General features: G+C 39.6%; 1 protein-coding gene across 3 annotated transcripts; it reads right to left on the reverse strand.

Annotated features, from left to right (window-relative positions):
- Positions 1 to 26,776: 26,776 nt before the first annotated feature.
- On the reverse strand, positions 26,777 to 33,104 carry LOC130432844 (SLIT and NTRK-like protein 5). Of its 3 annotated transcripts, none has more exons than XM_056762405.1 (2): positions 32,436 to 33,104; positions 26,777 to 30,979 (listed from the first exon to the last, which is right to left on the reverse strand). In XM_056762405.1, exon 2 carries the CDS (start codon positions 30,920 to 30,922, stop codon positions 28,319 to 28,321), a length of 2,604 nt encoding a protein of 867 aa, XP_056618383.1. In that variant the 5' UTR covers positions 30,923 to 30,979; positions 32,436 to 33,104; the 3' UTR covers positions 26,777 to 28,318. The 3 variants fall into 3 exon arrangements, with proteins under 3 accessions (XP_056618383.1, XP_056618374.1, XP_056618393.1); XM_056762396.1 differs by lacking the exon at positions 32,436 to 33,104 and adding an exon at positions 31,639 to 31,939; XM_056762415.1 differs by lacking the exon at positions 32,436 to 33,104 and adding an exon at positions 31,077 to 31,217.
- Positions 33,105 to 72,089: the final 38,985 nt, after the last annotated feature.

Raw genomic sequence — 72,089 nt, forward strand, 5'->3', positions numbered from 1 at the left:
CACCCAACACGATCAATAGTATGTATTATTGAAAATAAGGAAAATAAGGCAAGCAGAATATAACTTCTTTTCTTCTCTTTGTGGGTGAAGTGACATTTTTCATAAGATTCAAAAGTAGGGCTGTGTTGAAAAATATTGAAAACGGTGATATGCAATATACGTGATGATAATGCTTTAGTTTTTTTTAATCAATTTAAGTTATGTAAACAATACAAATAATTATACACACAAATTCTTTCTGGAAAAAGAAAGCATCAATTCATCTTCTGAAAGTCAACAGCGACTGTTACGATACATAAAACCAAATCTGACATCATTTGAACAAAGTAAAAAAAAAGATTTAAATAGCTCCAACACTTTGCTCAACTTGCTACAGTCATAAAAACCTGGGGTGCGTTTCCCAAACAACGACGTAACTCGCTGGTTAACCACTATAGTACGATGCAACGTTTGAGAAACTAACTTGCTACTCATGACTGTTTCCCGATAACATAGTAACTTTGTTGAACCTCTGTCATTTCAACTACGAGTTGTATAGAATGAACTGCATGTTGCCTGCTTACCCTGCTTAAAAGCATGATTTAAATAAGTCTACATGTCATAATAATACGGAACTATGCTTCTGACCACAGCTATAGACCTGTAGTTCCAACCACGCAACTTCTGCTTATTTGACATGCGAAAAAACTGGACGCAAATTTCGGACTCAATGTTTAATGAAGAGCTAAGAAGTGCATTTCAGTTCACCTTTATAATCACTTTCTGAAAGTCAACACAGTTTCTATAAAACACCATATTTTTTCTTCATCATTAATATATGCACATATGTCAGAATTGCATTTTCTCGTGTGACTGTACGCTGACCGGGAGATTACGGTCTCAACAGTCTCTATGCTGCTGAACCTCAAACGCGTCCAAATGAAATAGCTGATGAAAGGGCCAGAGGAAATTGTCTTAAAAGAGCAATCAATTTTTCCTTCAATCCACAGAGGGCAAATACAATGAAAGAACTCACTCATCGTCTTCGGCTTAATTAAGCAATCCATCATGTGACTGCCTAACGAAACACACAAAAACAAACAAAATCTTAAACAGTAATTACGTCAAAAGAATCTTCTGCTCAACGGTGCCGTAATGGCTAGATAATGAACAGCTTTTTTAAGAAATGTAATACCTTGACATGCAACTGGGGAAAATTAAATATTTTAATTTTAACAATGAATACTTTTGCAAAAATCTCAGTTTGTAAAATAAAACTGCAGGTTACTTTACAAACATATCTTTATATAATATGCTTTAACAACATCAAATTGACATTTCATACGTAACGCTCAACTTTATCACGTGCAGTATGCAGTTTGGACTAGCATCCAAATTTTGCACATGTACTCATCTGTCCACAGAACCATTTTCTTCATGGCAACTGGGTCACCATCGTGGTTTCTGGCACCTCCAGATGGGCGTTCATATGGTTCTTTTTGATTAATGGCTTCTTTTGTGGCACCCTCCAACACAGGCTGCTGTGAGGTGCTGGGCTCTTTATGTGCTCGACTGTTGCGTTTTACTCCATTTTTAGTCACTGAACTGTGTAGCTCCTTCAAAGTGATGGCTGGACTGTGCTTTCCGTCACAAGTCTCATCTTTGTTCACGCCGAGAGTTTTGAAACATGACCTTTTCTGGCCAGTGCCTGGCTGGTTTGATATAGCTCCTTTCTACCGATTTCAACCGATAACACAGCCAGCATTGTGCATTGGGACATCCCAACACTTGGATACCTGTTTCTTTCAGATAAATTATTAACGTTTTTTCTTCGTTTGGCGGGTTCTTTTTGCATTTTCAAAGCAAACATTTCAGTATGACGCTCTGAATTCACGTCACGACAGCAGAATGCAGCTGTCATTCAATTTTGTAGCTAACTATACAACTGAGAACCAAACAGGCCTTAAATTTTTATGCTCGCACCAGTGTGAAGTTTTGTCTCATCACATTGTGTGTTGAGCTTTGTTAACTCACAGAGATGTATTTATGAGTTGTGTGTCACCTGAGTGTTTTAGATCCAGTCGACCTCCTCTGCTCGGGTTTTCATTCACACTAGAATATTCCAGCCGCTCCTATAAGCTGATATATGAACAATTTAAGACTTGCAGCTGTTAGTAAATACAGTTGACAATCCAAAACACAGCCAAAGTATCTTTTTTTTCACTCGGCGGTTGTCTTGGGAACGCTCTCTGGCTTTGTGCAGTCATGCAAGCACAGTTCAGATTCACCTGAAATGAAAAATAAAATGTATAACGCTGCATACCTGGCTTGTGTTCCAATAACTTGTTTCATACTGTATACAAGCATTGTCAATACTCAAGATATCCACAACTGACTATTGATATTGTTTGGCTGTCACACACATAATAATTTTATTAACAATTGTATTTTGACACACGCAAAATGAAAGGGGTTGGACAACAGTTATTCATGCATTCGGACTTCTTTACAATGATCAAAGTGCCGTCTTCTCATTCTTGTCCAAAAACAAGTTTGATGTACGATGTAGTATTTCTGTGCTGGATACACTCCGCCAGCATTCATATAGGTTTCGGAGGGTTTTATTGAAACATGAAAATCCGTTTTTTAGTCCCTTATTCGACAATACTCCCGAAAAAGCACCCCCACGTGTGTTTCCCGCAAGAGAGAGAAGAAAGAGGACGCCCACGCGTCAACCAGGAAACCACGTATCAACCAGGAAGAATGGGACAAGCAAGCGCACATGTCAACCGGCTGGAGCAGAGAGAGAGCACTGCGTTCGTGAAGTTCAACTGTGTTTGTTCACTGCATTTGGGTGAAGATTGTCTAATAAACGGTGGATATTACGCTAGATTTGGAGATGGTTTGAAACTGATAGATAGCGAGGTCCCAGTGTTAAAAGATGCCGGACATGAACCGCACACGGTAAGTCAAACTAAGTCATATGTCCGTGTTTTGTTGGCAATGGGTGCACACATGCTTTAGTCCCGCCAACGACCACCACTACCTCAATGCCCCCCCCCACCCTGGAGGTCGTATGTTTTTGGAAATAATCGTACAGCTGTCTTTTATAAAAGTGATCAAATTAAACACTCTAGGGACATTTGAAGGGTGCGATACTATTCTGTAAATTCTCAAGATTAACATGAGATATGCAAGTTATCGAGAGCATTATTTTTTTTAAATACATATTTTATTGATATCAAAATAAAATCGTGATTTTGGACAATGATAATCATGTAGTGAAAGTCTGATATCATGACAGGCAGCCCTTAAAGAAACAATAAACTCTGTTTCCTCAAGTTTGTCATTTGAGTTGACTTTGCCTCCGGTCTCGCCCAGTAGATTTCACTTTGATAAACTGCACAGACACTGAGAGAGAGTGAGAGAGAGAGTTATCGAACAGGAACAAGCCGTGATCCTAATAACCGCCGACTGGCTTTTTTATTAAAAGGCGGGACTTTCTTTTCAATGCCATTTTGAGCGTTCCGACATTTCGTGTTAATTTTAATATATACGTGGCCTATATATCTGCTGTACTGTTTTAGACAGTGTTCCTAATATATAGCCTGTATATCTAATGTCTGAGGAAAGCTCTTTAGTATTCATATTCAGAGCTGTCCTTCAGTTTCACAGCATGAATAATGATCCCTCAACTGCCATGGATTTATCCAGAAAATGTGGGAGTTATTTTAATGGTTCACAAGTAGAGGACAAACCGTGTCCTCCGCAGTTGTTTATCATTGTGTGCAGCGGTATTGTGGGTTACTGCGATACAGGGCTTGTATTTACCACTATTCATAAACTGCGATGCATTACTGTTAGTAGACAATACATTACTAGACAGCTTTGTATGCAATAGTATCTGATGGTATTGATTATTGGTAATAACTTTATAAATAATGGTCGTTTTTTTGCTGATCGACATGCTTTTTAAGACGTTACTATATCATCATGAGTAACATTTATAACTTTTGTGTAGCCTGTATCTGGTTTTCAGACTTTCAAAGACACATGACACATTGAACTGTTTAGAAAGAATGGGGAAAAGCAGCGCATTGATACAGAAAAAGACTCGATATGAGACCTCGATTCTGGTTAAAGCGTGGCGCTACCGACGCCAGTGTTGGGGAGTAGCTAACTACAAGTAGCGACGCTACTAACTTAACTACATTTTTCTGTAGCTTGACGGTAGTTAAGTTACTTTTAAAACAGTGTAGCTTTTCCGGTAGTTAAATACTTTTACAAGCAGGTAGCGGTGTAGCGTGCCCAAACGCTACTCGCTACATTCCATTGCGACGAACTTTAAAGCAATAAGTAGTGCAGCGCACTGAGCACATGCGTCGTCACCTTACTTACTACTGAAAATGTTTGCATTACTGCCAGCTAGTGTCCTGTGACGCATCTCGCGGCTTACGCACAATATTCAGATCGCGTCTGATGATTACGTTAATTTGCCGAAGTTAACTTGACACACACACATCCATCCAGGATGGAGCAAGGCATGGCGACTGAATTTCAGATTCAGAATCGGAAGATGTATAATGTTTCTATAGCCTTTTAAAGTGGAAAACTGTATTTCTCCAAAACGCTACAGTAAAACAATCCATAAGGTGTGCATATATTGCGGGACGGCCCCAACTGAAACCCACCATCCGTTTTTTCTACTTATTAAAAATAGGTTATTGACAAGAGACACGGATCCTCTACATTTAAATAAAGCTTTAAAAGCAGCATTCCTGGAATTTACGGTAAACCACTCAATATCTGCGCATCCAAATCTAAACGGCGGCTGGCTTGACCCTCAGTGATTAATTGCCCATGGCCTTATTTGTCCAAGTTCATGTCTCTTAAAGATGCAAACAGTAATGGTTACACGTTTTTATGTATTCTTTTCAAAACTAAAAATTAAAAGTCTGCATCAAAGACTTTAAGCTCAAATTTAAGGAAACACATGCAGGTGAGTTATTTGGCCCAACATTTGTTCTTTCTGTTGTTTTAATAATTCACATTATCTACATTTTGCAAACTTGAGATAAATTTGAGTTTAACTTTAACTTGCGTACTGTGTAGTTTACAAAATAAAACAACACTGAAATCATAACTGTATTGTATTACATTGTTTTCTTAAAATATTTTTCATGTACAATGAATCAGTTATTCTTTATATACAATGACTCTCCAAAAACCAAAGTAGTTTCAATGTAGCTAGCTACTTTTTTATAGTAACTTGTAGTGTAGCTAACTGCTTTTTCAAATGTGTAGCTAAGCTGTAACTTAACTACTTTTATTGATGAGTAGCTTGTAGCTTATCTAACTACAGTTTCAAAGTAGCTTCCCCAACACTGACCGACGCCAAGGTCATGGGTTCGATCCCAGGGATTGCGCATACTCAGAAACAATGTATAGTATAATACAATGTAAATTGCTATGGAATAAAGCATCTGCCAAATGCACAAATGTAAAATATTATTTGTAGATCCTGTCTGGGTAACAGTTCAAGTCGGACTAGCTAACGTTAAATAAATAGATTACAATTAACGACTACATAGTTGCCTGGACTAGGATAATAACTTTACCACGTGATATCACTGATTGGAATATCAAAAATATATATTTATTTATAATAAATAAATAAAGAATATGTACGAGTCAAAATGTTTCCACTAGACACTCTTTATATTGATCAATTAAGCACAATACATTTAATTATGTTACAAGGTCAATCAAGAAATAATTATATAAAATCTGAATATATATTTATTAACCCTCCTGTACGTATAAATCTGAATGAAGTGTATTGTCATAGAATAAATTATTGTATACTTAAAAAGCTTGAATACATAGATAAAGTCTGAGTATATATACACGCTTTATTCGCTCTATAGCATCATTTGTAAGCAGATTGGTCCCTTGAATAGATAATCTGTTATCTACACATACACAAACATATCTCATTTAGTCTTCAGCATGATATTTTCTCTGTTGTAAGTTTGCGCTTGCGTGCTCATATACGGTGCCGTTCTAGAAAACTATTTCAGGCCGTTGCGTTTTGTTATCGTGTTGTTCGCCATCTGTTTTGACTTGCTATACAGAGAAACAATATGGCTGGATTTACAAGCAATGTGATTCAACGATTCGAACACGCTGGAGTCATGTTGACACGCTGATGAGCTCCCTGGAGACTCAAGTCACTCTTTGATCCTCTTTCAGAGTCCAAAAGAACGCTGAGAGTCAATGCTTGTGTCGCCGTTCTCCATCTCACCAACCCTTACATGCCCTGCTTTTATGCTTTTTAGATTTGTATACAGCACGTTGTGTTTAGTGTGCTAATTTTAACTCGAATGTTCCAACACAACACTGACTGCGTAACCCTTTTCCATTCTGCTGCCTGTAATAATGTCAGCGAACAATGCTGCCAATATGAATTTCAATGTGACATCATTAATATTCGTAAAAGTAGTTCTAGCAAACATACATTAACTACTAGATGCCAACATAATATTCATGTAGAAAAAGCTTGCACATACTGTACATACATACAAATCTGTTAAGATTCATGCAATAAATCAAATTGATCAATTTTTAAATTTTTGTCTGATGTGTGAACATGCTCTTACGTCCATGGTTTGTTGAGTTGGCTGGTTCATCAGTCATCGTTGATGGCTTGAGAGACTTCAAAAGACCGGATGATAGAAACCAATGAGTGAAACATGCGCTGAAATAGTTTAACATGCAAATTCCAATCTTAAAATGCATTTTTTCCTTGAAAGTGAATAAAAATACATTTATTTAGTGTGCGCACATACATGATGTAAAATCTGGGATTTTGCTCTTAAGGTGAAACAACTATTTAGGTGATAACTGCTCTAGACGAGATAGAATTGTCTTTTTAGTGCTTTTACCTTTTGACATAAATATTCATCAAAATCTATTTCTAAGGTTTTGTGCGTTGCATAACCACTCTTTTGCAGACAGGTCTATAATTCATGCCAATGCCACCTGTCGCTGTCTTTGCCGTTTTGCGTGACTATCATGAGAGAAGGTAAAACTGAAGAATGAATTATTTCCCTATTCCTTATTCAATCCCAGCAGATTCAGTTTAAAAGATTAAATACCAAGTGTTTCTTTAAACAATCATCCCTCGGGGACAAAATCAATTAGTTGCAACAATAAGCGTTCTTTATCTTCTCACAAAGACTTGTATGAGGGCATATCTGAATTCCCCACCTGTCCTCTTGGCTTCATTGTAGTGCGCATAGCACATTGGTATCTCCCCACCCTCGACTACATAAAAGCACTGAAGCATTCACGTCCACTGAAGAGCCATCCTCCTCCATATAAGAATCCACCTCAGCAGAAATAAAGATTTGCAGAACCTCTGTGATGCGGTAATAACCGTATAACCGCTCGGCTGTGCCTAATACAGACAAAAGAGGGCCAGATAAACAAAAGGTCAAGAGCATCACTCTTTCCAATTTACTCCAAACTCCGAGCCTATAGTACTAGAGTTGGGTCTGTACATATGCAACATCCGTCATGCAATTGGAAAAAAAACAAAGATAATTTTAACGTCTTTAACTTCAACAGGACAAACACAATTATACATTTTGTTCCTCTATGGTAGTGCATGATGTCCCAGAAATCAATATGAAAAATTGACCTTCTTAAGCCGCGGTCACACTGACTTCCATTCATACGCATGCGAATGGGACAGACTGGAAACACATGCCGGTGTGGAAATATTTCGCTACGTAGCAAAGTTCAAGTTTGGTGAAATCTGACCTGTGAATACGCGTCACGTGAGACCAATAGAAGATCATAACGTCATAGCGTGACCTCTCTGTACAAAAAAATCCTAAATGGAGGAATCGCTCATTGTAGCAGTGTCGCATCATCCCGTTTTGTACAACACACCTTCAAAAGAATACAAAAACCAAATAAAGAGAAGCGGATTGGTTTGCAGTGGCAATAGAAACAGGAGCGTATGGTAGTGTTTAAACATTGAATTGTGTAATTTTATGTGATTGTGCGTGTAATACTCTGTTCGTCATATCCTGTTCCCGCCCATTTTCGCAGCTCCATGCGAATGAATTTTGCATGCGTAAATTCAAGTGTGACCGCCGCTTTATGCATTACACACATTTTCTTCCATAAACTCGTGAAAAACGTGAAAAATAGAACTGACCATAAACACAGATTGTTTAAATAAATAACTTAATTTCACCTTCAACATGCAGAATAAATAAACAACCAGTGGGAGCAGTTTAAAAGTAGCCCAGTTGCACAGGAAAACTGCAGACTTGGCAACCTTGAATGAATAGCCTTTTCCCAAGGTGTCATGTGAAACTCCTTAAGACAAGAAAACATCATGTTTTTGAAATGAGAACTAATTTAAATGTTTGCCTCCTGCATCTTGGATATTTCTCCCTTGAAAAAGAAACAAATCTCTAGGCTTAGAATAGATCTCAATGATGGCAAAAACTGAGCTCAGGTTTGCCAAGTCTGCATTAAATTAACATCAAAAATCTCATTTGCCATTTTTATGATTGGACTCAATGCCTTGTCATGTTCGTAATAAATGTAGCCACACACAATAAGAAGTATTTTAGCTTTCATTTAAACTTTGTTGAATATACTACCAATACAATGTGTTTTTTAACTTTCTCCTCTCAGCCAAGAAGGTCTCATCTCTACGAGCAGCTAAGCTAGTGTGGCACCACATCTACGGCTGGTCAAAGACATAAAATGATTCTGGCCAGATTCTGAAAGGATAAAGGAGAAATCTATTTGGCTGTGGTAGATGGAGTCATAGGCGGTTCGGTGTATACCCTGTGGTTTTCATCTTTCTTTACTGCCTGAGCAAACTACCGTCCAACAAACTGAACAGAGCGATAACTTCTGACTCGGGTTTAATATGTTCCATCTTTCACTTCATGATACAGAATGATTGATAAAACAAGCCACAAGTTCTTTTCTCGGATGGGACGGCCCACTCCCACGTCAGCACGTCCCTTTATCTTTATTTCAAGTGCGTTCTCAAACTTTTTGGTCCATGTCCTGCGATGACCTCTGACTAAGAGACTCCTCACGATTGCATCGGGGACTAAATTGAAGACCTCGTTCTACAATGCTTGTTGAAAAGAGGTTGGGAAATTGAAGGACGTGGTCTAAGTGCCCTCGACTGCTCACCTCAAGGTCAAGCATCCAAAGTCCATCACAACACGAAAGTGCCGCATGAAATTATCATATCGCGCGCTATGTGTTTCAGTGGAGGCGTTAAAAGTTAAACAAGAGCAATAAGAGGCTCTCAGAGAGCGTTTCCTTGCAAGCATTTGCCAAAAAGCATGCTTCAGTGAGCCTTGAGTGGTTGACTGTAAATTGTTGGATTACCTCACGAAAAAAAGGATTCGGGAGAAAATATTGAGCCTTACTTTGTCATGTCATGTGGAATATGAAGGCATGGTCCAACTTTGCAGAAACACATGGTAACTATGTTACGATGTGACCAGCGTACGTATTAATTTTATATAATGTGACTCAAATAATAACTTTTGTTTTAAAATAGAAGTAACTCTGTACGCCTTCAAGTAGAAGATTGAGAGTACCATAATCTAGGCTAAATGGGCTACAGAAATCTTTTGTGTATCAGTTGATAAAATGAATAAATCAGAATTGGTGATCAAAGTAGATCTTGGGATTCTAAACGAATGGCAAATATATGGGGATCTATGGGTATTGTCAATGTTATTGTGATGTGGATGTGTATTAACGTATGGACATTAATTATTGTAGGACAGTAAAGTGCTGTGGAACATGAGACAAATTTTGGAAGAAATTCCAACAATAAAGTGAAATTGAATAATGAAGCTCCGCCCCTAAACCTACATTACTAGAAGAATTAAAGCTGGAGTGACCTTAACTCACTGCACCAGGTCTACATCCCCACCCGTCATCTTTGATCTGAAAGGTCAATCACAGTGAGGCACCAAATCGCTTGCAAAAACCTTTACTCATTGTGTTCCCCTGTGGTGGAATGAACTGCCAGCCTCCACCCGAACTGCAGCATCCTTCACAAAACAGCTCAAAACATACCTATTTGCATTTGTTTGACTAACCAATTACTGTCTGTCTGTCTAAAAAAAAAAATGTTGACAATTCTCTCCCTTGCTTACTCCATCTTAAATCCTCCTTGTAGCATGGCTTTGGTTAAACGTGTCTGCCAAATAAATAAATTTAAATGAGTAAGCAAGGGAGACACAAGACATGGAGTGTTATTGGTTAGTCCGATAAATGCAGACCAGGTATGTTATGAGTTCCCCCACATGGGGAACCCAATGAGTAAAGGACTCTAGTCTCAAAGTGCAAAAGCAGATTGTTAAAAAAACATACGGATGAGATCGTACATCTAAACAAATTGTTTCGAACTGTGATCAGGTTCAAAAACACAAGACGGTTAATACAGCATTATGTATGATCTTCCAATGAACATTAACCATTCGGACCGGAGTTTACTGGCATCATTTGCATAACTCATCACCCTCTCGTTGAGACTAATCGGAGAAAGTGTTAAGCACGTGGAAACGGGTTCAAGTCAATTATCTTTACTAACAGCTGCAATTACCTGCCCTGGGCGCATTTTTCTATGCATGCACAAAAGATGACATACAGTATTTATGGTACTCCTATGGAAAGCAGTTTTATCATGGGTCCTTGAGGCCAAAGCACTTCTCACCAGCTCTGTTTTCTCATGCAAGACCCATTGCGGCAAATACACAGCAACACAGCTGGAAATACATTTGTAAAGGCGTGAGCACAACCTCAGACTTATAACAGACTTCAACAACACAGGACACACAACAACTGTGCATTCTTGATCACAGACAGCCTCCGCTGGGAATAAACATACCACAGTATTATTATATTAGCAAGGTGGGTTTCATTTTAGTAAGAGAGCGCTTTAGTAAATACACATTCTTCTTTTTCCATAAATTCTTATACAAGAAAAATCCCAGAGGAAGCATTTCCATTGTTTCTATTGGTAACAAATGGAGTCTCCTGCTTTTCTGACTATACAGAGATGCTGAGGTTATCACGTGTTTACTAAATGTAGTCTGATTAGGGTTGGGTATCGAGTACCGGTTCCAAATTTCAAAGAATCGTGGATTTGATAGGACGCGTGCATTTCGGTTGCGTTTCTGGATACCTGACTTTTTCCAATCACTCACGAACGGCAGAAAGCATTTTACCGTTGCCTCTGTCTGCCAGGACCTGCGACAAGGACACACGCAGTTCATTACCATCGGACATCGGCACTATGAACGCAGAAAACGTTCAAAGGTTTGGTTAAGCTTTGTGAAATAAGATGATAGCATTGCCACATGCAATATGTGTGGTAAATATATTTTGTGAAAGGGAGGAAGTACCTCTTATATGATGAAGCCCAACCCCTTAATCACATAATCTCACGGCAAAAACTTAACTATTCTATGAGGTGGCTTATTTTGGCTGAATCATAAAAAATCTTATTTTTACAATTTAATATGATTTGCTTTCGCACCAGTGATGTTCGCACTGAAGTTAATGGATGGGGCTTTATAATTGTTTTGCTTTTTTAGTTATAATACATTTTTGAACGATTCACAATTTACAAATTTATACAAATTAGCAACCAGGTAAAATAGTTAAAAATTCCTGTGATCATATTTTGAATAACCCCGCCCGTCATAAACAGTCATTTGCGCAAAAGCAATAAAAGACTCAAAAACACTTGACAGCAATATCAAATCTGATTTATCTGGACCTCAATCTAATAAAACTCACGAGGGCCTTACAGCCAGTTAGGCTGAAGATTCCTGAAAAATACTCTTTTATACGAAACACATTTTCTTTCTGAAAAGAGGTCTTTCTAGCACTAATCCTCCACAAATGTGTCTTCCCTTCCAACGCCTTACATTATATAAGATAAATGAATTACCACCATGACTGAAAGCTTTGTCGTCACCTGTCTGTTCAGTACATTATCTGTTATCGTTCATTCTATTGTAAAAATACCTTCAATGTGTTATTCAGAGAAAACAGGACTAATATCACTACTGCAAAAAAATCTCTTCAAATAACTCTTTACAACTTTTCTGCTAAAAATAACAGAATACAGAATAAGACTCTATTGTGTACGCAGTTAATTAAAAAATGTTTCTCCTATGTGGTGGATTTAATTATATAACATAAGGGATGCACGCTAAATTATCAGCGATTTCGGTATCTGCCGATAATGGACCATTTTAAGGTTAGCGGTATCGGCCGATAATAAAATAGGCCGATACATTACAGCAGATCAATTATCATCTCTATGCTGCTCACAGATTAAATCCATTAAAGTATGTCTTTCTGTCCAGATCATTCACATACTGCTATTAGCAAAACATTGTTGATATAGTATGTAGAGATTTATGATTGTGTAAATTCTAGGAACAAAAGCATATTGTTTGAAGCCGACTGCTGTCTGAATGCTTTGTGTCTTGAGACCTGGCAGACTTGCGGCTTTTAAAAACTTCTTTCTGGGTTGCTCTGGGAGAACAACTTTAACTAGTTTTAACTAGTCATTAAATAAAAGATATAACAGAAAAGTTTCTGAAAGTGAAAGAAATCTTGAATTGATGTTAAGTAGGCTTAGTACATGTTTTTCAGGGGGAAAAATAATTTTAGTCTCAGAATAAGTTCTAGGCAATTCCATAAAAAAGTTTGCTTTCTTAATTTTCTGTCACACCATTGAACACATTTATTCGCCATCTACGCAATTTTTTTTTATCTCAATATAACATGTTTATAACCGGTTGCATAATGTCATGAACAGGCGTTTTGGAATCATTTGTAAATATAATGTCATACATGTTATTAAAAGACATAAAAGTTGTCAAAATGATTTTCTGCATCTGGGTTACCGTGTGTTATTAGTTTTGAGAGGTTGTTATCTGGGAATAACAAACCTGCAAATGTCACGACTGGCCAATCAGAATCAAGCATTCCAAAGAGCCGTGAAATAATCTGTATTTTCATTTACAGAGTTGGTGCTGAATAACAGGAATGACACAATATGTTCATGGTTGTAAATGCCATAATATTGCTGGATTACTTGGCAGGCGCTGCAGAAATGGGCTGAAGCTTTTTTTAAGGGAGCTCTTTTGTCCCCAGTGACATTAAGCCCAGAACATGAGCGGTACGTGCTCTACCCACTTATCTCGTCCTTTAAACCTTCATGTCTGCTGTGTTCCGGTTGTCACCGTTCCTGACAGTAAAAACAAGAGCGATTCATTTTCATCAAAGAACATCGTTTTGTTTTCCACACAGTACGATATGTAATCAGATCAGGACGTCTTCTTTAAAAAAATAATGTGCAAAACTTTCTGTTTAAAACAAATATGAAACTGTGACTCACCGTTCTGAATTCCGAGCGACACAAAAAGAGAAAAGCAATGAAAAATGTCTTTGTTCGTTATTCATTTCGACCCCTATACTGTAATTTGTGGTTTTCAAAAAAATGGCTGCGCTGACTACTGTATCTGTCCCACTCTAAGCAAATTTCACAGGAGTAAAAATGACATTTTAAATTATATATCACTGACATTTTAAATTATATATCACAGAATTCCCGCAAGACAAATTTCCATTTTTGAATGGTTTTGGACAACAGATAATTAACACTTTGTAGCAGACACTCCGCCACCCATCACACTTCTCTTAGTAAAGATTCTCGACTCATTTCTGTGATTCTCCTGCTGTCGTCATTAGTCAACGGAAAGTATCGAATCAATCATTCCGTTGAGAATGAATGATGTCCATCTGACAGGGAGGCAACATTAGTCAGTCGTTTTTTTGTTTATGTCACACAACGCTGCCTGCCAAGCCTTTGCCCCGGAGAGCAGCGCTTGGTTTAGTTGGAATAGCTCGATGTGGAATTTCAATCCATTAGTGAGCTGGCCGGCCCTCTCGCCCGCTTTATTGAGAGTAGCAACCATGAGATAAATGTGCATTTATTATCACCAGTGGACATTTTCAAAAGCTTGCTGCTTAATGTTCGGTCTTATGTGTTTGGGAAAAAAACAACTTTATATCAAAGATATTAAACATAACACTAAAGAAAATTTCCTAACACAAACGTGGCCTTTTCATAGCTTAAGAGCTTCATTTATGGTGCTCTCATTCAAGTATTAGCAATAATGTTTCATTTAAGTACCAAATGCATTATAGATGTTTCTTTTTTAAATTCCTTGGGGTAAATAAAATAAGACAAATGAATCAATCGTTGACATATGTCAGTAGAATAGAGATATAACATTTGGTCGTCAAAGAATTTGAAGAGAAATGTTTAAGTTTGTATCGAAATTAATTAATTATACCAGAGAAATGAATATTAACAAGATGTGTCACTGCCACGTGAAATAAATGAGGAGCGCAACGCTCAATATGGCCGACCTAGCGAAACTTTGCGCATGCGTAGTATCTAAAGCAACATGAAAAATAATCTTTTTTAAGCACAGTTTGATCACTGGAAACAAACCTTAGGCTATGGAACAGTTTACGTCATTTTTAAATGTTGTTTCTAAATATGTCATTTAATTGGGATATTATAGAAATATCAGTATTGACCATTCATGCCTTGTTTGAATTACGTGATAATAACGTGATAATAACTGCCCGGAGGCACGTTGCAAACTAGCCTCCGATGTTGCACGACTTCCCTAAACAGACTTTGACAATATTAAGTGTACATTTACATTTATATATTTGGCAGACATAATGGAAAGCGTAATGTGATAGATAGTGCTGAGATCTTCTGACATGAGATTAACGGAGATCTCTTCAGGAGATCTGGTGATATGTTTTTTCTTTTCTATAAGAAGACTGCTGAAGAGAAGCCACGTAAACATCAGAATTTTGCATAATAAATGTCAATGCTGTATACTAATTCATTTATAATAAGTACTTTATACTATAATTTAATATAATAATTTAAACAAATTAATTAATAAAGATATGGTAACACTCTGTATTAACAACATTCAGCACCCCTTAAAGAGTAAGCCTAAATGTACATTTTAATCACACTTACAAATCTGATGAATGTCATTTCATTAAGTATGAAATATATACCATGTGACTTGTATTTTAAAGAAAGATTTCACATTTGACCGAGAGGATGGTTGGATGTAAACAGAAATACACCTGTGGTAACCAGAGCCTTTGAGAGAGAGTAACGTCTTCTTCCTTGACTCTACTGGAACAGTTTTTTCACAGTTTCAATAGAGGGTATTAGGGTCGCGCGGTAAACCGGTTCTGGAAATTTACCGATACATGTTAGATTTAAATCTGTTCAATACCAGAATTTTGCTTATATCGGTACTTGAAACACTGCTGTTCCAAAGTTCAAGGCTATCCAGCAGTATGCCACAGAACTGACGCAGATCCGGCAACATAGAAGAACAAGATTAATCACTCTACAAGCACTTTTGATCATTTCAACTGAGAAACTGAGTGATGTATAACAAATCTGTCTCTTTCTTTATTGGGGAGAGATCTTTAGATTGTTTTACAGTGTAACGTATATATTCTACATGCTGCGATGCGTCTATGCATCCCCATTCACCGGCATACATTTCATATGACTTTATCTCTGTTCCAGACATCTCAGTTATCCTCATCATGAAGTTCTCTTTCGCGTCTTGCATATGTTCTTACACTCAAACACACGCTGTTATGTCAAAAGCACAAACAATTTATATAAGCACAGTCCGTTGTGTTTTAAATGTACGTTTTAAATGAGTGCTTACAATATCAGGAAACGCAATTCTGTGCAACATTTCAGTTTGCAAATAACACCTGCTTGCAAATAATTATGTGTTTTAGTCCCAGTTTCTTTGTTTCTCCTATTCTCCTCAGCCATTTTGCTGCGTTTCTTAGCACTCAGAGGAACGTGTCCTGGCGCTCAAGGTGGGCGTGACCCGGCGTGTTCACCTGGGAAAATGACGTCAATGGATAGTTATCCCTAATAGTTCCTGGAACTTATGCATGGAGCTGCGACTGAATAGACCAACTGAGGTGAACTTCTAACCCATTTAAAGACGAAAGCCATTTAATGAATAAAAATGAAAGAAATAAAGCATTTAAAAAGAAAACGTAACTTCCTGGTACTATCTGAAGGCTCCGTGAATCACGTGACGCTCTAGCGCTTCGGACCTCTGGTGGCAGAACTCTCTGGGCCTGTCCCAAATGGAGCACTCTGGTCTTGTGGACCTCCTCTGAGTCCACACTTGGTGATGTCAGGAAGTGCAGATCTATAGGGCACAAGTCACGAGTCCACAAGGGTACATGGGAGTGCATTTTTGGAAAGACTTGAGGTCATCACACTGGAAAGAGCAAGCAATGTGTTCTGATCACTTTCGTGGTACTTTGATGTCATTCACTGATCAGTGTGGGCAGCACTACGTGAAGTCGATCACACGTGTTGTCCCATTGTTGTTATTTGGGACTGGAGCTGTCAGTTTTACTGTTCTGTATTTCACATGTTGAAATGCCACCCGAGCATTACGCAATAAATACTTATGTTTGTAATGCATTCATTTGTCATAACGTAAATGCAACTGTTTATGTATATTTATTCATTTTTATACACTCCTCTTCTGTATACAATTCTTAATATGCATCCATGTTGTTATTTAATATTTCTATACAATACAGAAGGTGTGTTGTACAGCTTTAATGCACTGCATTAAAAAAATATATTCTTGATTAGCTGGCTAAATAAAAAATAAATAAGCATTAATGTGAATAAGTAAGTAATTAATAAATGAACATTGAATTATGAACTGTTACGAACTGACGTAGATTCGCCGGGGTGTGGTTACACGAGGCGTTTCAGGCAAGTCTGGGTGAGCATTCGCTTATAATACATCTTTTGTTCCGACACTACACATTTTGCAATTTTACGTGTCTAAATCAATACATGGATAACTTATATCACACCAAAGACAAAGAAAAACACGTATTTCCGGCGAATCAGCCTTTTAAGTGCACGAGACCGCAAATCCACATGTAGTGCGTCATTTTGGAAAAGCCCTCTCTCTCAATGGCTCTGGTGTAAACTTGCGAACTGATGTCATACGGTACATTCACTAAAAGTAACATTTGACAGCAGTCATTTAGCAATTACTGATCAACATAGCGAAGATTAACACTTAATTGACACTGTGAAGAAAGGCCAAAGAATTGACGAAACAACAGAAGACAATAAAACAACCCAAGACAGGTGTAAATCTCGATAAGCAAGGCGTGTTCAGGGATTGAGCTCGCGCTGTCGGTTAAGTGCTGTACACATGGAAAAATTACCAAATTTCTACAAACACTTTCTCTTCACAATAAACTACGTATAAAATCCAATCCTCCTTGATTTCTTTACCTGTTCTCTTTTCTTTCACAGTCTTGTCGGCATCAAGACTCGACGTCCGCTGAACTGACAAACGTGTTGACGTCGCTAGCCCTCCAGCGCACACGTACATATCCGGTTAGATACACAGGCAGGAAATCTTTAATCATTTTTTTTATATATTTACTTTATCGCACACCTAAACTTTTTGATTTAGAACACAGCGATGTACAAACAGAACAGTTTAATATTCCTCAGACGCGTAGCCGGAAGTGAAACGATGTGACGTCCGTTCGACAGTTTGACAAAGAACCAAAAGCTTGTCTGAGAATCCCGTTTATGTTTTGACAAGAATAGTTTTAACACATCCTTTGATGGTCGGAAGTGAATGTGTGACCGATTAAACATTGAACTGTGGAAATGTCTTAGGTGCTTAAATGTGAAGACGTAAATAAATCTATAGATGGCGGCATTTATGGTAGATATAATGAAAACCATATGTAGGGAAAAAAACTTGGATTAGGTGAAATGAATATTCTTTGAAACCTTGCTAACTCATAGCTAATTAAATTAAATTTATTTAAATATATATATAAGAATTCAAAGTAGGCCTAAACAAATATTTTAAGTCAATATTTATGTTATATTATTTAAAGCTTTAAATCTACTAAACTTCCGTATTCTTGTTTTTTAATTATTGTAGAGTTGACCATTAGAAGTCTTTATTTGGATCGTATGGAAATATATGGCTTACCACGTTCTCGCTGTTTTAGCATATCAAGATCATATAACAGTTTGAGGTCCACTGCTTTTGGGGAATTTTTTACAGCGAACGGATCCCATGCCACAATGAATAAATAATCAACTGCATGTCCTAACACATGTACAATAGCAAGGTCGTTTTGCTGGCACTGCACTTTTGAAATAAATGAGAGTCCTACTGACTACTCATGCTTGAAGTATTTTAAGACCTTTCAGCCATATTTCCAAACATGTAAGATTCTGCAGATCCATGCCAGTCTTACTAAAAGAGTTTACAAGTTAATGTAAACAGTACATATACAAAAGCAACAGAATAATCCAATGAGAAAAAAAATGTGCTCAACAAAAAGACACTTTATATTCCAATGTGCTGTGCTTTCATCAGCGGTTCGTTTTTCCATTTAACAGTTCGTGTGATTGAATATTTCCAAATTAAAACTTTTAATGTAAAACAAGAGCTGTTGTTGTTTCCTATCAAAATCTCAAAGCATCTATAATTACTCATGCAGCAAGGAGTGACTGTTAGATAATGTTCTCACAGTCGGGAACACACAGATATGAGGGGGACCGGCACAGATTGACTAAGAATTATGCAAGCGATAGAATGAAAAAGAGGCCATTGAGCTTCGCCCGCCTGCAAACCTGTGGCCCGGCAACCAATTATTTCACACTCATGCATTTGGCACTTTTACACAAAGCGAATTACAGGGACTATAGGCTTAGGACAATACTTCCAAAGCATTTGTTCATATAAGTTATTTCAACATTTAATAAGACATCGTTAGTTCGTATTTTCACAGCTAATTTCTACCGAATGTCCATAACAGCATCCACAGCATTAAACCCGCATAAGGGTGACTGATTTCTATTATTCCTTTCAAAATTTGGATCCAAGCGGTGAAAAGCGGTCATGGTGTAAAGGCAAATTATTTGAGGATGGCTGATGCTTGACGTCCTTTAAACTCCATCCGAAGGCTTGCTTCAATCCGAGAGGCTGAGGAGACGATTGGAGAGGATGCCGCTAAACCGGTGGAGTTCACTGCTGTATTTGTGATTGGCAGGATTAGGTTGAGGCGTCGGCGAAGCATCCGTGTTGACAGACAAGCAGAGGGAGGACTTTAGCGCTTAGCGTGCCGAGGTTCAATGAGGGAAAACATGATTGTCGGACTTCAGAGAAGGCCTTAAGATCACAGGAGCTTTAGATGACAGTAATTATGCGTTTCTGTTGTCCCACATTCCCAGAAAACCAGTGTGGAGAGTGAATGAACCCGAGATGAAAACGTTAAAGGCATTAAGGTGTGATGAAGGTGACTATCTGCCAAAGTCCCTGGATGATAACAAAACAAGTCTCATATGCATGTGGACAAAACCAGACAAACTGGTCTGTGCTTCACCTTGTGTGATAGTGTAAGTGAATACTTTTCAGCAATGTGTTTTTTACACAAATGTGTATACGGTAACACTTTTAAGTATCACATTGTGTACAGAGTTTCGACAACTAAAAAATAAAATGACATCACAATATTCACTTTATAATGGAAGCACTTTATTTTAGGGCTGAGCGATAAATCGTACGATTCTTATGCTCTCAGTTTCTCATTGACTTACGGTTAAATGCCGTCACATCCGAAAGCCAGAGGACGCTCTTGCGCAGAAACTCAGAATATGGGAAACAGAAGAAGAACAATTAGTTCCAGGAAATGCCTGTGGTCTTATTTTATCTATTATGTTTGAAATGGTTTCTTGAAAACAAACATCTCCGTATTATTTAACTCTGTTTTTAAAAATGTTCAAAATTCATGCTTTTTACTGTTTTATTGTGTTAGTTAGCTGCACACAAGTTGTTATTATGACTTAATGTTATTATGTTATTGTTATTATGACGTTATTAATTGGAATGTGCAATAAAGAAAAACATTATTATTGAACATTTTTAAAAACTCAGTTATCTGTTTTTACAAATGAACTCTAGAAGTCTTGACGAGACAAAATAATGAACTAAATTATGTCCTTGGTAAAGATGTTATCTTCACCTGTTTTCAAACTCTTCGAGTAAATAGAAAAGTAACTAAGATTAAGTTATTTCTATGAAAAACATTTTGTTCACTTTATTTTTAATACTGCCCCCTAAAATATTCTTAAATCAAACAGAACGAGAAAAAAATTAATGTCAAAAATAAGTGTGATATGTTATCTGCAGATCTGAGACATGATTTATAAAATATTTCAAACTGATGTTTGTGCAAAAACCTGGAGCCAAAACATATTACCATAAACTCAACGATTTAACAGTTGCTTAAAAAAACAATAGCATAAAGATAAATGAAAATAACATTACAAAACAGCTTCATCACTGCAGTAGCTAAAAACAAAATGCTGTATATGGAAGGACAATGCTGGCCAGAAAGACCATGAATTGTTAATGCGTCGACGGAAGATGAATTCTGAAAGTAAAATACGATTAGAGAAGCTGTTTTAAAGAACTCTGCCAAAACACAAGAATTACATAAAGGCCCATGTAAATTGATGCCAATGTAATGTACAGTATAAGATCTGGTCTATGACACACTCTACAAGATTATATAAAGTAAGTGAACGCAAAGCAAAATAACTTTTTACATTTACTATCTTGACAGTCGATCACTTTACACAAGCACAGAGCAGGCCAAACATGGTTATTGACGAGATATCTTTCCTGCAGTATCTTCATTAAGACAACATCAGTCGCACACAAGCAGGAAATTACAAGTCTGTCTTCCCCGGCACTTCATTACACATGCTATCTCACGCATCCGCTTTCTTCCACAGAACCTCAATTTGGAACAACATTGCAGCGTCTCGCTGTGAATTCTGCTGGAGACAGCAAAACTAGGACGACACCAAAAAGAGAGAAAAGAAATTAAAGGATGAACTTCATAGCAAGCAGAGCTTCAATTAAAAGATATTCTACATAAATAAATCCTATAAGAAAAATGATCTCTTCATTATCTTTCATCAAGGAGACATGGAGAGCAAACAGCTTTCCTGAAGCTCAGTGGTAAGAGCATTGTGGGTTCGATCCCAGGGGATTGCAAATACCTATTTATAAATGTATAGGATAAAGCAATGTAAGTCGTTTTGGATAAAAGCGTCTGCCAAAACGTCTCCATGCGAGTTTAGAAGACATCTCAAGGAGTGCGTTAACATGCACAAGATAATCGGATATCTATCAAAAATCATCTTAAAAAGAAACCTGATTTCACGTTTTAAATGCATAGTAAAAACCGGCTACGCAGAAAACCGCGTTTACACGGAAGTTTGAGACGTGCCGGGTTTCTCGCGTGCACTGATTTCATCGTCGATAGTCTGTTTAGTAATTAAAAATGCAGCGGGAAAACACTCAGAAGATGTTTCTCTTTTCATGTCTGCAGTACCTGCATATGCAACAATAATTCTTCATTTTGACATTTCTACATCAACTTAATGATTCCAGAGCAGACCTTTATATATTATCATTACTTCCGTTTGGGACTTTTACTTTTGGGCAAATTTGTATAAAAAGTCAACCGTACCACGAAAAAAGTATGTTTTTACCAGTGGTTTTTACTCTGGTAACAGCAAAGATTTGAACATTTGGTGGTTGAAACACCCATGTGACATCTCTCTTCACATTTGTGAAGCATTTGTTTTATTTTTAGTGCATGAATTTTATAGTCAGGTATACCTATATAAGAGCCATTTTCAGAATTGTCACATCCATAACGCTACATATTCCTCATAAATGGACACATGAAAATGAATATAAAGTAACTATTTGATGTTCTATAAAGAGGCATCACTTCTTCATTCATTGTGTATTAATGCTACAGGATTGTGCATTTTATTTACGGAAATCCTACAAAGTTTATCGTCTCCCAAAAACCCATCCTTTTTTTGTCACATCCATAACACTGACATTTTTTGATGTTTTGACTCCATCAACAAGGGTTCAGTAAAATATAAACAGTTGGTTCAATATAATCGTAACAATTTCATTCTCTGAAATTTTTTATGTCACGTCAATAACGCAAAATGTCACATCCATAACACTGGAATTGCCCAATTGCACTTCCAGACATGCGCACATAAACAAAACTGAGAGAAAACTGTCAAAGGTCTTTTTACATGCAGCGTGAAATTGGAGTAATGGGCAAAAAACTACCTATGCCGATTGGGTTTTGCCTAAGCCATTTATGAGCAGTTTTGGCATTATATATCATCTTAATAAGCATAATCTTCTTAAGACTGTGCATGTAAACGCGCTCGATGTGTCAACCTGAGCTCAGATTTGTCTCGTCTGCAATCGAAAGTCTTCAACATTAAGATCTCAATATCAACTCAAACATTTCTCATCACATTAACTAAAATCCAGATTTTTTACACCTCCACATTCTTCATGCGTCACAACAATGACACTCTCATTTGTTTCTCTTTTTATTTCTCCTATACAACGAGAACTCCATCACATCTCCTGAGTTGTAAAAGAGCAACAACTGAGCGATAACAATTTCCTCTAGAAATACATTCGGAATAAAATAGCAAAAAAACGGCTGCGATTATTCCTACAACTGGGGACCTGTGAAAAATCCTGCTTTGTGTCTGTTAGGAAAACATACAACAGGCATGAATCACGCATGATATCCCATTGTTTTGTACACAGATTATGTTGCAATCTGGCATGAAACACACACATACATAGGTGCTGAAGCTGAAAACAAATCCAATAGCTATTTGAAGACAAAGTACAACCCATGAGCCTATACAGAGATAATGTATCAATCCATACAGGCCTGCTTGCACTGCAATAAATAAACTAGAATGCCTTCCATTTATTGCAATACAGCATGTTTCTGTGCAAGCGTTGAAAAAAACACATGCGCTCAAACGTGCACACACTGTATTCCTCGGCAGGTTCTCCTAATGTGACTTTGGTCATCTTTCTGTGACTATGATGTAAGACCGGTACTTAAAAGTCATCAACTCTCAAGCAGTGATCTATCAGGCTGTTGTATTTTTATTTTATTTATTCGATTTTTTTCGCTTTGGCCAGGCATCACTAGTATGTTACACTCGCCATTTATCAGGGGTTATACTGTGACTGCCCATTGGTTTCGTAAACAAACAATCAAACAAAAAGAATGAGGAAATAATAACTACAGCGTGGTTTCTACACCATTACAAAGCGCATCAGGACGTCACCGGTACTGATACGAGAAGCAAAATGAGAGTAGAATATTAAACCCCAAAATATATTCTAATGAAATGTCTACATGACATATCTTTCATTGCGAACGTGAAAAGGTTGTCATTTCACTATTGGGTTGTTCTTATTCCTAGTTACACACACGTGCATTTACGCTCGCCTGTAAATATCTTCTCTTTATAACATCAGTTTGCAAACATTTGTAGGTTTAGGATTGGTGTCAATACGCTCATATTCAAACACACAAAATAAACGTGTGATATAAATGATTTAAAATGCGGATGAGATCACACTGCCCGAGACATTTCTATTACATAACAGTACCAAAAAAGTAGTGAAAATCATATTTTTGTGCAAAGTGTAAAAATAGTACAGAATACAGAAAACACTCTTGCGAATAGTCAAAGCTTATCCTTTTGGGAGAAAAGTGCATACACCAGCTCCATTCCTTTTCTTTTTCTCTTAATGAAACACGTGGACAGTCTTGTTTTGGGACCAAAATTCAACTCTGGAAGGGATCCGTGGGACCACCAATTCATGCCGGCAGACAAGTTTTCCAAGTTATATTTTGATTCCTACATGATGTTTCAGGTAAAAAACAGACATGTCCAAAACCAGTATGGCATGCAAAAATTTTTATTTAGAGCTCGGAATGAGAACAACATTGACGTCAGCATTAGGCTTTCCTTTTGATTCTTTTTGCTTCAGTCGTCAGTTCAGCCCATGCAATCTAATGGGAGTCGAGACAAAAACAAATGAGTTTTCCACACAGAACCGCCTGCAGCTCTTTGAAACAGGCCTTTTTAGTGTCTCTTTGTTGTGCTGTTTTCTCTCCTAGTTTGCGAGTGCTAATTCACCCAAAATATTCTAATTACAACAATTTTCCGCCGCAACCCGGAGGTCGGAGGCACGTATGAATGCAGACGTTCGGAACGCAGTTTGCTATGTTTATGGTAATTTCCTTTGGATTAGCCAGTAACCAACAGGTGTCTGGTTGCTATGGTAACCCTTGGCAGTTTCCAGTCCATAAACATGGCTAACTGTGTTTCTCACAGCATCCAAGAACTTGGCCACGAGCGGAGCTCTTTATTATTTGTCTGAGTCAAGTATGCAATCCAAACGCTTTGATTTTACAAACCACTTTATGTGCTTCCAGGGGCTCAAATCGGGTCTGGCCCGCAGTCCAAATCTCCTGGACACTTGATTTTAAAGACAAACATGGGCAGAAACAAACCCCTAAACCATTCGCTGCATAATTTGAATACATTGCAAGGGAGCGTGGATACAGAGGATTAAAATGACTCCAGACCTCTGAAATGATGGCACTTTGGCGTTTCCCCACGGCTCGAAGAGTTTCATTAAATATCATGATTAAACTAATCAACAGACTCATTGGTGCCTGTCACGTATCATAGCTGCCTTCTCAATTAGGCGGAGCTCCTTGAACTTGTCTTCAATCGCGGGCCATCCCCCGGCCCGAATAATGAGGGGGAAAATGAGACGCCGTGTCCTCAAAAGCCCCTTGTGCTGATTAAAAAGCATCATTTGTGGACTTGGAGGATATTTGTTGATCTTTTCTGGAAAAAAAAACAAGGTAATGCATCCTTTCCTATAACACGATGAGCACAAATGCACTCAGAAAGCAAAAACAACAGGCATTGAGGATATAGACCATTGAGAAACGTTTAATCTCAGCTGCATCTCAGATGTTTCCGAAATCTGACAACAGTCATTACAACAGTTTGAGAAGAGATGTCAACAATGTGTCAAACTGAGATCACATTTGTCTCGTCTGCAATCAAAAGTCAATATTAGTGAAGATCTCAATATCAACTCAAACATTTCTCATCACATTTACTCAAATCCAGATTAATAGATCTCCACAACCTTCCTATATTCATTCACACATTTTAAAGTATAATAAATTGTAAAATTAAGTGGAGAAACATCTGAGACTTACTTGATTCTTTAATGAAACAGAACTCCGAAATCAAATCTTTTGAGCTATAAAAGAAACACCACTGAGCAAGAAATTGAAAGAAAAACATATTTTTGTGAAATCCGCTTTCCTTGATTAAAACATAAGACAAATAAACACAGTGACTCCTTCAAAAACGTCACTTCATAACATCGAGCCGACATGAATAAAATGTGCACATGTGGATGAAACGCACGTCACCTGACAATCAAGCCGCTTCGCATTAATTAGATTAACATCCCCGAGCGGTGAATCAGTATGCAACGCCAGGCCAAGGTCTGTCCTCTCATGAAAGCCCTTTGTAGCTTTACAACTTCATGACTCAGACTCTTCAAGCTACCAAGACAAGTTGTCAGGTCGCCCAAATCATTCAAGCCCCTCATCCACGGATGGAGCCTTCATATTCCATGGCTATAAAAAGATCCACATCAAGCTTAAAGTGGAATAGGACCCTTGAGTCCAGAGAAGCATTGGGTACAAAGCAGAGCTCTTTATCATTGAGAAGAGAGCCAGGTCGGCATCATCTCTCAATACTCCACACAGCCCTTTCAAATCCACCGGCGGAAACAGCCTTCACCAATATCGTAGTCCGGCGTTGTCCAAATGAGTGCAAGATGGGTTGTTTTCAAATTATTTGTAGGATAAAATGTCATCCTCAAAGCCTCAAAATGGAATAATGAGATAATAAGCATCAAAGTTTCGATATCAACCATTAACTTCACCATCATTTCCTTCTTTGATATGACCTTACTCAGTTAATAATAAAGATATCAATCTTATATTTTCACAGACTGGCTCAAAAATATGGACAAGAAAAATGGTTGGGTCATAAATTAAACGAGACCTAAACATGTTGGGTTATTTTAACAAAACCAACAGTTGGGTTAAATTAACCTAGATTTTGTTTTATTTGACCCAACAAAGGGTTAAAACAACCTAGCACTATTGCTTCGAAGAAAATGACCCATGACCCATGGCTGGGTTGAAATTAACCCAACATTATTCAAAGTATATGAAATTAACCATTTTGATTTTAAATAACCCAGAATAGGTTCATCTATAAAGCGATAGTTGGTTTAGTCCACATTTTATTCAATCATGCATTTGTTAGTGTGCACACACTCAAAAATGTTACGTTATTTCCACCCATCGTGGGGTCAAAAATGGACAAATCTAACCCAGAAAATGTTTATATTTCACCCAGCAATGCATTAAAACAACCCAGCAAAGGTTCATTTTTAATCCACTGATTGGGTTTGTCCATTTTTATTTTAAAAAGATAATTGATTTAATGTTAAATCAATGTTAGATGGGTTATGCACAACATTGATTCAACATTAAATGAACATTTACATTTTACTGTCTGACACAAATTGAAATGAATATGTCAAAAACATGGTTACACTTATGTTGGATTGTTTTCAACCTATGGTTGTGTAGAATATGGACAGAACAAACTGTTAGGTTGTAAATGAACCTGTGCTGGGTTGTTTCAACGCATATCTTAATTTTGACTCGATTTTGTCGTTCTTTGACTATTTTACACATTCATGAGTAGAAAACAGCTATGCAACAGTTTTTCTTAAATAAAACCATGCTTAATTTTCCAAAGGGATATCCTCCAAATGCATATAGAACACAAATAACTTTATCACATCTGTCCTGTTAGAGTAACATCTTATCACTATAATAAGCCCAAGTAAGATTAGCCATTATTGATTACATGTTTTGTTTTTTTAATAAGTAAGGGCTGACCTTATTTAGTGTAGCCTGATGTACGCTGTGTAACACACACACACACACAGAGACAAGGTCTGAGAATTGAGAGGTTCACTCACTGTTGGGTCTGTTAATCAATTACAACTATTGAATTAACTTCAACAATCCTGCAACCATCACCTGGTGGCAGCCGAGAAACAACCTGTTTGAATTCCCGACAAAGTTTTATAAGAACCGGACATCATATTTATTAATGACATAAACATATTTTGGTCAATATAGTGCAATAAGTGCAAAGCAATCAAAACGATGAAAACGATAAGGGGAAAGGATCCGCGAATGCTTGTATAAAAATAGGTGTTACATTAAAATATCAGTATTACACAACATAATTATTACTTCAATTATTATTTATGAATTTCGATATAACATATTAAAAATACATATTAAGAATGAATGCTCATATTCATTTTTAATATATAATATTTCTTCTAATGTTAGCTGGGAAGACCCGATGGCCTTCCATCTTCCGAAAAAGTGCAGAACAGCATACAAAGACACTTCTCCTTTGAAACAGTTGATGATGCAGAGTCTTTCTTCCACGTTGGGGTGTGCCACTGCTTAAAGAAAGCAACTTGTACAATGCAAGCTACAGTAAGTGATCGGAAACCACAAACAAAATGCTCGTACAGAGAATCGTGGGACATGGTGACACACATAATATCGATGAGCATCGAAAAAAATTCATGGCAAAGAGTATACCAATAAATACAGTACTTACTTACAGACTAAAGCAGAGAAATTGTCCCGCTCGGTTGGATGCACTGCTGTATAGTGTTTGTTTGTTTTTTTCTGTTACGTAAACCCCTTTCCCCATCACCAAACCCACAATATCTGTGTGATTATATTCCTGAAAATGTATTTGGGTGAGATTAACCTGTACACTTAGATTCACGTGTGTTCAATCTTTATCTTAAAAAAATAGATTTTGCGTTGACAGTTTGTAATCGCATCCGAGTTCAGCGAGCTCTATTTCATTTTCATGAATGCCATGTGACTCTGAAATTAAAGGAACATAGTTCGGCACACCCCACTGAAGGTTTGGATTTTTTTTGTTTGTTAAGTTAGTGTTTGTTGTGCCAAGGCACCCTCCAGATTGAGTGAGTACGGGGGGGATGCTTTAACTGCATCTATAGATTTAAAACTGACTCTGAGTCGTCTGTTTCTCAAGAACTTCGAGGTAGTCCGGCTCAATTTGAAGTTTTGCTTTTAGTTCCAAATAGTCGTTTCTATTGGGCTCCACAAAGACAGTACTTGGCGGCGTACTGTAAAGCATAGTGTCTCGTATTCCCTCGGGATGTAAGAACTGGCGTCTGACGTCAAAGTTTGGTTGGTACGTGTACGGGACGGGCCCGGTGTACTTATATTCAAACCTGCCGCCGGCAGAGGACGGAGATTTATCTGGCTCTAGAATCCCTCTGAAGAAATGTTCCGCGTCCTGAACAGGAGATGGCTGCTCACGGGGCTCGATGGTGCTGACGGTGTAAGCCGGGGTCCGCAAGGTCACCTCCTGGTCCTCATCCGCATTACTCCTGTAGGTGACCTTCAGTTCGTGCAGGTCAGGGTAATCCTCAACAGCATTGCCCTCTCTGGACCTGTAGATGGGGTTTTTACACATGTGACCTAACGGGTGAGGGATGTACTCGTAGACGTGGCCTGCCGGCGCTTTGACCTTGGGGACGGAGCGATTGCTATAGAGATTGTACTGCAAGTTGAAGGAGCTGACGTCCGAGTTATTGGTGCTGGTGCGGTCGCTCTGAGACTTCTTACGCCTCTTCATCACCACCACGAAGAGGCCAGCCGCCACGAAGACTGACATTATGAAAACGAGGAGGAGACTGAGAATCAGAACAGATAAAGGAACGTGACTGGAAGTGGTGTTGAACCTCATCGGTGTGTCTGTGGTGGTGATCCTGTCGCCGATAGGCTCCTCGGATGGAAGCACCGTGGACACGACGACGTCTGAGTAATCCGGGCACAGCTGCTCCGAGGGCACAGCCCGCATGTCCTGTCCGCCGAGCCGCTTGGGCGTCACGCAGTTGACGTCGTTGACCACCGTTCCGGTGTTCAGCTGCTCCAACCAGATCTTCATGCCAACGGCGTCGCACGTGCAATCCCACGGGTTCTCGAACAGGTCTACCTGGACCAGCGCCTTCAGCTGGTCCAAAACTCCACTCACAGGCAGATGCTGAAAGTGGTTGCTGCGAAGGTTGAGCCGGGAGAGAGACAGACTTGAAAAGATGCCTCCTGGCAATGTTTTTAAAAGATTGTTGTTCAAGAAAAGCAGCTGAAGGTTGGGCACGAAGCGAAAGGTGCCGCCTACAATCTCTCTAATCTTATTATATTCTAAATACAAGTACTGCAGGTTCTTCAGCCCAAAGAACATATCTGCCGTGAGTCTGTCGATCAAATTCCCATTCAAGTACAGCCTACGTAGGTTAATTAGATCCCCAAAGGCCCTGTCATGTATGAGCGCAATTCGATTGTTTCCCAGGTGCAGTAAATCCAATCCTTCGGCCTCCACGAAGTCGGATCTTCGTACCACAGGGATGTAGTTCCCCGTGAGGTACATCTTTTTGGGATTGTATGGCTTGGGCTTTAGGTCGGATATGTTTTCGATCTTCCTTTCCTGGCAGTTGACGTTTAGCCCCAGGTCGGAGATTTGCAGATTGCATGTGCAGGTGGTGGGGCAGTCCAAAGGCACAGGAGATTTGGTCTGAAAAGCGATGATGGGCCCGTAGTTGTAGGGGTTGGCTGGAATTCGAGATGTGGGCTTGGACTTAGTTTTGCTGGACTGCCGCGTGCCCTTGGTGGGCCTGGACGAGGAGCGGAGGACGGCCGATGACGTGGCCGATGCCGTCACGGCTGCCGGCGTGGTCTGAAAGTAGCCGCTGGTGCTGAGCGGTGGCGGTGGGCGCATCTCGTACTCCGATATGGCCCTTCGGGGACACAGTTCCTGTTTGGAGACCACATCGAGGTCTCTGCCGTGGAGCCTGAAAGGAGTCTCGCAGACCACCTCCCCCACCAGAGCCGTGTAGGCGATGCTCTCCAGCCAGGCCTTGAGCGCTATGAGCTCGCACGAACAGTTCCACGGGTTTTCCTCCAGCTGTAATTCCACCACTTTGTCCATGTGCTCCAGCAGACCGATGTAAGGGAACATCTTTAATCGGTTCCCCCTGAGATCCAGGTGCGTCAAGGGCACGTTCCGGAAAATGTTGGTGGGCAGAGAAGACAACAAATTGTCATTTAGAATAAGCACGGTCAGGCGATGAAGCCTGCTCAGAGCGCTGGGCTCGATGGCGCTAATGAAATTATAATCAATCTGAAGGTATTCTAGGCTCTCCAGTCCGGCGAAAGTGTCGTCCCGAAGCATGTCTATTTTGTTATTGTTCAAATGTAATCTCTTTAATCCCTGGAGTCCGTTAAACGCGCCGGTCTCCACCTCGGATATGTCATTGTTGCCTAAATGCAAAATAGTAACTCCAGTGTAGTTGATGAAGTCATCGACAGATAATCGTTTTAACAAATTGCCCGTCAGCAAAAGATGGTAGGTGGAGAAATGCACCGGGTTTATTTCCGACAGCCGCACAATGCCTCTGTTCTCACAGCTGACCGTCAGAATGCCTTCTTTCTCCTCGCAAGTGCACAGATTCCTGCAGATTTCCCCATAACTGTCATACATCTCCACCAGACTCAGAGATGTGGCAAGCAGCAATATTATTTTCAGTATCCAGATATGCATTTTCTTGTGCAGGAATGGCCCAGTTCACTGTAGTGCAGCTGCAGATCGGGGTGTCATCTAGAAAAAGGAAAAAGAAGCCATGAATGTCTGTTACGGGAAATAAAAGCATTCTATCTGCAAACTAAAACTCAAAGATAAACACCGCCATCCTTACCATTAACACGAGCAAAATGTTCCTACTTAATGCACAAGCAGATGCTGGTCTGAATAACTGATGAGTATGGCTCCAATGCCTAAACTTCTCAATTCAAGAGCTCATAAATAAATGACATCTATATTTTAAAGCATTTCTCAGTGACACATACGGAATGATTTATTCACTACATTATGTGTATAAAACGATCGAGATGTTTCAGATTCTACCATAATCTGTGTTTCACACTCGAGCATATTTATAAAGACACGCGAGAACGAAAAAAACGTAACGTTCTCGAGTCATTGCAAATGAAAGTAGCATCGACTGGCAGAAATACTATCCACTCTCCAATGCGCAATTTGGGAATGCATTTCCTACAAATGATCTAAACTCAGAGGTAACATGTAAACCCGGTTACTCATGCGCTGAACAAACCGACATCGCCATGGTTTCCATGGATTTATAACGTCTGACGAATAAGATCACAAAAAAATCCATGCAGTCGTCACTCCGGAAATATAACGAACTTATTTTCTCGCCAAAGCAGAGACCCCGATGCAAAAAAATCTCCTGTACTCACCCCACATATCCGACGATTTCAGATGATGTCAACTCTCAACGACTATCGAAGTTAAGCCATATGCAGTGAACGACACATCCGCGTTTCATGAGAGTGTCCATGATAAATTTCCCTTCCTGCACGCGAGAGCTATATATGAAAGTCATAGCTCATCCTTCAGGCGACAAAGACGCGGGTCGATTAGAAGCAAAACGCGTCGTCATAGATTATATTCCATATCAATCGTTGAGGAGCTAACCAGACTATTTTAAACCGTTTTCATGAGTATCCGGCATGTGTGGAAGCATTTGTATTCATGCTAATCAACCTCTTCTCTCTCTCTCTCTCTCTCTCTCTCGAAGATAGACGCGCACGCATAAACACACACTTGGACGCGCAAACACACACCCACACACACACATTCACAGAGAGCGAAGTCTAATGCGCTATACTACATGCATGATAAAAATACCACCGAAAAGTCTTCCTATGCAAATAAAAATCACAAATACACGTCACAATTTTAATCGTTTCGAACAAGAGCTCATTCATCCCCCACTATATTTATTCACCCCAGCCGGTCTTTCCAAAGGAACGCGTTCGTAATTCCTCACCATCGAGGGTCTAGAATACAATCTCTGACGTAAATACAGCACACATGAAGTTGTGTAACGCACACATAACTGAATATTTGACAAGAAATCAAGTGGGTTTCACCAATTCCCCACGCCAACTAAATAACTGCATTTCAGCACCGCGGACAGCTCCAGACAGCAGAAAACCGATATGAGACGCATTAGCGAAGCCGTGTTTCTTACCCGCTCAAATGTGGCAAATTCGAAAACATCATGACCAATCCATAACCTCGAAAACGCTGGATTCTCCTTAACACGGCTGTATAATAATCCGTGAAGTGGTTCGTGATCTGCCTGTGTTACACAAACTCTCCCTGGAAACGTGACGGTCAGCATGCAAAAGAGAGAAAAGGGGCAAGTTTAGGAATTTCTCTTGATGGGCATCTCCGTTTCCTGACCAAATCCAACCCGTCCCATGTCCATTTCAATCGGCAAGTAGATGTAAAATGCCTATGCCACCGATGTGTGTATCCAAATGCGAAGCAGTCTATTCCTTTCCTCAGTGCGCGGACCGGCGAAACGGACGCGCGAAGAACGCATCCCCGAAACGACTGCGAGTGGTACGGCTTGAGTCGCGTTGTAGTTTATTGCCGGATGCGATTTCTTCGCAGACGCCTGATGTTTCCGGCGCGACGCTGGCTGGTTTCATAGTTTTTAGCTTTGCTTCGCCAAACGGCTCCCGTAAATCCGCCTTCGGAGATGTGTTGCAATTGTAACTAGTGTTTCAACTAGTGGAACTTGGGTTTCCATTGGCTCACTGTTGCTCTACTGTCCTCAGATCACTTGTACTTTTGGGGCAGGGTGGAATATTTATGAGAGGATTTGAAATAAAAGCTTCGTGCACAATGTGTTGTTCGCGCACTGCCCCTCACTCTACTCTTATTTTACGCAGCAGAATAATTGAGGGGTGATGGCCATGGTTAGAGAGAGAGAGGGAGAGAGAGAGAGAGAGAAAGAGAGGCCCATAGAGGGCAGTATCATTCGGTTAAAGACGCGTTTGGCATCTGTAAGCAGTACATGCATCACATTTAACTTCCTATATCCTGCTTCCTCGCATTTACGTATTTCACCATTCCAATAAGATTTATATGAAGTCTTATTGACATTCAACGCAACACAACTACTGTATGATGTTATTTTAGAGAGAAAACGACAATCAACCACCCTCAAGGCAGAGAGATCAGCTTTGTTTCAGAAGTCACAAGAAGCAAGATTTTGCCACTAATCCATGATCTGATTGAATGCCAGATAAGCTAAAAGCAGGTAAGCTTTTAACCTTAATGCTTATTTGTCATCTGCAGGGTGAAACACAAAGTCAGGTAAACAGAAATGTGATACACACAGTGTTGCTAAAAATAATGTGGACATTCAAGCCGCACTTAAAGGGATAGTTCACCCAAAAATGAAAATAATGTCATCCTTTAGTCACCCTCTTATCACTAAACAATGGCGGTCCCCAATCACTCCAATTGTACAGACATGAAACCGATGGGAGTCAATGGGTACCACGTTACAAACATTCTTCAAAATATCTTCTTTGTTTTCTGCAGACGAAGGTCTTCAGATTTGTAATGACCTGAGAGTGAGAGTTTTTATTTTGAGTTAACTATCCCTATGATATGAATTGCATTACATATCAACCAATAATGCTAATGTTTACACATGTATTTACTTTATATCTTTAAAAAGGAATGAACATTTTTTTACCATGCATCGTAAGTGTCTGAATACATTTTTGGGTCACCGTTCACAGAAGCATACTAACATGCACATGCACTACAATTACATCTAAGAAAAAAAATGGCCACGGATGCATAAGTGCTTTCAATCACACCTCAAGATCCACTGAGAGCTTTGTGTGTAAACAGAATTAACTCCAGCATGCTAAAGTGCTGGTGTCCTAAGGAATCGCCTCCTTTGTCCTCTTTTGTATGCTAATTCCTGACGTCCTCCTCACTTCTCCTTTCAATGAAGACAGTAAGCGGCTGTGACATCAACGACATCTTTAGCGTAGCATTAAAATTAACCACTAAGATGCATTAAATTAAGTCACGGGCTGTGGCTAATCGTATTAAGTGGGTACAGTAACGGACATTTTCTGTTTGGTGGGACAAATCTCCACGACTGAAATACCATTAATGTTATCGTTCAGAAAGTCCCTCCGCTTACAGTGAGAATATGGTGCTTATACTGAACGCACAGCACTTTCAGAAGATTGTTGAAGGTATGCCAACATATCAACTAAATTGATATGCTACATAAAGCATGAAAAGTAAAGAGTTGTACATCCTTAAAAAAACTGACATTTTTCGTAGACTCAAAAAACAAGAAATATACCCTAAAAAATTTAAGGAAATAAGGATATATATATATTCATTTTACAAATGAGTTGCCAAAAATAATCTTTAAAATAAGGTTTCCTCTGTTTTTCTTGTAAAATTGTGTTTTTTCCTGTAATTTTAAAATAATAAATACAGTAAAATGTTTTTTTTATTACGTTTACAATTTTGTAAAAAAGACATACTGAAAAATTCTGTAAAAATAGTTTTTTAACAGTATATTTAGTTTTAATCAACCATGTTTTAAAGCTATAGTAAGCTTTTCAGGGTTGGAAAAATTGCTAACCCGATATAAAATAAATAAAACGATAAAACTAAAAAAATTATTATAAGCAACCCCAGAGGATCGACCATCAGCATTTTCTGAAGATGAAGCATCTTTTACACTTTGTGTAAAGTGGCAGGGAAACAAAGACAAACATCACAGGCCATGAAAAGAGAAATTAAAGGTAATTCGAGACTAATATAAGACATTTATGAGGGCGTAGGGAAAGATTCTTAAGGAAGAATATGCTGAAGATGAGCATTTTATATAACTGAGCACACTGTTGACTGTACTGTAATGCGTATAAATATATAAATATATATGCAGCACTACCTACGCACATGAATGAACTTTGTTATCCTGTGTGTGCATGTGATCGAACAACAAAGTTTTACTTGAGTTAAAGATGAATAAAAATACAAAAATAAATATTGCATTACATTTTAAGGTATCTTGAAACAAGTGTCTGTCACAAATGTACACAATATGCATGTGTGGATGTGCATTTTGAAATATGAGCGTTTTTCAACGGGACAGTTCACCCAAAAATATAAATGCAGTCATCATTTATTCCCCTCATGCGGTCGTAAACCTAAATGGGACTCTTTTTTAAGTGGTACACAAAGAAGATATTTTGAGAAATGGTTTTGTGTTGATACAAGGGAAATCAGTGGAGTTCAATGTTGTTTGATTATTAACATTTGAAGTCATACAGATTTGAATAAAATGAGAGAGTAAATGATGAAAGAAGTTTCATTTTTGAGGGAACTGTCACTTTAAAAATATATTTCTTCCTCGTGTGACCCCTATAAAATAAATTGACTTTGGGTGGTGTTGGGTGAGGTCGAATCAGTATAAAGCCATAATTTATGGTCAATAACACTGAATCTAGATATTTCGGGATCGAGCACGTAGGTTTCAGGTCACCTCACAATTTTTTTTCCAATAAATCATGTCAGCCCTGATGAAAGGTCAAAAGTCTAACCGAGTGCATATATGAAAGACTTATTGGCACATTTTTTTTCGATCAAAATAATAGTTGGGTACTAATGTCTATATCTACTATTACAAATTACATGTTTAATTATAAAGTTATTTATAATTATCATTAACATGAGAAGCAACTGTTCATTTCATTTTAAAGTGCCAGTGAGCACACTTTAACCTAACCACACCTCAATAAAACACGAGTTCACATATATGTTTCATTTACCATACGAGGATGTACCGGGACATAACAAACACATCACTCCTGGATATTACAGCCCGTGCGCCGATGCATATTTCTTCTTGGCTTCTGCTTATATTACTTGTCTTTTAGAGGCTTGTAATCAAAAGTTTCTAAGTTAAACCCCAGCATTTATCAGCCGAAGCTCTGATGTAAAACGTCCAGTAGGATGTCAACCGAGAGATTACCTGTCTGACAGGTAAGACAGACCCTTAAAACCTAGAGAGGCCATATACGAGCCTGCCTTCGTCAATGCACGGTTCAAGTTAAAACAGAAGTCAGGGCTAAAAAGGAAAGAAACTGAGTGCAGATCAAGAATAATACTGACAGGGAAAGTTACCCTTTTTAAAGACAAAGTGAGATGTGCCTGTTCGTGCAAAACCGAGAGCAATGCTCTACCAACTGAGCCACAGGAACAGACCTTTAAAACCATTTATTTCAGAAAATAATAGCACACCTCCACTTAACAAAGCTGTACAGTCTTAAGTATCATTCATCCTCATAGCACAAAGAGCTATGGTCGAGTTATGCTTTTATTCAAATCCTCAAACGTGAGCAATTGTAATACGCTGACCTGTCGTATCCTGCGACGCTAATAACACCCTTCAGAAAAACCTGAAATCAAAAGAATAAAATACATTATGCACAGCAGTACAACCGCCGTAGATGCAACAAGAATAATGTCATTCTGACCTCGTGTCTTTCACTCGCCCTTTTGTGGCCTTTTGCTGTCGTAATAACACCAACAAACTCACCGCCCTGTGCTCGTTTGCTAAACTACCCAAAATGAAAATTCTGCCATCATTTGTTCACCCTCATGTCATGTCAAACCTGAGATATTTTGAAGACGTTGATGACCAAACAACATTGACTTAAATTGTGTAAATACATTTCTCAAAATATCTTCTTTTGTGTTCCGCTGAGAGAAAGTATCATATATAAATGTCTAAACACAAACTGTGATAAATGATGACAGGATTTGTATTTTTGACTATCACATCAGCTGTCGAAACCTCACGTACCTCAGCCAACATAATCATTCTCGGCGTTCTCAGATAGGAAAGCAACCTTTGAAAGTTGAATTATTTTTGGATTGATCCATCACAGCTCGCTTTCTTTATTTAGATGAAACGTGCCTCCAAATGTTTATTCCTAGAGTAACCGATCCAAGTTGACGTCAGTAAGGGGAAGGTATTTGAAACCGTAGCCTGTCAAAATAAAGGACAATGTATGTGCACGGAGACGGTTGGCGACTGCTGAAAGCAGAGATGGAGCGGGAGGGCAGCAGCGAGTCACCTCAATGTCGCACTGAAAAGACAGAAATAAACTTCACACTTCCTATACTCCCTAACTGCAAAAAGTAATGATGACTTCCTACATTTTGCAATTGACAGGAATTTTAAATGCATTTAAATATCGTATGTAATTGAACCCAATTGAACCCAAGGCCTTAGCGTTGCCAGCGTCGCTCGGGAAGTTGAAGAGACAATAAAAACAGAAATGAAATGCAGTATGGATATCATTTGTTTACTATACATGGAGTCCAAGTTTCAACAAACAATTCTTAATAAAAACCATACCCTTGCAAATAAAAGATTTATTCAAGTGTGTTGGTAGTATACTTTTTAAATATAAAAATAAGTAAATAAAAAAGAAGGTAACTTCTCAGAAATATACTTAAAATGACACTTAGATGTATTTTTGGATTTAAACTGACAAAAAAATACAATAAATCTGAGAAGATTTAAAAGTTTACAAGTACCATGATGATGCATGCTTGACTAGTTTGAATTGACAACACTGTAAAAATGATATGTACTTAATAAAACATTAAGTTACACAGCTGCCTCAATTTTTTTTGTTTATTCAACAATGTTGCATCAAATTCATGTAATTACTAATATTTTTAAAAAATTGAAGGCTGCCTGGTAACTTCACTTTTAAAGTCGAAACAACAAATAAATGTTTACAGTGTATTACTGTAAATACTTTTCCACAAAACGTGATGTCTTATAAATGTACATGTTTTAATACTATCAAGACAGCACTGGGATGGAGCTTGTGGTCAATAGTAAATAAAATGTGTGAAACTGAAGCTATATTTTAAGTGTACTTTAGATTACAGATGTAAATTTGTAAAGTACAAAAATTAAAATCTAAATAGGAACATAGTAGTATACTTGGTGTACAAATAATCATGGATATAAATAGTAAACTATGTGTGGAATACATTTAAAGAAAAATACTCACAGAATAAAAAAAATAGTATACTTACTGAGAGGATCCTTCTAAGATCTACTTCTAAGTGTACTAAAAAAAAGATATCCATCTTATAGTACAAACAAAAAAAGTGCTTACATTTAGTCGAAAATAGTACATTCCAAAATAACCCTAGTACATATATATATATATACTTATATATACTTATATGTACATACTTTAAAATCCACTTGAGCTTTTCTTAATAAAATAAACTTGAAGTAAACTGTACTTATTTTATTAAAGGTATAGTTGACATAGTTTCACTATGTTTAGTTGAATGTAAGCAGATGTTTTATGGAGTACTGTCCTTTATTCTAGTAGGAAACATATTTTGTCAACACATTGGTGAGGCTAAATGCAAGGTACTTGTAAACAGCATGTTTTAAAGAACACAAATACTTGTTTAGTGACAGACTTTTTTCAGGTTTTGAAGTGTGTCTCCGAGCACACATCAGTGCAGCTTCTGTACCTTCTACATTACATTACACTGCTGCGAGAGACATTTCTAAAGTGAAAACCACTGAAACTTTATCTGTCTGATGGAACCCATAAATCATACTATACACACAAATACAAACAAACAGTAAGCTGTTACCCTCAGATTCAAAACTTTAGAAAGTATATTTTTTTATGTGCTGTATATTTGACACTACAGCTCAGTTGAAGTGGCATTGACATTTTCAACATACTTTACAAAAACACTTCTAACAATGTTTATATTCTTGTTTTCAAACACATTATATTTCATTTATTTTTAAGTTTATATTCAAATTAAGGCTGTCAAATGATTAATCGTGATTAATCGCATACAGAATAAAAGTTTGTGTTTACATTATATACTGTGCATATGCATTTTGTATAATAAACACAAAAACACACACGTATATATTTTTAGATGTTAAAATGTTAAAATGTATTTATTTACATTGACCAATCAATGAAATTAAATGTAAACATTTATACATTTTCTTAAATATGTACATGTATGTGTTCATGAAAACAAATTTAATATGCACATTGCACAGACATATATATTATGTAAACACAAACGTTTATTCTGGATGCGATTAATCGCGATCAATCGTTTGACAGCCCTAATTCAAATCTATAATAATACTTGTTAAAAAAATTAAAAGTACAGAAATTAAATCAATGAAATACCACCCCAGCGCACCCTCAAACCTTTGGATCCTTCAAGCAATGAATGAACAAAATAATCTATTTAGCATATTTAAAACTGAAGACTAATAGCGCCTAATAACTCCATCATTAATCTGCGTCTCTTGGTGAGAGCATCTCATTTATTTGCCATTAGATTTCCATTCCGAGAAGAATAAACCATCTCACTGCTGCCTATTAAACAGCAAGAAAATGAGCAGATTCCTTAACTCACAAGAGGAACTATTTGTCCTCTAATTTAAACAGGGCGCTTAATTAAAACCACTCCTCTAAACGAATAAGAATATCATCAGCCGCAAATCAATTTTCCGGAGCGATTACCGCCTTTCCCCGTTTTTCCATTATCAGTTGATAAGAACGTTTGAATTCATCAAAGCATCATTTGTAGCTCTATCACACTGGATTTTTTAATCTATTTGTTTGTGATATTTTTTATTTAAATCAAGCAAGTTATTTTGTTTGCCGTCTGTAGCTAATCCAAAAATATGGTCGGCACTTCACGCTGCAAATATTTGTGGAAAGAGTCTATTGAGCTCCTGCTGGGACAGCTTTCCATAACGCGACTTTATTACGTGATGTGTGGATCATTGATTTCTTCGCCTGTTATTTGAATCCTGCTGGTCGGGACTATATGAAAGAACTTAGAGAACTGGTTTTGTCTTTCTCAACGGGAGAAATCCCATTCTGAGCCTGCGATGGCATTCAATGGCGTTGTTTTTTCGAGATGACGGTGGCTGTCAGAATCGTTTACAAACTCTTGTTACATGCATTGACAAAGCCCGCTGTTTAAAAAGCTATAAACTCATCAAAATAAATGATAAATGGCCTAAAATATCAAACAAACAGTATCTTTCAGTCTTTGGGTTCTTATGGGGGATTTGTATTCTCTTGTTATGTAACGACACACACATTGCAGTCAGATTAAAGCGATGGCCGGTGTTCGACTCTGACTCCCCGTGAGATTTTCCTCCCCTACTTCTGATTGGTTCATTCACTTAGGATGCTGCTTTGTGATTGGTCCCTATCTCTAAAGCCCGCCCCGCCCCCACACCTAATCCTAACCCTAACCTTCGTAGGGAGTCATAATCTTACGGGGAGTCAGATTTTGATACAATCGCAGGTCAATTACAGCGTCATTTGAGAAATCTTATTGCAGACAAAATATGAAGCATTGTCGCATTTGTACTGCACCGAAAAACCCACAATGCACTGCCACAAACAAACCCCATGCAAGATGGAGTCGAAGAAAATCAAGCGTGTGGAAAATGATGACTTAAGTTTTGCACTGATCATTTACAGTCATGTGCTGTTTTTTAATATGATGATTAAATGTTCACCTGATAGAAGATAGAAGGGGTAGAACGTTGCCTTGATTCACGATGAACGGTATCGCATTCAAGTGGAAAAATCTCTTTGTGGATTTGACTCGTTTTGGTTTAAAGTATCAGTCAAATCCATACAGTAAATGTCAAACTCAGACGTAAGTAGGGCCACTACGTTCAAAAGTTATTGGGATCACTTTTTTAATAATATTGTTTGTAGATTGTTTGTAATTTCATCAAAATATCAAGCTGATGTCAACAAAAATATTTAAAGGGAAATTTTTCAGATCACAAAATACATTTCAGCCAAGTGATCCTAAAAGTTTGAACGGCAGTGAATGTGTTGAACAACTGAGCAAACTCTGAACAACATGTTTTCAAACACCTCTTAGCATTTTTAGATGTCGTGGTTTGAATTGAAATTGATAAAGAGCAGCTTGGTGCACAACAACCTCTCCCATCCCCGGAGTCTCACGCTCACCCGTATCTCAGTCACCAGTCCTCCTTTTCTTCTGTTTGCGGCCAGCGCTTCACACTGGACAGGTCATGGATTTCGAGAAGTATCTGATGAAGTTGGCCCTTTTCACAGCTTCTGGGCATGAGATCACACGGCAGACTGGCGGATGAGTTTTTCCCATGATGCTTTCTGCCCACTGAAACTTGCCTTCTCTCATCTCTGTGGAGAGCCATCACTGCCAGGCTGAACCAACTGTCCAGAGAGAGAAAGAGAGAGAGAGAGAGAGAGAGAGAGAGAGCAAGACAAAGACAGAGTGAGAGAGAGAGAGTGAGTGAGTGAGAGAGAGAGAGAGAGAGAGAGAGGGAGAGAGAAGGAGAGAGAGAGGGAGAGAGAAGGAGAGAGAGAGAGAGAAAGAGAGAGGGAGAGAGAAGGAGAGAGAGAGAGAGAGAGAGGGAGAGAGAAGGAGAGAGAGAGGGAGAGAGAAGGAGAGAGAGAGAGAGAGAGAGAGAGAGAGGGGGGGCCCACTGTGAAGAGAAAGAGATCTAATGCCTCAGAAAAGTAAACTCTGGTAAGCTCATAAGTAAGTATGTTCAAAAGAAGGGAGGGATCAAATATTTGGACACTTAAACCAATGCTTAGAAATGTCTGAAAATAAAAATATAACATAATTTCTCATGTGGTTCAAGTCCTGTATGTGAGTCTTTCTTCTGTAGAACACAAAAGAAGATATTTTGAGAAATGCTTCAGTGGTTTTGTGTTCATACAGTGGAAGTCAATGAAGTTCTATGTTGTTTGGTCATCGACATTATTCAAAATATCTTCTTGTGTGTCCTACTCATACAGGTTTGGGGTAATTACATAGATTATGAAATAATTTTCATTTTAAGGTAAACTATCCCTTTAAGCTTCTTCTTAATGTAGTTTAAAGTTACAAACTGTCATTGCATAAACAAACGATTTACTGCTCACAAGCCGTAGAGTAAAAAATGCCAAAGCTGTTTATCTCATTATGTGGCGTCGCTGAGGGTAAAGCACCTTGATTTGTCTCTCTAATCTTTGCCATTAGTTATGTCTCTTTTTATTATCTCTTCAACCTAACGATGATGACTTACATTAGACGAGAGCTTATAAATTAAATCAATTAACCGCATACTGAGATGGAAACGGCTCCACGTACTGTACAGTCACACAAGCCAATTAGATAACAATATAGCATGAAACGCAAGGCCAGCCTTTGGAAAACGTTGAATCGTAAAAATGTCACGAACTCCATCAAATCCCCCAATCAGAAGATAATTGTTTCGCTGTCTCTGAAAGACTCTTTTGTGTGGACTAACAGCAGCTGAGACGTGGAGCTCAAACACGCTGTCATCCAGACGGCATCCCCAGCCTTCGAGCTCGGCCTGATTGCAATTATGCTCGCCTTCACATCTGACGAATTCACTTCTCCGTATCGTGCTCGAACCCTCCAAACCCCAGCGAAACACTTTCTGCGCTCTCGGCTCATTTTAAGCCCCTGTCTTTAGAATGAAAAAAGAGCATGAAGGACGCCCTTTTCTGAAAACGCAAATAAATCAAGCAGGCAATAAATCGCCCATTGGGGAATTCACCTCCAGCATTTTTGCAATTACCACACAGGATCATTCAACCACATGTTTACAGTGTCCAAATATCAACATTCTCATATTTATGTATAATGTCTTTATATTCATACACTGATGTTCAGAGGATTTACCACAGTTATGATTTATCAACTTTGACTCAAATGTTTCTTTTAAATTCCCACAGAAAGACAACTGTCGATACGGTAAGATTGCATTGATATTCATAATTTCCTGTGATGTCATATAAACCCAGAAGAAAGAAAAACTACAAGTTAAAACTCTTTTATATCTCAATAATTTCTCCTTGACATCAATAAGAATAAATTAAGAACATATGGGAACGATTGCTTACAGTAAGTCTCATGTGCGTCTCAGTTGTTCCTCCTGAGAAAAAGAGTCAGAAAGGTCACAGATGTCTCTGTCATCGGAGTTTCAAAAGAGACGTAAACAAACAGTACGCTATGACTCTTAGATTTAAAAATTTAGAAAGTATATTTATTTATGTGCTGTTTATTTGTCTATACGGCTAGAGAGAGGAGTTTGGTGACATTGACATTTACAAGAACATTTAACAACAACACATCTAAGCCCGTGTTCAGACTTGACTTCTATTTTCAAGCCTAGCATCTGTTTTACATTATAATCCTATGGAGTAAAACGTCCCGAGATGTCTTTTGAGGTAGAAAACAGTTTAACTTTTCTGGGGGAAAAAACGCCCTAATCAAGCACCTTTTACACAGCTAACCAATGACAGAAGCTTGTCGTTTCCATATCAATTTGCAGGAACGTGACTAGTCGAGAAGGCTCAAGCTCGAAAAAATAAAATGGCGCCGAAACAGCCGTTGGAGGATAGTTTTGCATACATGTAAGCTTAACTTTAAATAACTTATGATTTCATTTCTATCGAGATATTAGTATTATAGTTTTTAAATATGTGATTGGTTATTGCAAAGACGCTTTCGGTTTATAATTCAAATAGTCTGTGGTTACGCTATTTTTGTTTCCTGCCTTCGTGCACAGATGCTGACGACGAAGTCATGGCGTGCGGTTGCTATTTGTAACCAAACACTGCCATCGTTCTTATTATTATATAAAAGCAACTTTATCAACTTTTTCTTGTCGAAAAAGAAGTCAAGTCTGAAAACAGCCTAACAACTTTTTTATTGTTGGTTGCAAACACATTAGAGCTTACCTTAAATTATTTTCTAAATTCTAAAGTTTACATTTAAATCTATCAATTTTACTTGTTTAAAAAATTAAAAGAGCAGAATTTATATTAATAAAATATAAAACGCAGGTACTAAAGTAAAAAAACTAAGAGCTCTTTGATATCTCGATAAATGAATGTCAAATAAATGAAGAACAAATGGGAACTTTTACTTACAGTTAGTTTTGTGTGCGTCTCAGATGTTTCTCCTGAGAAATGTTTCTGTTATTAGAATTTGAGAAGAGATGTTATCAAGTCAATACTATTGAAGATCCCAAAACCATCTCAAACATTTCTCATCACATTTACACAAATCCAGATTATTTGACCCCTTCAAAATACATACTCATACTCTTCCAACATTTAATTTAATTTGTTTCTATATTTCCAGAGCAATGAAATACCTCCAACAAATCGACAAAAGAGCAATATCTGAGCAAAAACATTTTCCTTTGCCCTCCCTCACTTTAACACAACAAATAATGCTCTCTCTGACTTTAATAAATCCCTCATACAAGTCATGTAAGTGAGCGATTCCTCCTCATTTCCAGAGATGAATTCCAGGCCCTGTATATTGGTGAGCCTAGGCCAAATGAATGTGAATATCTCAGGTAAGATGAGAAACGTTTCAATTCACTCAGAAATCTACGACTTTAGATGTCTGACTTTGGTCTTTTGCTAAATCGGAGCCCAGTCAGAGGTTTTGTTCAACTCTGCAGGGGGACGCTGATTTTTCAGTCTCAGAAGACAATTTGAGAAGCTTGAGATTTGCGCAAAAACCTCTATTTGATCTCCGTTAAATCTCACTGCGGTCTCGGAGAAACAACTGAGGTATTCAAGACATCTCATTTGGGTATTTTCCTTCCCTGTGGAAACAAAACGCAAGTGTGACAAGAGATCCCAACATTGGGATGCTCCCCCGTGGCAGTCAACAACCATAATCCATCCACGTGCATTTAAAATGTGTATAAAACTAATTACGAATGCATTTAAGCCCAAAATTGTGTCCTTGGCAGGTTCGTGAAGACACACTTTAATAACCAGCGGAATATATTTTTGGCATCTTGAGAGGGGAACCTGTCTTGTCTATGGCGAGTGGCTCGTTCATTGTTTTCCGTATTGATTTTCTCCCGAGGGCTTGTCAGATGTTGTTCCCGTGAGATTTTATTTGCATACAATCGTATCTGTCCACGGACTTGTTTGTACTGGAAACGAAAAGAAAAGAAGAGAGAGAAGGAGATATATAAATAAAAACGAGTAAATGCATTGAAGCAAGTTTCCTCTCACCGTTTATTTCTTTCTACAGATGTGCAACATTTAAAATGTCATAAGGTTTGACAGCATCCAGAGGAGAACATTAAAAGGAGGTAAACTGCCGCCAAACTTATGAAAAAAAAACACACATGACAGTGTTTATAAAATTATGCCATATGTGCGGGGTGAGAAACGGGTGCGAGGAGTCTTTCAACTCGCTTTCGTGTCAGATGAGTTTACCAGCTCGGCTTTCAAAGCCATACAAAATAAAGATGAAAAGAGCTTTTGTTCTTTCAGAAAGATATTATTACTGAACTAGGCACATCTGTAGTGTAATACGGCAATGAATCTCAACATGTTTACACTCGGGTGGATTTGCACTGGTTAAAAAATGCTGCGTTACATTCACAGTTTCAACTTTTATAATATAACAACTGCCTTGGTAACGCTACAAATAATGCAAATCAATAGAATTAATATTAAACATTTCAAATTTTATGAATGAACGAAACAGAGAGAGAGAGAGTGAGAGAGAGAGAGAGAGAGAGTGGGTATGAGATTTCCCCTCCTCTTTCTCACCCACTTCTTTGGGGGTGTGGCTGAAGGGTGGAGACGGACGGGTTGAGGGTGTGGCTGATATAAGGGGGGTTTGTTCTGTCGCTCTACAATTAATCATCATGTTAGCTCATGTTAGTTTTTTTTAAGTTCAAAAGTCATGTTTTTATTGTGTTAGTTGGCAGTTATTATTACTTAATCGAATAAGTTTGAGTCATAGTGCTTTGAAAGCACAACAAATCGCATTATTTGTGAAAAAATCATCAAATTAACCCAGATTTGCTTTAAATGTTTAATTAAAAAAAAAAATCATAAACCTTTTCTCCATTAATTACTTTTGTAATGCACTTTCATGATCCAATCAATCTGATAGATTCCAGCCTTGCGTTTTTTCCTCATTGGCATTCTTGTATGACTTAAGAATACATGAAAAAATACTGCTTGTACATTATCCCGCTTATTACACGACTACTTGCCACATGAGAAATAAACTGGACATGAAATGTGAATTTGAAATTTTTAGTTAGCTAATTTTTACTGAATGCAGACCTTCCGCGAGGAAACGCTGTTTAGTTTCGGTTTTAAAGTAAGAAACGACATTCAGAACAGGCAAATTGGTTTAATCATTTGTATATATAATGTCATATATGTTATTAAAATACATATTTAAAATAATGTTTTGTGTAATATTAAACTTCACCACTCAAAATGATTTGCAGAATCTGAGTTACAGGGTGTTATTAGATTTGAGGGGTTGCTATTTGAAAATAACAACCCTTGGAATCAAGTATTCAAACGAGCCGTGTAGTAATGATCAATAACAGCTTAAACTCTAGCTCTCAACATATAAAGTTCCCATTAAAGTCCACCACAAATGTGAAGCTAAACAAACATTCATCTCGCGGCCCAAAACAGCCCCCTACAAAATGTGTTGTCAAATGAAAGTGTTATTATTTCTACTGAACTGAAATCAGTCGACAGTAAAGCAAGTGTCTCTATGTTGGATTAGGAGCTGAATTGCTCTCAGTTTTCTTTTTTTTCTAAGTGTGTACGGTTTGATCAGGGACCGTTGTGGACGCCGTGGTCTTGAGTGATTACTGAGGCGTGGAATGAGAGTTTAATGAACGAGATGCTCGGAGGTTCATATAATCAAACCAGACAAAACTCTCTTCAACTTCTCTCTTCCATGTTGTTTTATCACGAAACAGACTGGAGCGTATTCAATTGCCTAACTAAATCCTTCAAAACTCTATCTCTTTGGAATGATATACATCTCAGACATGCAGTGTAAAATTGAATGATCAAGCATCTTTTTTTCAAACAACACTGCTGTACATCGAAAAACAAGTTACCTGTGAGTAGTTGGTGTCGTGCATAATACAAGAAACAGAAATAAGAGAGAGAAGAGAGAGAGCTGGGCTGAACTCGATTTATTATATACACCGTGTCTGTGTTTTGGCCACTGACTGCATCTGTCAGCACAAAAACCAGTGACAAGTTATTAACTCTAAAGGTCAAAACCTTCCAGTACATCTGCTTAAAATTCATTCCTCTTCAGTGAAACTCAGTTTAGCCAGCTCTCAGACATACAAGAGCATCAGAACAAAGGCTTTTTCAGCTTATGGTTACACCTTAAAGGGACAGTTCTCTAAAAATATATTATCTTTTACTCATCTTTATTGTTTCAAACCCGACTGACTGTTTTCCAGGGACGGGTATCGTTAAGATCTTATCGATATCGACACTGCTTATCGATACCGGTACTTATCAAAACTGTTATCGATACTACGCTCAATAATTTAATGTAAAAACACATGACGTGAAAAGATGTTAAACAATTTAAGTTTCTTTATTACAGATGAGCTAATATCTGCAGTTTACAAATGATTCTGAGCAAAGAGAAAATTCCACATAAAAAAACATGTGTGTGTTCCTTAGCATACCATGTGGATAGAAACACATCATGATGTAATTCAGCATATTTACTTTACATCACTATGTTTATTTGGCTGGTAGACCGTATTTATTTTTTCCTTTCTGGTTTTAGGTCTACATAAATTTTAGTACTATTTTCTAAGGAAGTAATATTTTATTAATTATATGTTCTATTTTTTATCATTTTACTAGCACACTTACTTTAATTTACTAAAGTACTCCGTGCCCGAATTATTAAAAATAATGTTCAAACTTGTTCTCAAACAAAGGGCTTTTATTTTGACGGGTTGCCGCAAAGGGTTGTTTGACGGAAGCTTCCTTGTTGTGAAACGTGGACGCTGAAAGCTCCACAAGCTCAACCATGCCACTCATTTCACTCATAAACATGCAAAACAAGCAGATTACAAATACATTGCGGAAATCATATGGCCCTAGATATCACACACACTGCAAACTGAGCAAACTTCAGCCATTCGGACATCATTCAGGGATAGAAAATGACAGGCAGTAGCAGCCTCTAATTCACCATTTAACACCCAAACACACGGAGATAAAACAACTCAAGTATGGCTAACAGTATCCTTTGTTATCAAGCTTATCCATACTCTGGTATCGACCCAATTATGTACTGGTCCAAAATAGTATCGGTTCTCGATACCCATCCCTAGTCTTTTCTCTGAAACACAAAAGATGACTGAGATTACTGTAGGTGTGGGCTCCAAAAATGAGCAGCAAATTCACAATTTTAAGACTTTATATGACTCGTGCACATCCAAGAAAGTCTTGGACAAGATTCTTCATTTACATTCTGACCATTAGTCTGATTGACTTTTACTCACTGAACTGAAACTCCACCATGAATTCTTCACCCTCCGAGGTTCCTCTCTACAAAGTCCAGATAATGAAACATCTTTGCCCACTATGACAGCCAAAGTCCAACATGTTCTCTAAGATACCTTTGTAAATTGCCTTCTTACAATATCTCCTCTTTCTCTATCTTTCTGTATCACTTCATCACACACGCACACACCCAAGCACACACGCGCGCATGCATGGGCACGCACATACGGCCACATTTTAATGGCCAAACTCAGATCAATAAGCCCAGTCTTCAACATCCTCGCTGATTTATTCAAAACGTTTCAACATTTTCTCTGACACATCACTAAACAGTGAGGGAGCGGACAAAGGCAGTGAAAGAAGACAAGAGATCTCTTTCACAAAAAGCAATAACAAACCTCTGAACTTCCCAGACTCATGCAAGGACTTTGCATTTTAACGTAAAAACAAAGGGACAGCTTTTATCTATTCTTCATGGTCAAATGTTAAGCATTTCTTTTTTTAAGGAGGATTTGTCACTGACATTTCAGGTGCTTCATTGATTTCTCAAGGATGGACTGATGTGTGTCTCTGTGTCTTGTGCAAATCTGAAATTAGTCAATTTTTGTTGCGGGTCTCATTGAATCGACAAAACAAAGACTAACATTTGTTTGCTGGTGATGCATGATTTTCCCTTGGAAGGCACATCTTTAAAGGAGGTACTTAAAAATCGTCTTGGTTACGTATGTAACCTCAGTTCCCTGATGGAGGGAACGAGACGTTGTGTCGAGAACGACAGATGGGGTTCGCCCTTGAGAACCAATCAACTCTGACTACTATAGAAAAGGCCAATGAAATTTGGCGAATGCAATTTGCATGCCGGGCTCCGCCCCCGGAAATCCGGTATAAAAGGAGGCCGGCGTGCAGCATTCACTTACCTTTGTTCTGAAGAGCCTGAGACCTCTCAAACTGCAGCAGAATACGATACGTGTTCGTGGCATAAGGGACACAACGTCTCGTTCCCTCCATCAGGGAACTGAGGTTACATACGTAACCAAGACGTTCCCTTTCTGTCGGTCTCTCGACGTTGTGTCGAGAACGACAGATGGGGTTGCCTATGGAAAACGCCACAACGCTGTATCGCGTCACAATCTCTAGCGAAGCGACGGTAACAAGCCTGGGCGTGTCATCTCGAAGCTTTCGTGAGACTGTAACCTTCCAGTGTGGTGGTCGGGGGGTTCCAGAGCTTTCTTGGAGAAAGATGGGTACAGCCCTGACCGGTAACTTTCACGGACGGGGCCTTAGCTCTCTATAGGCGAGAGGCCGTCCAGATCAGTTTACACCGGGTAAGCGCGACTCTTAATCAGAGAAGCGCTACAGAGGCCACCTCCTACCCGTGGGGAGGAATATGGTGGATATAGGTATGGTCTCGTCCTTGGAGGAGAACGCATGGAACGTGCGGACTGAGTAGTTAACCGCGAGGTGGAGGCCCACCTGGGGAAGCTCATGGGTTACCAGGAGTGGGAACCATTCTCATGAGGATACATCAGACGGAACAGCCCACGGAGGGGGTGTTACAGACGTCCGGTAGCACTAGGTCCGGTTAGAGCTATCTGTGATAGCTCACATGGTATCCCGGCCTAAGGGGGAAGGCTGCTCTGCCCAGCCAGCCCCCAGGGGGTGCTTGTTTGTTGATGGATGGAATGCCTATTCTTAACCAGTGTCTGGGTAAGAAGGGAGGCTGGTGAGGTACCAGTTTCTTAGCAATGTGTTCGGGTAAGAAGAAAAGGTAAATAGCACACTGACCCAACCTGTTAGAGGGTGGAAAGGTGCTTTCGCAGGCATACGCCCCCCCGGATGCCAGTCCTACATGTCGCCACGCAGGACGTGGGCTGACACCGGGTTTACGCGAAGGTTGTTAACCCTTGCGAAGGTGTTTGGGCATAGCCCAACCCGCAGCTCTACAGATGTCTGCTAGAGAGGCGCTTCTGCCAGTGTCCAGGAGGTGGCTAAACTCCGTGTGGAGTGAGCCCTCACTGCCAATGGGCATGGGAGATTCTGAGATCGGGATGCCGTCGTAACGGCGTCCACGACCCAGTGCGCCAGCCTCTGTTTGGAGACAGCCTTCCCCTTCTGCTGTCCTCCAACAGACACGGAGCTGGTCAGAGCTTCAGAGCTCTGCGTGCGGTCCAGTACGTACTGGACACAACACTAATCGGGTTGGGTCTTCCTCCCCCATGGGGAGCGCCTGCAAGTTCACCACTTGGCCCCGGAGGGAGTAATTGGAACTTCTTGGGCACGCATCCGGGCCTGGGTCTCAAGATAACGTGAGAGTTTCCAGGGCCGAGTTTAAGGCAATCCAGGGACACGGAGGATGCTCGGTGGTCCCCTACCCTCTTGAAGGAAGTGAGCGCCGTCAGGAGGGCCGTCTTACTCTATGAGGAAGATCGGAACCTCCGAGGGGCTCTTTGGGGGGCCCTGAGGCTCCCCAGGACCACTTAGGGTCCCAAGAGGGTATGGAGCGGAGATGAGGCGGATTCCGCCCTCTCGCTGCTTAGGAACCTGGTGACCAGGTCGTGTTGCCCTAGAAACTTTCCACCGACTGAGTCGTGATGAGTGGCAATAGCGACTACATACACTTTCAGTGTGGAAGGGAGATGTTAGTCTCCAGTCTCGTGAGGAGGGGAACACAATCCTGATCAAGCACCTCAGTGGGTCTTTCTCGTTGAGAAAGACACCAGGACGAGAAGAGGCACCGTCTAGAGGCGTGTAACCGCCTAGTAGATGGGGCCCTAGCCTGGGTGATGGTCTCAGCCGTATAGGGGGAGTAGCCATCTTAGGATCTTCTCGTCCCGTCTAGAGACCAGACATGGGTGTTCCAGAGGTCTGATCTGGGATGCCAGAACGTGTCCTTCCCCTGAGAGAGCAGGTCCTCTGTCAGGGGAATGGTTCAGGGGGAGTCGCTGTCCAGAGCATCGGCTCTGAGGCCAAGTGCGGTTAGACCGGTGTGGTGTAACCAATAACACTTGGTGCTCCTGCTCCCTGACCTTGCACAGAGTCTGTACAAGAAGGCTCCTGGGGGGGGGGAAGGTGTGCTTCCGCCCATCCCGCGGCCAGCTGTGCGCAAGGATATCCGTGCCGAGGGCAGGGACTATCAAGCGGGCAAATGGTGGTGTTACGGGAGGTGAACAGGTTTTACCTGGGCCTACCCGAACAGCCTCCAAATGAGCTGGACTGCACGGGGGTGGAGTCGCCACTCTCCACGAGGCATAAACTGGCGAGAAAGCACGTCGGCTGTCTAATTCAGTTTGCCCGGGGTGTGTGGCCTGCAGGGAACGAGTCACCTGTTGACTCCACCGGAGGAGGCGTCGAGCAAGTTGTGTTTAGCTGCTGTGTGCGAACGCCACCCTGACGATCTGTATTCGCTACAGCTATAGTGCTGTCCTCGGAACAGCACGTGCATGTCTCGCACGAGAGGCCGTAGCCTGCTCAGTGCAAGTAGCATAGCCCACAACTCTTGGCAATTGATATGCCAGCGCAGGCGGGGGTTCGTCCAACACCCCACCTGCGTGCCCGTTGCACACTACACCGCACCCCTGCAGGGAGACTTCAGTCGTCACCACGACCTGCCTCATAACCTGCTCAAAGGGACCTGAGTCCGTCGAAAAAGTCATAAAGACTAGGGGTTATGGTGCGTCGGCAGCAAGGCGGCATCACCATGCGCCTGCTGCCGGTGTGCCACGCTCTCCTCGGAACTCGACTCTGAAACCAGTGTTGGAGCGGTGTCATGTGCATCAACTCGAGGGGTATTAACCCGCGAGGACGCCATGTGTCCCAGGAGCCTCTGAATTGTTTCAGGGGGACCGCTGTCTGCCTAAAATGTTCATTTCAGACAGTTCAACACTGGTTGGGCACAACTGCGGACAGGTGTGCTGACATGGTGACAGAGCTGAGTTCCATACCGAGAAAGAGGATGCTCTGCACTGGGGAGAGCTTGCCCCTCTCTTGGTTGACCTGGAGTCCCAATCGACCTAGGTGCCGGAGCACCAGGTCCCTTTGTGTACATAACAGATCTCGCGAGTGTGCCAAGATAGGCCAGTCGCTGAGATAGTTTAGTACCCGCTCGCCTTCCTCCTCTCAGGGAGAAAGGGCGGTCAGGGACAGACCGAAAGGGAGGACTCTGTACTGATATGCCCGCCTCTCGCACGCGAACCGTGGGAACGGCCGGTGTCGAGGAGGATCGAGACATGAAAGTAAGCGTCCTTCAGGTCGATTGCCACGAACCAATCCTGACACCTCATAGATGTCAGGACGCGCCTCTGTGTGAGCACCCTGAATGGCAGCTTGTGAAGGTGCTCTGTTCAGGGTACGCAGCCTTTGGGGGCAACCCGCCGTCTTTCTTGGGAACGATGAAGTGCGGGTGGTGACCCACTGAACATCTTGGTTTTGAGGGACGAACTCGATGCCTGTTTTGCCAGAAGGGTGGTGACCTCTACCCGAAGTACGGAGGCGTCCCTGCCTCTGACAGAGGGAGAGATGATGCCCCGAAACTTGGGTGAGTCTCTGGCGAACTGGATCGAGTAACCAAGACGGACCGCCCTCATTAGCCAGCGAGACAGTGTGGGCAGCTCTCGAGCTCCCAGGGACTGTGACAGGGTGACCAAGGGGACGGTCTGCTTCATCATTCCCACGGGGGGTGGTTCGTCGGCTGGCGGAGCTAACCATGTCACGGGGAGTCCCCGGAGGGAAGGTTTTTGCTCCGCCTGCTTACCTGCCTGGCGGGACAACGGCACGCACTGTCGGTTTGAGAGTGGTGACAGCTGTCATATGTGTACGACCTCACGCCTCGCCAGGGTGTGAGGTCGGTTCGCCGAGCACAGTCCAGTGGAGTGTGCGATCGGCTGCAAGTAAACCCGGGGAGAACAGAAAACTCAGTGAGTAAGTGGGCGCCAAGCCCTAACAAGGGCCCGGCTTTGGTGACGAGGCAGGAGTCGTCCCGTACCGACCGATCAGAGCCGTGGCTGTGAAGGTTCGGGCCCGATGTTGTTCTCCCTGGGGTCTTCCCGTCAGTGTCCCTTCTCGCGAGGAGGTTGCTGACGGGGTGGAGGTTTCCCCCTGGACCTCTGCTTCCGGGGTGCCGGGCACAGGAACCGGAGCCGATGTCGAAAGGGTCCTGGGTTGCAGGGAAGCAGACGTCACGTGAGATCTCGGAGGCCTGTAGGCGGCCGAGTCGCGGCGTGAAAAATTGCCACGGTCTGCTTCGCCGTCAAAAAACTGCTGAGCGCAGTCCTCGACGGTGTTACCAACAACCCACCCTGCGAGATGAGTGCATCAAGAAAGCGGACTTCCTTGCTGTCACTCTTCTGCACAAGGTATAGCCGGGGGTGTCTCTCCTGGACCACTACCGTGGACATCGTCCGACCCAGGGCCCGTGCCGCCGCCTTAGTCGCCCGTAGAGCGCTGTCAGCGGTGGCACGGAGATCCTGCATTATACCCGGGTCGGCCTTACCCTCGTGGAGCCCTCTCAACGCCCTGGCCTGGCGGACCTGCAGGATGGCCAAGGCATAGAGAGAGGAGGCAGCCTGGCCCGCAACATCGCAAGCTTTCAACACCAGTGATGCCGAAGTCTTACGTGCTTTGGACGGTAGGAGTGGTCGATCCCCCCCCAGGTGGTAGCCGTCCGCGGCACAGGTGCACCGCAGGCGGACGTTCCACCCGGGGGATCTCGACGCAGTCCTTGGCTGCCTCACCATCGAGGGAAGTAAGGGAGCCGGAGCTGGTTTCACTGGAACGGTCCGTGAGTGGAGCGTTCCAAGTTTTACACAGCTCCTCATGCACCTCCGGGAAAAACATGGCACCCGGGGTGGGCGCGGTTTGCACCGCGCACCGACCTCGGGAACCACGTATCCCCGGGTTAGCACGGATGACATCACTTCTGCTTCCTCCTGAACTCGACCGCTGGGGGTGGAGTTTGGATTCGGCAGAGTCGGATGCCAGTCTCCCTCCGATGCTGCGAGCGACATCTCATCTACGTCACACATCGTTTCCGAGTGTGTGCGTGAGGATCCGGACGGTATGCCACCGCCGGTTGGGGAACGTTCAGAAGAGCGAATCGGGGTGCGATCGGCCCGTGAGCACTTGGCTGGCGGGTTTACGTTCGCAGAGTTCCCCGTATCACTAACGCTGCTAACGTGGGTGGTCATCGGGGCCGTAGCCACAGATGTCACAGCCCGGGTAGCAGACGAAATGGTGGCTGGTTCCCGTAGGAAGACAGCCACCCGTGACCGCAACTTCTGAATGACAATCTGCCCGCAGTGCAGGCAGATGTGTCAACGAACGCTGCTTCAGTGTGCTGGACGCCCAGACACCTAATGCAGCGATCGTGTCCATCCCCCTCCTCGATGAGGGTGCCGCACCCAAGAGAACAGCGGGACATGCCGCGCTGGAGAATGCTCAGTCAGTCCTGAAAAGGACTTTTAGAAAAAATCTCTAACACCTCCGGAACCGCCGAGACGCCCAGGGGAAGGTCGCTGCAGGAAGGGACGATCCGCTGTAACACGTCGTAGCACCAGCGTGTAGTTGTAGAGGATTGAATCCTGAGTTGTACTCATGAGCGATGGCTCTGAAGAACAAAAGATAAGTGAATGCTGCACGCCGGCCTCCTTTTATACCGGATTTCCGGGGGCGGAGCCCGGCATGCAAATTGCATTCGCCAAATTTCATTGGCCTTTTCTATAGTAGTCAGAGTTGATTGGTTCTCAAGGGCGAACCCCATCTGTCGTTCTCGACACAACGTCGAGAGACCGACAGAAAGGGAAATCCCGTTTTAAATATCCCTGAAAGGCACTTGTGCTGGGGAAAATAGGACAAAAATGTGACCATGCAAAACTTTGTTTCCGTTTTTTAGTGCATCATTATGCAGTTTCTAGGGTTCAGGGGTGCAGTTTCCTTCTTAAATGTAGGTCTACGGTTCTGTGATTAGTTTATCATCCATCGGGCAGAAACTCCAGTCTCCAAGCTAAGAAAAATATGTCCAAGAAAAGTTTTGCTAACATTGTCATTATATTATAAAGTGGTATTTCTGCGTGTTTTTTTAAATTCCACCGACAATGTAAAGGCATATTCACACTGATCCAGCAGACTTTATTTTAAATGAATCGGTGTAAATAGATAAAGAATAAAGGAATAAAGAATAACATTGTTGCAACGTTTTTATAACGTCTAGCAAAAACATTTCCTGTCAATTGGGTTGTTTAAATTCTTCACTTTACACATGAGCACTAGTCTTGCCTTAGCGAGCGGCACCGATAAAATAAGAATGTATGCACGGGGGAAAAGGTGTTCTTGAATTCAGGAGGCTGGTGACGGTATCTGCAATGTATTCAATGCTAATGAAGGACAGGAGTTTGCATGGTCTTTGTAGCGGGAATCCTGCTGTGAATACAGGGACACAGGCCCAGTTCAGATTAAGTTGGAATAATGATGTGATGAAGCGTCTCCTCCTGGAAATGGGACGGCAGCATACTTTGAGTGTGCCAAGTCGACGGGTTTTCTTTCTGCGAAGTTGAAGTTTGAGAGCTTCATCCTTGATGGTACGTAGAATGTCCGCATCAATTTGGAAATGAAGCACAAACCTTTTAGTAACCCACTTTCTGTACACTTCAACAGCAGCAGAGATAATGGTTGTGTCTTTACCAAGCTACCGTTTGATTTTTATCACTTTATCAAAAGTCTAGTTTCTGATGATATGAGCTTGAGATGTTGGTGATGGATTTAAACTGCTTGGGAAGCCTGGGATTGTCTTTATTGTTATTTCATTTATATAAATATAATCTTTATGTATTCATATGACTTTCCGTCTTAATATTCTTGGTGAAAAAACACAAAGCATTTTCCAAATGCCGTTTCTTAAAATTTTGCAAATGTTGAAGATAATATTCATATATTGACTCAGTGTTTACAGTATCTCGCTGTTCTGGGATCAACGCTGCAGACACAGATATATAAACTATTTCAATTTAATGCGCTTCCCCAAATTTGAGAAAACACAGAGTCACCGCTGGCACAAATACTGTAACACCTACAATATTACAGAAACTCTGAGGTTTCAGGAGCCGTTGGGATTTTCTCCCCTATGATGCCAATTTTCTCTCGGCTATGACATGAATGATTACCGTCGACTGCAGGCTGTATCTCAAACTGCATTTTTAAGTCGTCGTGCATCATAAACACAGTCAAAAACAGCAACTTCCGGCGGATATTCCTGTGGTATCTGCTGCAAAGACTCAACAGCTCTCTGATGTTGATGACCTCAGAGACCGTGGAGTTTCTCAAAAGCGCTTAATCATTTCCAAACTATTCCGCTAGAGCTTCTGCTCTTTATATAGTGGGGTGGTTTAGGTTTCTGCGATTAGCTTATCTTTTCTACATTTCTCTCTGTACGGAGGATTGGATATCTGTCAAGTATCATATGGTTGTTCAAGGACTAAATTACTTGCAGTGTGAATTTTCTTAAGAGACAGCCGAGTAGAAAGAGAACAATGTGTCTCTTTAAACTGTTATATGCTGAAATATATACAGTATATAGACCAGTTTAAAATGTTTGAATTTTAATGAAAATTGTTGATTCAGAACTATAAGAGAGATACAATCTTTTTGACAGTCTAGCAATATTTTACACATTTGTTCGAATCTGTATCAGTTTGGTGGATTTATATAACATTAAAAATCAACGTATGCACTCTTTCTTCTAAAAAAATGCTAATTTGTTAAACACATTGTTAGGTAAAATGGACAAACCCAACAGTTGGGTTAAATTTTACCAATTTGGGTAAAATTGTCTTAAAATGATCAAAGTATACAAATATATTTGGAAAAGCTTCCTTTAAGGCTGTTGTGAAATTTACCATGCAGTTATCTTGGCCAACATAATTCACGGTAATGATAACATTACGATACCAAACAAATTCCATTTAATTTGTTTTCTGTGTTGGGGTAAAATGACCCAGAAAATCTATACACATGACCCAACAATGGGTTAAAACCATTTAATGCCCTTTTACCCAACGCTAGGTTAAACATACCTCAACATTTATTAAAGCACACTCAAAATTTGAGGAGGGGAGGCGGACGGAGATGAGTTTGTAAAAATTCTGACACCATCTTGTAGTGTTATCATGACATGCATACAGTAATAATGCTTTATATTATCACAGTTACTGTCAATACCGAATATTGTAACAACCTTTTGTAGGCCAACTAGTGAAAAGATGTGCAGAATATAAATGGACAATCCGGGTGCCGTGACCCGGATTGGAGTGAGGTTTAGGGTGGCGAGGTTTAGGGTAATGGAGGGTAGCCAGTGAAGGGCTCTGCACTGTGTAAACCTCACTACCTGACAAATGTAGAAGCCGTGATCTTTGGGCTCCTTGTTAGAGCAAAAGACTCCAATGCCGGACTGACCCGGTTCGAGGCCCACTTGGAGCAGGACGAGTAGATCCAGCTACACTTACTTTCCCTTGATTCAAAAGCCATTTCAAAAAACACACACAACTAAGCTACCTCTGAATTTCCTCAACCAGAATTCCCACGCACAATAATCCCACAATCGCGTGTTTGTGTATTTGTAAAGGCCTCTGCCCTCCCACACTGTTGTGGTGTCAATGTCCACAGTCCAGCTCTTGTCAAAGGGTTTGCTTTAATTGCTTTCCATCATGTGGACTGTTAGCCTTAAATGATGGAGGTGCAGGGAGGCCATTCATTCATGTAATCCTATTACCCAGCCGTGGCTCACTACCCCTGAGCACCGGCGCCCAAGCTCCCATCCGCCCGCTAATGCACCCAAACAAACTACCTCAGCCGTCCTCTCTCCTGTCAGAGCCGAGATTAAAGCTCTCACCTAAAACCTAGCAGCCATCCGTGTCTTGATTGAATGCGCTTTCAGTGAGTTGTGGAGGAAAACTGTGTGCTGACGGATTCCTCGCTGAAATGATCCGGGTTGTGAATTCATGGGATGGTTCGGGTGGTCCTGGCGGAACCCAATTCAGGAAGTCAACAACAAAACCATCACAAATAACAACAATAATACTTCTTACGTTTTTCTGTTCAGATAAAAACATGAACACATTAGACTCTGAACTCTGCCTCTTCAACACGACACATCGATAGTCTATTTTAAACATTAATGTCATCTCCTGTATTCTGCAACGAACGGCACATTTTTCAGAAATACACACAATTACGACACTTGTGACTTTTCCAAACCATCAGCGACATGATCCGCTTCCAAACGGGTCCCGTAGCGCGCCACGCTCGCTTCATGCTTGTGGAACACCGTGACGAGAAACAGTTAAGCGAGGAATAAAAAGAGGTAAAGAAAACATATTTTTAACCGCATCAAATTCCTGCTGCATTCAGAGGCAAGGCTGTCTGCGTAGCCCGATTCTGTCAACCCGATTTTGATAAGTTGTTGCCTGTGTAATATCACAGTTGTCTGTCTTCCTAGTTTTCTCTCTTTCTCATTTTTGCCCCTCACCTAGTCCTTGCCTGTCGAGGACTTCCAAATTAGCCCCCCCCCGCCCCCCAACAGATATAATTAATCACAGTGGGAACGCGAGACATGTAATTATGTAGGTTACCTCTGAACGCTGTGAGCTCCTCCCACTATATTTCACTATCACATGTGGATTTGTTCAATTGGACGTAGGAGTTTAAATACAGAGCTGTATATCTATTCCATGATCACTGGATTGGCACGCCAAAGGTCAGATAACAAATATCAAGAGGGTCCTTTTATGATGCCATTTAAAAGGCTTAATAAACCGCATAAACTGAAACATTTAAGCTGATAAAAAATGGTTTAAATGTTAATATACTGTACGAGAGGTATATAATTATGCCGTCAGAAAGGTAATGGGGTTGACAGTTTTACGCTTTCATCTTACATCACGAGGTTTGTGCTCAAGGTTCTACTTGCTTATCAGAAAGAGAGTTTATTGCTGACATTTCCACAGCCATACACTTCTCACGTATCAATTATTTAATATCGTGGAAACAGGATGGACATTTAAGAGACGTACTGACAAATGTAACATAATACCAATTGATAAAAATGGGTGGAAGTACTTGTTCTTGCAGAGATGGTGTAATATAAATATACACATTTGTCTATTTTAGAAAATACACAGAGAAATGTGAGGTGACTGGGTTGATGCAAAACATGGAACTCTACAAACTGTATGCAAAACATTTTCATGATGGAAGAATTTTTTTACAGAATATGTTAAAAGTTAGCATTAGCTATTTATTGCTGAAGTGTAGCTTGTCTGATATGAAAATAAATCACATCTATTTTGTACAATGACTCAGGGTCTTTTGTTAAAGCATGTAGTTACAGGCTTAGGTGCATTTAGGTAAAGAGTTCTGAACACAAAACAATCAATCTTAGAATCAATCATCTGAACAAATAATCAAACTTACATGACAAAAGTTCTTCCACTACATTCTATGAGTCTACCTCAGCAGTTTCACCGGGAAAACTGAGATAAAGAGAATTATAATGAGCTCACTAGCCCCAGAATACAGCCAGCAATATATTTCAAAGTCAAAAATGAACCAGTTAGGGAAATGATCTCCTTACACTTTTATTTTAATAAAACGTTCTGTGATACAATGCGAGATTATAAATTGCACGTTTTTATCAAACTTGTGGTGTGCAGAATTTAGAATTTAGGGTAAAATGACAATTTCTTCATTGTGATGAATTTGTCTTTGTGTGTCATTTAATGGCTATTAAAATGGAAAGTATGTAGCGGTCAGCTTCCCTACAACAGGGGCAACAAGATGAAAATGATTGTTTCAAATTATTAAATATTACAAGACTAAACAAACATTAAAATGCTAACACTAAAAAACTGGACAGTCTTTTCAACAGTCACTAATATCTTCTCTATGCGTTCCTCTCTAACGGGCGGGAAAAGATCATTTCTCCAGGTCTCTCGTCTCTTCCAGCTCTTACAGGCTTTCACAAATGTCAATGCATATTCACACAGCTCTCGGGTTGCCATGACAACGTGCCGACTGATCTAAAAACAGCAAAAATATATACGCCGTTATTGTTGTTCGTAGCAGTTTAACACTTCAAGTCGGGTCGCTGTCCTATGCCTCGCATTTATTGAGTTCAGAACAACTCTTTATTACTGAAAACAAACGTCACCTTTCTTGGAAATAATGTGAAGGTTTTGCATCAAGAGGCACTTAAATGAAACAGGACTGCGAGAGGATAATTGCTCAAAGAGGAATGTTTGGTGTAGGGTCGATTGTTCAACGCAGTTTTGCTTTAATGAATCAACTCGTATTTTTACAGATTTTCTCCAGGTGCACTTAAAAGTCCCGATGTGACATTTACCGCATGCTACTTATTATATTAAATAAGCAAAACATACACTACTCTAGGAACGCACGTGGCATGAGGATCTCATCTACAAGTCTGCTGAATATGAACAGTAACATAAAGATACAATGTCGATGTAAATTTGAGTAATAACGTTGGTATGGTTAACAAAAAACTAACATCAGACAATTGTTCTGTTCTACTTCACAGCTATACACTTCTTACATATCAATAATTTACTGTCGTGGCAACGAGGTTGATGATTTAAGATGTCAATTTGGATGACCAAAATCAGTCAGAATGAGACATTTAATAATGTTCCGTTTTGTTGGTTATCAAAGAAAGAAAAAAATTATTTCAGGATTGACATCCATAATAGTAGCTTCATTGATTGTGGTTTTCAACCCATAGTTGGATCAAGCATGGGCAATCCCAGCCATCATCTGTTATAAAAATGAGCCAACTAACCCTAACCACCATGGCAACAACAAATGAACAATGGTTTTGCTAAGATAACTATAGTTTAACCATTGTATTCAACCAAAGTGTCCAAAAATAACACACAAACTTGACTACACTGTTAATATAATAAAAACATAATACATTTTCGTAAGAGTCATTACTTAAAAATAGATACTTTATCGATTTGGGAGGTTTGAAAATGATGATCACAATCAAATACACATTGTAAAACCGGATTGTAGTGGAGTGGGCGGGGCGAGACCGTGGTTCGAGACCGGTGAGTGATTGTTAATGAGCGCCATATGCTCCCTATCTCCTACGTGATTCGAGACCGGTGCACACACAGCTGGCGCTCATTAACAATCACTCACCGGTCTCCAACCACGGTCTCGCCCCACCTACTCCACTACAAGGATATGTTGGCAATACTCAAATATTTTGCAGTTTTGGAGGTTCTTGGTTTAAGTAAGCAATTACTGATTACTGTTTAGTTTTTACCAAATCTTAGTTAGTGCGACTTAAATATTTAATTGATCCTTTTTATGAAATTAAGTAGAAATAACTTGAACAAATAAGTAAACTAAAATTGCATTTTTAAGTTAACTACACTGTCGGTTTCTTTATTTTTCATCAAACACCTTGATTTAGCAATCCAAAATGAGCAAGAAGAGACTGATCTCAGAACTGACATTAGCAGAGTTACTGCTCACTGGTAACATAACTCATGTTGCGGGTCAAATGTAGCTTCGCACAGACTAGTCACATGCACCACTCATCTAAACAATGGTAACCACAAAACTGAAAAATATAAGGAGATATATAAATAAGAGAAGTGAACATTAAACACTAACACTAAGTCTTTAACTTCACTAAAAACATATCAAATAATTTCCATTTTTTTGTTTGATGCAAAGCATAGGGGAATTGGACATCCTTCTTGACTAATTGTGTTGAAAAACAAGTTTAAATTCAGTAAATTGAACAAGGAGCAAATCTATTTCTTTGAGTTTTACTGAAAACTTCAAGTTAATCAGAAATAATCATCAAATTTAACAAAGTGTATAAGGAACTTAAAATATTTACGTAAGTAGAACTTTTTTATTAAATTAGTTTTACATTAAGTTTACATTACTTAATCTGATTGATATTTTGAACATTTGGGTTTTATGTGCAGTCTCTCTCTCTCTCTCTCTATCTCTGTATTAAATGCAAACGCCGGGCAGCCAACAGTCAATTTTAAGACCTATCACTGCACGAGTGTTCAAGGGTGATACAGGGACACAAACTCATTGTGCAATGGATCATAAAGTACTCATCTATACACACACACTGTCATACACTCGCATCCTCAACTCCCTGAAGTCAGCTCTGACGTGTCAACATCTCCAGAAAATATCTTGCCGTACATCAATTATATCAACCTCATGCTTATAAAGAATTCAGCATGGGTTCATGCAGGGATTAATGCATTATGTTGAAGCTCATCTGGTAAAATATTCCAAACACACTCACAACTACAACCGTTCCACACACATCACATGAAATCCCTCTTGACAGGGAAAAAAGTTTGCGTTTTGTTTAGTCAGAAACTACAAGACCGATAGAACTGTACTCACGTCCCCGAAGTGATACGCCACGGGTCGGATGCTTTAGGTTGGTTGATGGGTGATATTCAATTTGAATCCAATCGAATTGACTCCCTTGGCTCAGGTTGAAGGACGGTTGAAAATAGAAAAGTTTGCGCAGTACATTTTCGACCCCCTTAAACTAGGGATTGTTGAGCTATAATTTTCTTCAAGGTTTCTTGTGAAGAGATATAAACTGACCGTACCTCAACAAAATACAAAATTTTGTATATTAAATGTGTACATAATGTAAAATAATCGGCAACGCTCATTCACCAACAAATGAGATGCTGGTTATTGTGGTGAAAAATGTGCAGCAGTTTCTTGAATCCGTCCCCAAATCTGTTGAGCATGATTTATGATAGAGGATGATTCTCGGCTCTGTAATAAACTGTGTTAAAGAAGACGACATGATGAAAACATCAACAGGTCTGTTAAACATATGGCATCCTCAGAGGATCTCCACATGCCTGAACGTCCCACATTACCCCTCACAGCGCTGCACTGACACCATCATATGCCTGCTTGACTTCTCAAATGTTTGCTACGTGATGTCTCAAAGTATGCAGGATAATGAGACTACAAAAATCTGTTTTTCTTCCATGTGTGACGTAAACATTATCAAAGTACAACTTTCTCTTCTGTTGACTATCATCGATGGTAAATCTTAGCAGTCGGTGCTTTGGACTTGTTCTTCATTTTTATCATTTTCTGCCTTTTAAATAAAAGTAAATATTGTTTGACAAAACTTTAGCAAGACACTAGAATAGGTTGGAGGCACTAAATTGTAAACTTGAAAATATATTAAAAATCAGTTAAAAGTGAAAAATAAAATAAACAATATAGCTACATAAAGCAATATAAAGAAGACAAATTAACATACAAATGATAAAACTAAAATCAACATAAAAACTAAACATAAAAAATATCAAAATAAAAATATAAATAAGACTGTAATCTTCGATAGATTATTAACTGGAAATAAATAGAGGCTAAACTACTAGTGAAAAATAAATAAATTACAAAGCGAAATAGAAAGCAATGCTCATAAAAAGCTAAATATTAATAATCTGTAAAGTAAACGGAGTAGAAACTAAAATAAATATGGAGCATTAACTAAGAAACATTTTTGTGATCAAAATATAAGCCTAAAAATAATTTGACAAATAATGAAAAACATTTGTCTAGGCAATAAACTAAAACATTAATATTTTATTTTAAACAAAATAATAATAATAGTAAAAAAAATGCACAACAGATTTTAGGATAATATTGAACTGATATCAACGTAACTATTAAAAGTAAGAACAAATGCTAAATGCTAAATATTAATTAAACTAACTAGGGCTTTCAAATGATTAATCATGATTAATCACATCCAGAATAAAAGTTTGTGTTAACGATAGATATGTCAATGTACTGTGCATATTAATTTTGTATCGAACACATACACATGAATGCATATATTTGAGGAAAATATAACAATTAATAAACGTTAATTTAGGTTTTCACTTATTGGTAAATATAAATAGATACATTTAAACATTTCCTAAATATATAGACAAGTATTTGTATGTTTTGTGTTTACAAAATTAATATGCAGAGTACATAGATTTATATTATGTAAACACAAACTTTAGTTCTGGATGTGATTAATCGTGATTAACCGTTTGACAACCCTAGTACATATATTTTTTGTTATTTGAATAGATAAATTATATTTAAACAATATAATCAGTAAATACATGTTTCTTTCGTACAAAATGTTTTGCGGTGCAGTTCTTTAGATGAAAAAGTTTTTAAGATAATGACAAACATCATTATATTGAATACATAAATATCTATCTTACATTGCCTGAAGAGTATTTTGAATGCATATTCTGATTTCTGCTCATATGGCACTGTGGGCGACTGGAATATTACCTGCCTTCACAGAGTAAGTGTCCCCCGCTTGGTTCCCATGGAGATGAGGTACATTTGGGTTCCAGGTGAATCTGGAGGTAATGGCACGGGCCTCCATGTGTCTTACGGTCCCTCGGTGAGAAGATAACAGCTTCGGTCATGCAGAACGCTCACAGACGCCCACAGTCCTGTGACAAATATTGTCAAACACACAAGGTTTCTCTTTTCATGAGAAAATTGTTTCTGACAGAATATCTACAAACTCAACCGTTCTTTTCTGCTCTCTGTCTGTAGCATAACAAGCACTTATTATTTTTTGAAAAACAGATTTTCTGCTGTCTACACATTACATATGATTTTAACATCACGTAAGCACAAACTAAACAGCTTTGACCGTCACGGTTTCGGACACCTCTTGACCAAAAATAAGACGTGACATTGACGCTATTGGTTCAAAATCTGGCCATGCGAGAGCAAATTACAGCGGACTTAACACCCTCGATCACATCTCATGGTGTGTCAATATGAAATGGGATGGAGAATGGTGAGAGTTCGGGAAAAGGTGAACCGGGGACAAGTCCGAGACTCGATGAGCTTTTAATCTGTTTAAATAGGGTTTCGCTTAAAGTCGCGTATTGAATTTGGTCTTACAAAATAGTCATCAGTCTGTATTAGCTGTTGAATTCATTCCATCTTGCAAAACGACGATCCCGTCTGTATTTCAACAGCCTCTTTTGACTTGGCACTTGACGGATCCAAAAGAAAAAGATAGAGGCAACGAAAGAGGACCAAATAATGAGGGCTGGTGAAATGGCATTACTCGCCTTTATTTGATTAGATTTGCTTCTTATCTGCCGGGGAGCGATAACAGTTTTACCCAGCGCTTGCCAAACGCTTCCCAATCCCGCTCCTCGACAGGATGAACAGCCGTGCCAAAGCGTGTTTGGTGGGCTTTCTCCGAAGATGCCGGCTCAGCCAAAAAGAGTCGTTCGGCTTCCCGGCAGCCTCTGACGGACAGAATGTCACTACACAGCACTTGGGAAATATGGGTTTGAAGGACATGGATGTTGGCGCTGGGATGAGGGATACAAGCTTTATTATGCCGGACCGCACGCAATAAGAGCTTCTAAATCACCCAAGAGAGAGAATGAGAGAGAGAGAGATGCTTAAGGTCAAGAGCTGACCAGACAGGTTTAGAGGAATCAAGCTCTCCGTCACATTAGGGTTCGGGGATCGTGTGGAAATTGCATCTTAATGATTTATGAGATCTCACTGGTCTGTCAATGATTCTAAACAGAAAGCACATGGAGACGATTGCTTGTGTCACCTGCTTCTCAGACCTCTTGAGTTGCTTTAGAAGATTCAACTTTTATCACCTCCTTCTAAACACCAGATTATCCGGCTGTTCTTATAAATCTCAGAGCTTTGTAGTCTTAAGTCTCCATGGGTGTCTTATTTGTGTCTGGTTTTAAGTCTTCAAGATACGTCAGAAGAAACACCTGCCACAAAGATCATTGTTAAACGAAATACAAAGGAGCATGCCGGAGCTATAAGGAGCAATAAAATCTTCCTCCAGAGTCTCATCTTAACAAAACTCAAAAAGGTTATTTTCTTTTCGTGTCTGACAGTATTTATCATCACGCAGAAGACAATAACATTCAGCGCAACATGCATGTGGATTCTTTTAAAGTCGTAGATGAAAGGAAAGTTTATTGTGAGTTACGTCTGAAAATGGCACTTTAATGAGATCCTCGTCTGAACGAATGCAGTTTTGTCCTCTTCTCTCTTTGAACATTAGGGATGATGGGGAATCTGTTTGTTTCATCACACTCGTTAACATTTCATCACTGATCAAACACACAGCAGTTATTCAAATTAACATAAAGCAAAAAAGTCTGACTTTATGTATCACGAGTTAACGACAGAAGCTCTGACACAAATCACACAAGATCTAACGAACATTTCAATTATTTCTAAACAACGCGTCGATTAAATGGATCGCAAATGGAAACCGTTGTTTAAGTCCAAGACATTTCTCAACAAAACATTTACTTAAAGATTCTTATTTTTTAGTGTTAAGGGCAAAATTCATTAGAAAATGACACTCAACACCCACAATGGCACACTGTCACTAGAGTTTGATCTGACTGAGAATGAAAAACTTTTTCACACCTTTACACAAACTCTCCGGACACTCCTCCAGACTTCTAAAGGGAAGCTTTTGGCCTTTTCTGTTAACGTGAAATACTTGTCTAATCTGTTTTTAAATGGAAGAGAGATGCACCTGTTCTGTTTCACCTTTTTTGTTTGTTCTACCAGAAAGACTCAGGAAACATAGAACGGTAGATAATATTTATTAAACATAATATTAAGATCTTTGGGCATAGGCCCCGTCCAATGAATGAATCATGGAATATGGTTCCGATGTTCCTGCCTGAAGATAAGGCAGGGGCGGAGCCTACCCCCGGACTGAGGACGGGACCCTGACCTGGTGGTGGTGGTGGGGAGGATGGAGATTTCACACATGCGTTAGTTTCTGCGAACGAAAGAGAGGGTAAGTACCATCCTTATATACTACGTGCTGAGGGATGATAGGCTAACCGGTAATTAATTATGATGTGAGGAGTCTTCCTGATAGAACTTGCGTGAGAGCTTTCATTTCTTGTTGTCTTTTCTGAAAACGAAACAAATTGCTTGTGTTCAGGACATCCCCACATTCTCGGTGGTTCACGATTGCCCTAAACTTCAGCAGAGACCACATTATTTTATTTGCCTTATTAATATAAATGAATGTAAAATATTAAATGGTTAAATTATCTTATCTGGATGAGTTATGCTTCAAGTCACATTCAAAGTAGTCTCAGACATCGTGTGGATGGACCAATGGCACTGAATACATGATGTGTCTTGACAGTTAAACAAACACGACAGGAGGAGAAAGTTCCATCCCGCATGCTTCTCTGTGACATAAAAGAAAGTTTTTCGAAATCTAAATCGCAGCTGCTTGGTTTGTGTGACCGCAAGACTTATCACCACAGCAGTATAAAAGGCAAAAAGTGTTTTTGTTCGGTTGAGAAAAGTGTAAGAAAGAATAACAATTATTTTTCAAGGTTTATATATGTTTAGTCATCGTACGGCGCCCACACAGTCATGGGATTACAAACACTCACACACAAATCGTACATGCTTCTGCGATTCGAACCCGATGACAAACACGTACCTCATGGGAGACGCGCACACACACACACACAGACGGCCCGCAGAGTCAACATCTGATTCACTGAACGCTGTAGATAGTGATTTCACTTGAATGCTGCTTTGGTCTCATTTCTGTTTTCTACTGGCAGCACATCACAGAGCATCTCAGAGAAAGAGTAACAGTCCAGACCTGTTTCTCATATTGAAACCAAAGGATTGATTCAGAAAAGGATTCACACCAAACCAAGTTTTTATGCAGCATTCAGATTGGGTTCTTAAAGGGACGGTTCCCCCAAAATTATCGAATTATTTATCCACTTACTTTCTTTTTTCATGCAGAACACAGAAGAAGATATTTTTAAGAATGTCATTAACCAAACAACATTGACTTCCACTGCATGAACGCAAAACCACCGAGACATTTCTCAAAATATCTTCTTTTGTGTTTCACTGAAGAAAGGCTCACTTACAGGTTTGCAACCTCATCGGGCAGAACAATGATCAAAGATTTTTTTTAAACATGGTGTTTTTGAAGAAAAATGAAGAAGTGCAAAACATTGTCCGGACTGCGAATGCATAAGAGGAACCTCTTTCTTTAATAATGAACATTTGTGCGTCTCAACCACATTACCCAACACAAACTCCCCTGAATCACATCCTATCAAATGTAAAGCGTTGTATTTCTGCCTGCAGTTTGTCTCTTTTATCTCCGTCTTCCAGCACAAGCGTGTACCGCAGGGGCCTGCTTAACAGATAGCAGGTGAGGAAATGGAGAACTCACACTTTATTTATCAGTTTGGGAGGCTTCAATAATTCCGAGATGGAGCCGAGAACTCCAATAATACAAACAACACACGTCACATGTGCCATCGGGGAAAGACGAGACTCTTGATCATAGAACGCCGTGATAAAATATGCACATGGCTTTCCCCTATCGCTGCTCGGGGATATTTGATCACAACGTGACTCTTTTCATTCTGGATATAGGCAGAAACTACAAACCACTCATACAGTTAGATGGATGAACTCTTTGACCACAGATTGGGGTGTTGTAGAACGACCTATTTGAAAATATATGGATTGTACGACCTCCAAACAGAGTTTGGAAGGAAACATTGTGCAAAAAACCTGAAACAGTGTCAATAATAATATACCGACAGAAGAAGGATAAAGAATCCACATCAAGAGGAGAACCTGTCGTCTCGTCATCAAATGATACACTACAAAAAAATATCAATTGTTTTTAACACCATTCCTAACCGAGATATGAGTAAGATGACAAAAGTATGTCTTGATTTTAGAAAAATATAACAACATTTTGTGACATGCATGCTTGCAAAAAATGTGGTAATAAAATAATATTGTGTTTGCTATTGAATGGGTCTGAACTTTTACATTTACATTTAGTCATTTGGCAGACGCTTTTATCCAAAGCGACTTACAGTGCACTTATTACAGGGACAATCCCCCTGTAGCAACATGGAGTAAAGTGTCTTACTCAAGGACACACTGGTGGTGGCTGCTGGGATCGAACCAGCAACCTTTTGATTTACCAGTTCAGTGGTTTAACCCACTAGACCACCATCTCCAGTTTTATAGAGTTTTGCAAAACATTTGTATTTGTGTTTTGTGTTCCAGAATAAATATTCAAACGTTCGTAATATCCTATGTTGTAATTTTCTGATTTAAAAAAGCTGAATTAAACAAGTTTTATGAAGACAAAGTATGGGCAATTGAGTTAGAAAACAAATCCAATTTAAAGGAAAAACAAAATTATTTTTCTTGCCCCTTTATACAAATATTTATTTTTTTACCATATTTATTTTTTTACTATAAATTCACTTAATTGTGAGAATTTTATTTTATTCTTTTATGTTTCAATACATTTTGCTTCTTGGGTATCTTGATTTAAGCATGTTAAGATAATTATACTGGAAACAATCCAATAATCATGAGCAAGAAATAATGAATAATATGAATAATAAATAAATAATCATAATAAAAAAATCTAACCTTGTTTTAAATTAAAAAATATATAACTTCTATATAATAATATTAAATATATTTTTTAATGCTGGTGGGTTTCTTTCTTACAATTTCTACAATAGATTAGTTTAAAGCAAAGGTTGGGTCGATCTATGTTTTACTCGACCATCGGATGAAACAAGCCAACATTTTTCAAGTCTTGTTTTAAGAATTTAGATTAGATTCAACATTATTGTCATTACACATATACAAGTACAGTGTAACGAAATGTAGTTTAGGTCTAACCAGAAGTGCAATTAGCAAGTGCAGATATACAGTGTGAATAAATACAGAATACAATTTAAGGAAAAATACTATACAATAGGCATGTACTATGAAAATACTTTACATAAGGAATGTTCTATGAAAATATGACAGTCGGTATGTACTATGAACAATATAGACAGAAGGCTATATACTGTGAACATTAATGTACAGGTGGTTATAAACAGATAACAATATAGACTATACAATAGTGCAAGTGACTTAAGAGACTTAAGAATGTTTAGATAACTGTGGTTAAAAAAACAGAGGAAAAGAAGATGATTGCACTGCATATATAAAAAGCCTATTCCTATAAAAAAATCTTTGAATCATTAAACATTTTACATCTTTATCAGCCAACCGCTAACTGATCATAGCAGATCTGTGAGAGAGATGTTAATAGATTCTGAAATCCAGGACTATTCCCCAAACAATTTGCGAAACAATTAGCAGCGCTCCTGGCTGACATTTCCGACTAATCTCTGACCCCATTAAACTCCGTCTCAACAACACAATCTCTTGATCCCCCAAACGCCAACAATCTACAGGTCTACACATCAATCACCCTGATGTCAGCGGTCACCAAACCCCTGGAGACGTTTCTTGGCCATTGTCAAAATGTTCCTCGACCCCTGACCAGAACTTCAGTGAATCTGCCTTTAGAGTTAACAGATCAGCAGATAGCACGCCGTTACGAGTCTGAGTTTGCAAAATATTCTGCCACGCTCAGACCGCATCAGGATTTTTCTTCATTTACCTCATCAAAATTTACCTCGTCTCCTGTGCCAGAGCCCATCTGTCAGAGGATCTTTGACTTCCAAAAGCGAAGAAACACCTCTGCAAACACTTACTGAGATCCCACAACAGATCTACTAAACCTGAGTACATGTGATGCTTTTCCATCTGGTGAAAAGACTACATTTCATACACTGGACCTTTAAGACATTGCTTTGAAACGACATGCAGGGTGAAAGGCGCTACATAAATAAAACTGACGTGACTTGATTTGACTTCAAGTCTTCTCCTAAAGAGGTCAAACTCTCATCGCCCTCCGTGATGAAGAGCGATGGGCTGCTTGCAGACAGGACGGGGAACACCTGCTCTCCGGGTGAACCTCAAACTTGAGATGGATGTGCAAAACGAATCATTTTACGACCAACTCTGACCAAGCATCAAGAAGAATGTGAAGAATTAGATGCACGGATCATATGGATGGTTAAAAAGATGGCGGGGACCAACCTTCCCATATCAGACCTTCGCTCCGGCATCCTTGTATTGTCCAACCAGTCATAGATTTCACAGCGGAGAAGACTTCAGATGAACCCAGCATCGGCACAAACAGGTCAACAGCACCTGAAGTGGAATATTATGCAGATGCACTTCTCACCCACTCTGATGCAATATCACAGACATCCGTTTCCAAAATATATGCAAATTCTGAAATACCTCTTTTCCTCTCCTTCCGATTTAAGGTAAACTGAACCATTTTTCCAAAACACGAACAACGAATTCAATATAACTTATATTAATAAAAAACTGTATGT

The sequence above is a fragment of the Triplophysa dalaica genome, chromosome 2 (genome assembly GCF_015846415.1).
Source record: "Triplophysa dalaica isolate WHDGS20190420 chromosome 2, ASM1584641v1, whole genome shotgun sequence".
NCBI lineage: Eukaryota > Metazoa > Chordata > Actinopteri > Cypriniformes > Nemacheilidae > Triplophysa > Triplophysa dalaica.

Excerpts from the sequence above, each read along its gene's own strand:
- LOC130432844 (XM_056762405.1), bottom strand. The coding sequence starts at position 30,922 with ATGCATATCTGGATACTGAAAATAATATTGCTGCTTGCCACATCTCTG.